Here is a 72,089-nt window from a genome sequence, read left to right on the forward strand (position 1 = left end):
TATGTTTCCAAACATAAAATTAATCTAATGACTATAATATACAAAGAGGAAGTATTCTAGGAATGTATACCACTTCTGTTTATTTATCTAAAATTGAAATATATGGTGTAATAGTTTCCACGATGTCACAGAATGTACATATGCAAAATATTTTTTAAAAACTTGAAAATTAAGAGAAAAGTACCAAGTTAAATGTGTTAAAATCGGTTTATTGTGGAAGCCAATTTGATTTCTTTTTCAAATAAAATACATGTTTTCATACTGCAAATTATTTCTATTTTTTTGTTTTTATATTACATATATTAGCATATTTAAACACTGAAATCAGTTTATTAGAGGTGAAAAATGATAAAACCTGAGTAATGACCAACGTTGTGGTGGCCATATTGGATTTATACAAATTAGGCACTGTTCCACTGCTTGGATTTAGGAGGACCTTTTTTTTTATCTGCTTCTTTTTTAGCCTTTCTGAGGAGAATGGTGAAGAAATAAATTCTGTTGCAATCTGTTGTGGGTTGACCTCTTTTCGTATAAACTGACTGGACTAAGTATAGATATTCACAGGGCTATGTCAAGTGGGTAACTTGCACACACCTGTGTATATACTGACATCCAAAAGAAACTTTACAAGGTTTGAAATTGTATTATAGAAAACCAACAAATGGTACGGTGGGATATGAAAGTATTGTGAAGTCAAAATGTTAAATGTCAAAATGAACTTCATGATACATGTACATGCAAAGTGTTTGTAAGCTGGTTTATAAATTGGTTATTTTAAGTTGGCAACAATATTTATAAAATTATTCAAATTTTATGTATGTAAAGTTTCTTTTGGATGTCAGTATATATACTTGTATTGACAGGCAATGACTTGTGGAGGTGGGAGGTGGTGGAGACATCATGTTACTGGTCCTGATTTTAGCTCTACCCAAAAACAACTATTTCTGTCCTTGTTCACAATTTGACAATTAAACTTTATAACTATGCCCTCTTTTCAATACTGACACCATATAACCGTAAATAAAATGTGTTGAGTGTGTTGTTAAATAAAACATTTCCTTCTTCTTTTCAATAGTCTAGTTTTCTGGATTAAAAAAAAAAAAATGTGTGTGTGTGGGGGGGGGGGGGGGGGGGGGGGGTCCAAATTTTATGCAGTTTGATTTCTGTGCATTTAGTCTGACCATCAAGCATGACCACCTTTGTCAACTAATTTACATCTAATCTTCAGTCTATTTTGCAACAAATATAGCACGTAAGTGAACGAATTGTGTATGTCTCTGTGTGTGTGTTCTTCTGTGTGTGGTCGCTAAGGATTTTCTAAGAAACACCAGGTATCTGCAACTTGATGGATGTAAACACAATACACAGCGAAACACATCTAAACCGAATCACGCCGGAGACCTAATATTCATCCGATTTTGACAGAATCCACATGTTTAGAGGGTAGGCTGTTAGAACTGGGAAAATTTAGGATCATGAAACGTGGTCGGTTTTGACAGGATTTGAGTTAGTTCAGGGTCCGGTTTAGACAGGTTTCACTGTATATCTCATTTCAGTTACACAGCTGATGTAACCCATTCATCCGCTGAACACCACAAAATGCAATCTCATACTTTTCATGCATACAAGATCGTCTCATGTTTCTCATTAACATTAAGTACACTAAAGGCATTTTGCTTTCTAAAGGATAGCCCGTTTTTCCCCTTAATAACTCACCATAACATGCATTACCGTAATCTACTCACTAGTAATAAACAAAACAATATAAAATCTTAAAATTAAGAATTAGATGTGGTAACCTTCATGATAATTATAAATGTCATTAGCATATTCAATGCCATATTTCTGCAGGGTGTATACTACCAAATCAAATCCCATAGACGACAATAGTAACATATGTGGCTAAAACTCCTACCTGCAACGTATCAACCGACATAAACGCCACGGATATAAATACTACCACCCCTTACACTTAAAGTGAATCAGAAAAAAATGGGGGTCAAGCTGCTCGTTTCTGAGATAACGGGTAGCGTCTATGACTACCCTAGTTTCGCACAAAATTCGAGTACTTTTTTTACAGGTACCCCATACATGTTTCAAGCACAAGGCTACTTGACACATTGGTACTAGATGAAATAAAATTGCACTTTTTTTTTTACCCAGATGAAACTATTACTTCTTACAACCAACACACTCACATTTATAACCAATCACAGGACTTGTGGTGTTCACTTCTCTATCAAATGTTCGGTGCACCTCGAACTTTGACCCAGCCGGAAGTTATTTGGTTTAGTACTACCTATACTGATAACATACATTTTTCAAAAAGTGTCCAGCTATGTGTCTTTATGACAACCAGGATCTGGTGTATTCTGACATAAACTGACAACCTCACTGAAACTGTTATTTCTACAGTGCAACCTAATATAATGTACACCTAAAAAAGCATATATATTGCATATAGTTTTGTACAAATGCAATATGTCATATTAAACAACAAAATGTTTTAAAATAAAACTCCTGAAGATATTTACTTTCAGTTGGGTGTTTGTACTCAGGTATATATGTAGAGACAACAAAGATAGTCAGAGTACCTCTACCCCTTTAAAGAATGCCATTAAAACACATGCACTTGATTGACCCCTAGATTATGAAGACCTTAACAGGCATATCAAAGAAATATCAGTATTAAAAAAATACACTGTCTGAGGAAGGAAACACAAACATGACTGTACCTGTATGAAGTAATGACTTAATGTCCTGAACATTAGTGTTGGGAGGAAATCCTGTATGCTGGGTGTGGGTGTCTTCAAGTTACCAGGTGTGGGAAATTCAAATCCATCGACCATGCTGATTTTCATAATGAACCATCAAAACTATTGGCAGCCACCAATATTCCTGACTATATTTTATTGATAGCCTACTGTAGTTGGAGGTTTTAATAGTTGTGATATCTGGAATAATCATGCAGCTTTAACACATTTATTTTTGATTAATTACTGAAAAAAACTATTTTTAAATGACAAAATTACCCGAACATCTATTTTCTTGCATTATTTTCTAATCCGGATGAATACAATATGTATATTAGATGTATTCCTACAATCTGTAATCCAGCATTTTATTTAGCTAGTAACATTAGGTAATACAGCTTTAACAATAAAATAAATTATCAACTTAATCCAAGGCAGATAATCAAATCTGAAAAAATTGGTTCTGAATCTAGTATAAACTCAAAATGCTTTTCATGAGAGCTAACCAAGTGATTATTAAGAAAAAAAAAAAGATCTGGAGATCTAAGGATATGTTTAACAACCTTATTGTTATGTACAAATAAGAACAGAAGGCACAATAGTGACAACAAATTTAATTATGTTTTTGGTAAAGTTTTTCTTCAAATTTACTTAAAATTTTGCATAAAACTACAAATTTGTCTAAAATATAACTCAGCACCCTATAAATATGTCAAAATGACAATAAAAATCAACTTCTTTACAAATTTGAGTTTTCAGAATTTCATACATAAAAAATTAACAATGTTAATGGAAACTAAAGACATTAACCCACTATTGGCACATGCTATTTTTAATATAAAAATAAATTGCTATTAAAATCTTAGTTCAGGTTGCCTATATATAATATCATATTTAAGAGCAGTTGTATATGGCAAGTCAAATACCATGTAAAAAGAAATTATTGAAATCTTTACAGTATCAATTATAGGCCAACACCAACTTTTCCTCAGTGCTAACTTTGATTCAAACTACATTCAGAGCCATGTACAGAGATTATTGTCAAGGTCAAGGTCATTGTGAACTTGCATGATTGAGTGATGGGTAATTAATCAACCAGTATAGTTTAATTAAATAAAATGACAAAATCATAATATTTTTTATTATGCACTGAATGTGTGCTATAGGGTGTATACTACCAAATCAAATCCCATAGACGACAATAGTAACATATGTGGCTAAAACTCCTACCTGCAACGTATCAACCGACATAAATGCCACGGATATAAATACTACCACCCCTTACACTTAAAGTGAATCAGAAAAAAATGGGGGTCAAGCTGCTCGTTTCTGAGATAACGGGTAGCATCTATGACTACCCTAGTTTCGCACAAAATTCGAGTACATTTTTTTTACAGGTACCCCATACATGTTTCAAGCACAAGGCTACTTGACACATTGGTACTATATGAAATAAAATTGCACTTTTTTTTTACCCAGATTAAACTATTATTTTTTACAACCAACACACTCACATTTATAACCAATCACAGGACTTGTGGTGTTCACTTCTCTATCAAAAGTTCGGTGCACCTCGAACTTTGACCCAGCCGGAAGTTATTTGGTTTAGTACTACCTGCACAAGACTGATTCCAAAAGAAGTAATGACAAAGTCGTGATGGTATGTACATGTAGTTATCAGGTGCATTGTTTACAGAATAGAGAGTACGGTTTAAGTTCACACAGCCATTTGTTGCTAATACTTGCTAGACTGGTAATTGAGCTTCACATTGAACTGAATACCAACCTCGGTGGTGTCGTGGTTAAGCCATAAGACATAAGGCTGGTAGGTATATGATTCGCAGCCCGGTACCGGCTCCCACCCAGAGCGGGTTTTAATGACTCAATGAGTAGGTGTAAGGCCACTACACCCTCTTCTTTCTCAATAACCACTAACAATTAACAACTAACCCACTGTCCAGGACAGACAGTCCAGATAGCTGAGATGTGTGCCAAGGACAGCATGCTTGAACCTTAATTGGATCTAAGCACGAAAATAAGTTGAAATGAAATTGAACCAAATGTGCACTTTGAAAACCAGTCGAAATCAGATGTGTTCAAGAATTTTACCAGGGAATGGATTTAGACTGGGTGGGTGTGTGTGTGTGTCGATACATGCTTCTCAGGAAAATGTATTATGAAAAAAGAAAATGTGCTTGAGCAGGGGGGGGGGGGGGGGGGGGGTTCGACCCTGAAACCCTCTCCTTGCACATGAGCCTGAAAAATATTTGCAAATGCTTAGCAAAAAAACAGCTGACTCAACCTAGGCATTGCATTCAGCCAGACCAAGTGGAAAATATTTTCATTAGACTGGTTTATACACTTGACTTTAAACATGTTGACTCCGTTATATGGTTCCAACTCATCTGTAGGAGGACTGCCACTTTATAGTGAACACTAGAATAACACCTTTCTACAGCTTCAGTAAATAAAGATATGTCGTTATGCATGTGTATAAAGTAAAATATAATTTCTAACTCGCCTGTTCATTTTGTGTGTGCTGAACTGAAAATAAAATGTACACTTTGATTTTAACTCAAAATTAACTTTTCTGAGAAAACTTTATTACTTGGTACAACACAAAATGATACTTATCAGACAAGAATGTTCCTTTCTTGTGTGTCCCAACTCGCAATTTCTGCTTAGCGAGTTACAAAAGAGATATCACAACTTCAGACATCATTGTTAAATTTTTGTAACAACTCGCAATTGCTGCTTAGCGAGTTACAAAAGAGATATCACAACGTTCAGGCATCATTATTTGTGAGGATGATACGCTCAATTTTCCACTGCAACTCCACTGTTATTCAGAGTTACAAAAGAGATATCACAACTTTCAGACATCATTATCTGTGAGGATGATGCGCATAATTTTCCATTGAGACTCCACTGTTATTCAGAGAGTTACAAATGAGAGATCACAATTTTCAGAATCATTATTCCTGAGGATGACATACAAATGAAAATCACAGACTTCAGACATGGTTATTCCCGAGGATAATATCCTCCAAGCCAGTGTTAGACTTCGTTGTACGGCTTGAGGGAAAGTCTCGGAATAATATTCATTGACTGAAGTTCTTGGAAAAGCAATTTACAGGCATATGGCATTTTCAGTGTGGAGACATTTTTGGAAGACTTGCAGTACTGACACCTGAAAGAATACAAATTTAAAGAAACATTTCATGAAAGAAGATGCACAGTTAAGCACTTGATCTCTCAAACTAATTTGCTAACCAAAGAAAGAAAGAAATGTTTTATTTAACGACGCACTCAACACATTTTATTTACGGTTATATGGCATCAGACATACGGTTAAGGACCACACAGATTTTGAGAGGAAACCTGCTGTCGCCACTACATGGGCTACTCTTCCGATTAGCAGCAAGGGATCTTTTATTTGTGCTTCCCACAGGCAGGATAGCACAAACCATGGCTTTTGTTGAACCAGTTATGGATCACTGGTCGTTGCAAGTGGTTTACACCTACCCATTGAGCCTTGCGGAGCACTCACTCAGGGTTTGTAGTCGGTATCTGGATTAAAAATCCCATGCCTCGACTGGGATCCGAACCCAGTACCTACCAGCCTGTAGACTGATGGCCTGCCACGACGCCACCGAGGCCGGTAATTTGCTAACCATGTCTGGATTTGAATCACACCTCAGGTGAGCTCTCTATTACTGGGCCACTTCTCGCCTTTTTAAATACAGTTTGAGAATAAAAACAACATTTAATAGTACACCAATGATGGTTGCTGTAATATTTTCATACTACAGCAATTGAAAGAGCAAGGAGTAACTTACTGTAGAGAGTATTTTAATATCCACACAAAATAATGAATAGAATATATTATAACCGTTGAAAAATCAATTATAAAACAAGTTGAGGTGAATAAGACAAACATTAAAGATTGGAGAAAATGAGGTGTTTTCTTTTTAAAGAATACTTCACCTGGAATCAACACAAATGCATATTCCCCTAAAGATAGTAGTCTGGTCCGAACATCCCAACAGCCAATGGGATGGGCTAAAATTCTTCTACCGAGTCCTTCTTCTTGTTCCAGTCATGTGACTTAACTTCCTTATTTTTCCTTCGCTGATTTTTCCCAGACTACTATCCTTAGGGGAATATGCATTTGTGTTGAGGCCAGGTGAAGTAGAAAAGAAAAAATTCTCCAGCCAATTCTTCATACTGCCTAACACTTACTTTATTTGCCACAAATATGGAGTACAATATATATATGCACAATGGTGCAAGCAAAGAACACCATATATTTGTTAAAATCAAACAAAGATATAAGCATTTTAATTTCAGTGTTGAACTCCAGTACAGTGCATTCCGATTACTGTTTTTAACACTGAAGCATTTATATAATTTATGCCTGCATAATGATTGGCATATCATTTTAAATGCATTTGTGAAAACTTCACATCATTTGCAGAACAATTAGAATAAAGAAAGTGAAAAATGAATTTTGCCATAATCAAAAACAGACATTATCCCCTCTGAAGTAGTTTTTAATATACACTACAATGACAATCTTTGAAAGGACAGAAAGACAATCTTTGATACCCTAGTATTGGACCAGTGGTCTGAATGGGAAAACCCCAAGTGAGTCGGTCCACTTAGAAGGATTGAACCTATAACCCATCGCTTTCTGGTGCCCAATTCACAAAGACATCTTTAATCAAGACTGCATTGTTGATAATAAGTATTTTTGCATAGAACTGCAAGATCAAAAAGTCACAAGAGATTACTGAATAAGACCCTAGGTGAACACTTTACCAGAACTACTGTCCCCCACTCTAGTTTAAGAATGGAGTTCAGACTCTAAAATATAAAAATCTTCTTTTTTTTTTTCTTTTTTTTTAAGTATTCTTGCAGTCAACTTAGAAAAATGATAAGAATATTAAGGCTGTCTATGACATGTGACAAATGTACTAACCAGCCTGAGTATCCCAGCAGGCCACACTCTCCACACACATCAACTTCAAAAGCGTCACTGGAAATCATCAGTCTTTCCAGCAGCAGCATACTGCAATACAGTATATTTTACAAAACACTTTTCAGAATATCGAGTGTTGATATATTTCTATGTCCTGTAAATATTAACATATGTCAAAATAAAATATTGTTTAAAATGAAATGAAATATGCCTTGAAAGCAATTAGTCACTCACTCAATGTTTTGTATAAAATGGATTTTGAGATGCTACAAACACCAGGCTGCCGAGAAAAACATTATAGGTTCCAAAATTACTTCTTTAAGCAGAACAATGTAAGTAATGTGTAAAATAACAGTAAAACAGTTGAAAGAGTTGATAATATTTTACATTTGCTAAAAACTAGCAGATTTAAAAATACCTATTCCAAAGCAAGACTGAGAATGAAGGTTGGAGTTGTGGGGGATTAGAGTTGGTGGAGGATAATATTGCTAAACCAGAACCAGTATGCAGAGATATATATATTCCAAACTGATTACCGGTACAAGGATTTGGGTAGTAAAAATGGAGGATGACTTTAAAATTAATTTAAAATATAAAGTTTGTTTTGTTTAACGACACCACTAGCGCACATTGATTTATTAATCATTGGCTATTGGATGTGAAACATTTGGTAATTTTGAAATATATAGTCTCAGAGGAAACCTGCTACATTTTCACATTAGCAGCAAGGGATCTTTTACATGAACCATCCCACAGACAGGATAGCACATACCACAGCATTTGATATACCAGTCGTGGTGCACTGGCTGCATTAAAATTAATAAAAAGTCTGCGAAAAAGTTAACAATGAAAATTAAGTTATTGAAACTAATTCATCATTGATGCTAAAAATTTACTTTCCATATCAAAATGGCGATATCAGAGAGAAAAATAATTGCAACAACTCAGCAAATTCCATAACTATTCCATTCCCCCTCATCCTTTTAAAAACTAGCTAAATGAACCTGGGCACTGAATGTGACTTAAAGACTGCCTGTGTATACCTAGCACCATATCCAATGAGGCAATCTCTCTCCATCTCTCCGAGGCGGAGACCCCCGTCTCTGGACCTTCCTTCTGTGGGCTGTCGAGTGAGCACCGCACGGGGCCCTTTAGCTCGTGCATGCATCTTGTCGATGACCATGTGTTTCAGCTTCTGGTAGTAGATGGGGCCAAAGTAAATGTATGCTTCAAGTGGCTCCCTGCAGAAATACGAGAAAAGTAAGAATACATGTTGCCCATCTGAGTTCTGACTGAAGTGACCTATTTATGACAAATCACTATTTGGTAATAATATTTATTCTTGGTGCTAAAACTACCACATCTTATCACTCTTTATAAACAATAATTTGAAGTGAGATGTCTAATTGATTAAAACTTTTGTATCTCGATATTCCTTTCAAAGCTAAGTTTTGGTGGATTTTGAATTTTATTTCATGCAATTAAAATACCCCAACCAAAACACAAAATATCTCTATTATCCACTGCTAAAATGCTAAAATGGTGCTAATTTTACCATATCAAATAAAATGAGTTTCAAATTCTTATTAACAAATATATTAAGTAAAATAATATATTAATTTAAAATATTTCAAGTGAACTGGGGTTTTAATTCTGAAATCAAATTTGGACCACTTTTTTCTTATGCGGACTTCAGGGATATAACACCCATTTAAAAAGGTAATTTTCTAGTATTTTACTCTGAAAAAAATGTGGTTATGCCAAAAAAGGTGAAATTGGGATTTAAAAAATTTAAAACCCTCAAAACATACTGATTACTGGGCCTCAGGTTCGTCACTGACATTCATACCTGACAGCCCCAACTCTCCAGCCAGCCCATGTCTCAGTAATTCATGATGGTATTAAAAATTACTAAAGTCAGTGAGTGAGATCGTACCCTGTAATTCCAGACGTGACATAGTCTTTGCCCAGGTAGTTAAACCCATGCTGTATGAGGACTTCTGATAAATCTTCCACTTTGTCACCTCCAAATGCTGACGAAAACAGAAGTTGAGGAAAAGTCATTAAAGGAATGCTAAAGCAAGGCTTTTGGACTGGTGTGCATATTCAACGATACATAATGCACATTATTGCTTAATATCAAGTATAATCGCATAGTTAATTAATAAAATGGTTAAATGTGACAGCTATTATATATAACGGGTGCAGCCATTTTGTACCATCCCAGTGAATACGCCCTCTGGCAGAGTTCGACAAATCCGCTAGCCCGACGTCCGTGGCTGGTGGTTTTTAAGTTCGGGCTAGTAAAAAACGCAAAACCACTAGCCCGCATGGCTAGTGCTTTCCGCCCCCTCCTTATCGCTCGATCGTGTTTTTTTTCTTTTTCTCTTGGCTGAAATTTCGTTTAATAAATTTTATGGTGACGTTTGTCATCGAATAATATCAACAACGCAATCAGTATATAATAATAATCCACTTGAACTAGATCTGGAAACTGCAGTAACATGCTATCTCTACATCGCCAGTTACAGTTACTTTTCCCTTTCAAGTTTCTGGCACAGGAAATAAGTCTAATGACATGCGTGTTTTGATTGGTTGGACACGTCACGTGGTAGTTAATCTCGCACATATGTTAATCTCAATCAAGTAAACCCCAGTCATGCTTTGAATTTCAGTGTTTGTTTTATTTACCTATTGTTTTCTAATTTAACACTTCGCTGACAACAATTTACTTTAATGGTAACCACACATGCAATGACTCTGCTTGGCCTATTAACGTGTAGCGGTCTGGATAATGTGTCACAGCTGCCGATACAAGATGATACCTTTTTTGTTCATCAATTAACAACGGATTAGATGTCGCCGTTATATTCTTTTGATATCGGTCTGACACGGGATAATGCCCTGTATTTGAGCAATTGACATCACCGTTCCTGGTGACATAAATAGTAGGGCCCTAAATGTAGGGCCCTACGGAATACATTGAACCATCTATTACCGTGTCACAATGTCGTACCCTCATTTAAATTTAATTATTTTTATAGTGGTTTAAGATAGCAACCATGAGTTAGCCCAATTATTTTGTCCCTGGGGGGAGAGCAAAGGCGAAAACGGAACAATGACGATGGATCACACTTGACAAAAAAACAAACGTACAACACGACAAAAAACTGAAAGTTACAACATGATTTAAGTGTTTGTTTTATTTTACTGTTATACTTGTAAATGTGTAAATTATATAAAAATCCAGTTATAATTGATCAGGAATTTGGGCTAGTGCTTTATCTTGGTGGGCTAGTGGTTTTCACAAACCCACTAGCCCTGTGGCTAGTGACTTTTCAAAATATTTGTCATACTCTGCCTCTGGCGAGCTGATGGTTATGTAATACCTAACGTGTCACGTCAGGAATTAGTCTTTGAACTGAAGAAACAAAACATACCTGATTTTTGCGGATGCATTTCAGTGTTTTGTAATAATATCTATCCCAGTAACACAGCAACGTGTATATGTGGTTTATATTTCAGTACAAAATAAACCAGCATTGTCAAAGTGTTGAAATAACTGTATTATATTTTGTATATAAATTAACCCACATACTGAAATAATAGTCGGAGTGTTTTCTTGTTTAATTGGTCTTTTCTTTCCGTGGCCTGTACCTGTGGCTCTTGATTGGCAGGTGTATATTTAGATGGTCCCTAGACACTGTGTCTAGACACACTAAAAAGACGTGCCTCTTTTATGAAGATCACAGGGTATTGTATGATAACCTCAAATCGTAATGGACTTTACCAGCTTTATTACTGTAAGTAATTCTGTAAAACCCTTGGTTAAGTAGATTTTCCCATCTAAAATCACAAAACTGACCAATTACGTAGTCCCAGAGAAAAGAAAATTATCACTTGGGTATCGTGAGTGGTCGTTTTTTCTCGAACGTATCCTACCAATAGACCTAATAATATGCATTTTTTCTTTGGATTTTTTAAAAGAAAAAAGTACTATAACTCCATTTCGTTATATTGATGCAAACTGAAACATATTTAGTTAAATAGTTTATTATATTATCAAGTCATTTATGTTGTTTTACAAGTCAGGTTGATGAAAGCGAAGCGCCTTGTCGTAAATTAGAGCATTTGTTTACATTGTGCATAATAGAGAAGTTGGACCTGAGCTGACGTCACTTCGCCCCAAGCTGTACCACCGGTTGTCACAAAAACTAAACAAAATGGCTGCCCCCAGTTAACAGGAATAATCACGTTTTTTTATTAATTCTAAAAGTATGCGTTTTTCATTTGTTAAAGTGTCAGTATGTGTTGGTGGTCCAGGTATGCATCTTTCCAACACATAAGGCTCTTGTTGGAGTTTAGTCTACCTTTAAACACGATTATACTTGAAACATTTAAAACGAGGCTAGCAGTTGCTCGCATTCACCTCATACTTGTCAAAAGATGGAAAGTGTTCAGTGTTTCTGCACCCAACTTGAATAATTTTGCTGTATTATTATGTTGTTATGATCATTAATTTTCAGACATTCGTGAATGCTCTCATTACCTGAACATGTTCACCTGAACATCAGTCGATTGCTCACCTGATATTTCCAGATGGAGAAGCTTGAGTTCTTATGTAATTTCTAACCAAGACCGTAGCCCAGTGGTACAAAGCTTGCATAGTTTCCTCTCTATGACTGTGTTAAAATGACCATATATTTGACATCCAATAGCTGATGATTTATAAATCAATGTGCTCTAGTGGTGTTGTTAAACAAAAAAAACAAAAAAAATTGTAACCAAGACATTCTTGTTTGATAAAATTATGCACATAATAAGTTTCAGTTTCTAGCATAGAAATATTTTTGTAAGGAGCAGACTGGCTTTTGGCTGAATTAAACGAAAATGCCCCAGTCTGGATAAGAACATTAATTCATATTAGCATTACTGGCAAACAGCTATCTAGGGTTGCAAATGAATCACTATGTATTTTTACATGGATTACAAGTCATTTTGAGGGTAGAATGATGGAAATACATGGTAAAAAGGTCTCAAGTTAGCACATTCTGCCCGAATATCTGTATCATTTTGTCCGTTTGAGGTTTTGCTCCAACATTAGAGGGGCTGTTGTCACACACACACACCCACTTCCATCTCGTATGCTTGGTAAAAAGATCTCAAGTTAGCACATTCTGCCCGAATATCTGTATAATTTTGCCCGTTTGAGGTTTTGCTCCAACATTAGAGGGGCTGTTGTCACACACACACACCCACTCCCATCTCGTATGCTTATGGTTTCTAGCACATAATAATATGCCCATATAACAGTTTTGTTTTTCTTTAAGAACCTAAGAATGTACATGTAAGTACCTTAATGTAGAACATATTTGCAAACTTTTTGGAATACAATCAATATTTTTGCATTTATACCAGATGCCATTTATTATTGCTATTTTCTAAATGAATGTTGTATAATATATCTGATGTGAGTAAACTGCTTTTAATATTGTATATTCAGTGTATATAATACATAATAAATACTTTAGTGCCACACATACCTGTACCATAATGAAATTTTCCTTCAGTGTATATAATACATAATAAATATTGTACATTCAGTGTATATAATACATAATAAATACTTTAGTGCCACACATACCTGTACCATAATGAAATTTTCCTTCAGTGTATATAATACATAATAAATACTTTAGTGCCACACATACCTGTACCATAATGAAATTGTCCTTCAGTGTATATAATACATAATAAATACTTTAGTGCCACACATACCTGTACCATAATGAAATTGTCCTTCAGTGTATATAATACATAATAAATACTTTAGTGCCACACATACCTGTACCATAATGAAATTGTCCTTCAGTGTATATAATACATAATAAATACTTTAGTGCCACACATACCTGTACCATAATGAAATTGTCCTTCAGTGTATATAATACATAATAAATACTTTAGTGCCACACATACCTGTACCATAATGAAATTGTCCTTCAGTGTATATAATACATAATAAATACTTTAGTGCCACACATACCTGTACCATAATGAAATTGTCCTTCAGTGTATATAATACATAATAAATACTTTAGTGCCACACATACCTGTACCATAATGAAATTGTCCTTCAGTGTATATAATACATAATAAATACTTTAGTCAGGGCTCGTGCTGTCGGTAGCCAAATTAGCCATTGGCTAATTTTTACAAAAAATGGCTAATAAAATTTGCAAGTGGCTAAAATTTTGGCTAAGCCATTTTCTGTCTTCTGATGTGAACAAACGGTTACATAATCTATCCGACACCTCAAACATAATAATACTACCAAATATTCAATTAGCGTAATAGTGATCTCGCGACCGGTAACGAGAAACGGTGTCATGCAGAATACAGCATAGGCCTTATAGGCCTAATGTTTGCTTATTTTAATAATCACAGGTATTAATTTTAACGGCATGCATTCAACATGTATGACAGCAATGTCTGGAAGATCTGTAACTTGTTCTTTTTACTTTGTAAAATCTTTGAACCAAAGTACCGGTAATAAAAACAGACCAACAATGTGTGTCAATTTGAATACACATGCCAGTTCAGGGCCAAAAGACATGTAGGCCATCTCAAGGTCTGAGTTCAGCCAGACCGAGCGAAAACAAAACGTTCGTTAGACTGGTTTGTGCGCTTCACGTTAAACCAAATGGACATGACGAACACCAATCAAATAGTTCGCGAACGTTAGGAAGAACGTTCGTTGGCTGAACTGAGGACAGCTCTCGGTGCGAATATACATCACGCTTCAGAGTCAGCTGACACCCGCATGTCAAGAGACATCGTTGCGGACATTAAACAATACGATTATGCAAAAGTAAATCTTGATGTAAATTTGTAGAAAAACAATATTTATTCACAGTTTTTGTTTATTCCTTTGTCTTTGTTAATTTCGTACTCATGGTAAAGAGCACGCATGCAGATCGCCGGAAATGAACATGCAGTATTTAAATTATACAAATTGCAGTTAAATGTACACTGAATAAAATTAGTTTACAGTAATCATATTTGTTAGATAATTTATTCCAGTTTGTACACAATTAGCTGAAAAAGATACATTTTCATATTCATATATAAATATTCTATACAGTACTGCGTAAAACAAATTTGGCTAAAGCATTTTCAATATGGCTAATAAAAATTCCATTTGGCTAATATTTTGGCTACAGGTATTTTTGATCCAGGGTGAGCCCTGTTTAGTGCCACACTTACCTGTACCATAATGAAATTTTCCTTCCAGGACACCAGCCTTGCTGCCCAGTAACTCGATCAGCTTGCCCACAGTCATTCGGGATGGATAGCCGTGAGGATTCATTATCTTAAAGAAAGAACAGGGTTATCAATGACACATTAGTAAATCACCATTGGATAGTTCCTTACATCCATCAAAGATTCAAGCATAGCATGTCTTGGGCACATCATTTGATTTCATCAGAGAGGAGGGCTCAGTCGGTTGAGTGTTCACTTGAGGTGCTTGCTTTTCAGGATCGAACCAACCCGATGGATCCATTCAACTGATTGGGGATTTTTTTTTCTCGTTTCAACCAGTGCACCACAACTGGTCAAAGGCTGTGGTATGTGCTTTCCTGTCTGTGGGAAAGTGCATATAAAAGATCCCTTGCTGCATTAGGAAAATGTAGTGGGTATCCTCCGATGACTACGTGTCAGAAATACCAAATGTTTGACATCCAATAACCAATGATTAATTAATCAATGTGCTCTAGTGGTGTCGTTAAACAAAACAAACAAACAATTATTATCGGGAAGGAAAACCGTGGTTGTTTAACAGCCAATTTAATAAACAAACTACAGCTACTTGGTATCTGACAGAATGAAAATCTACTGCTGCCACAGAGGTTACTACTGTTACATAATACAGACAGGAAACGTTTTTTTTGTTTAACGACACCATCGGCTATTGGATGTCAAACATTTGGTAATTTTGACGTCTTAGAGAGGAAAGCTGCTACATTTTTCCATTAGTAGCAATAGATCTTTTATATGCACCATCACACAGACAGAATAGCACACACCATAGCCTTTGATATACCAGTCTGGTACACTGACTCGAATGAGAAATAGCCCAATGGGCCCACCGATGAGGATCGATCCTAGACCAACCGCACATCAAGCGAGCTCTTTACCACTGGGCTACGTCCCGCCCTACAGACAAGCAGCATGTGCCACAACCTTTAATAAAACAGTTGTGAAAACCCACTGGGCCTACCTCGGGCGATCGCTCCAGCACTGAGCTATTTCCACTTCTCCTCAGAAATATCTATGCTAAACAAATAACATATTTATAATTTAGTGAATGTTTACAACTCTTACTGGTGTTGAATGATAATGACAGTGCAATGGCAAATAATTTAAAAAAAAGAAAAGATTTACAATACTCACAATATCCGGACAGATGCCCTGAAAATAAAACCAAAAGAATTATATATATATCTATATCTATATATATCTATATCTATTGGATTAATATGCGATAAAGATCACATTTTATTTATTAAGACCGTACTAAAACATTATTCTTTGTGCCTGAAATTAATAAAACAACCTCATAAATAAACTCCACAGATTTTTGTTTTTTAAAATTAAAAAAAAAGAAGAAAAAAATGTTTTATTTAACGACGCACTCAACACATTTTATTTACGGTTATATGGCGTCAGACATATGGTTAAGGACCACACAGATTTTGAGAGGAACCCGCTGTCGCCACTACATGGGCTACTCTTTCCGATTAGCAGCAAGGGATCTTTTATTTGTGCTTCCCACAGGCAGGATAGCACAAACCATGGCCTTTGTTGAACCAGTTATGGATCACTGGTCGGTGCAAGTGATTTACACCTACCCATTGAGCCTTGCGGAGCACTCACTCAGGGTTTGGAGTCGGTATCTGGATTAAAAATCCCATGCCTCGACTGGGATCCGAACCCAGTACCTACCAGCCTGTAGACAGATGGCCTAACCACGACGCCACAGAGGCCGGTTTTAAAAAATAAAGTATTGAAATGGTGCAATGTAAGTTGAAACAAACTTACCAAGTCCGAAAACGGCATGTCTTGCTGTGGCACTATCAGACCACATACACTGTAATACGAAAATTTCAAAGCAATTCATGTACTCTGATATACTAAATTTACTAAAAATATATTTGAAAACAACTGTAGTCAACAAATGAAAATTCATGGAGGATAAAAACAGGTAAGATCTGTCATAACAACTATACCTAATAAATATATAAACCAGTTCAAAGATCATTCAGTGAAAATGTCTTTACACTTATTTCTAACAATAAGCAGACCACAGTAACAATATGTACTTATTTGACAAGAAAGTAGAATTAATAATAAAAAAACAAGAACAAAAAACAAAAGAAAAAGAATAACACCACCCTCACACACAGCTTCATCTATGGTTCTTAGACATACGATTATTGTGAAATCTGAGCTAAATGGTGAAAGAAGGAACAATCAATTATTATTATTATTTTCAACAGCAGCTTGGCCATAACATCAGACAGCACACACTACTAGTTTTACAACAGACCCAGTGTACACACCCTTTCTTCTACCTAAAACATCACAGAACAGCACATACCATCAGTTTTACAACAGACCCAGTGTACACACCCTTTCTTTTACCCATCATATCAGACAGAACAGCACATACCACTAGTTTTATAACAGACCCAGTGTACACACCCTTTCTTTTACCCAAAACATCACAGAACAGCACATACAACTAGTTTTACAACAACAGACCCAGTGTACACACCCATTCTTGTACTCAAAATATCAGACAGAACAGCACATACCACCAGTTTTACAACAGACCCAGTGTACACACCCTTTCTTTTACCCAAAATATTAGAACAGCACATACCATCAGTAATACAACAGACCCAGTGTACATACCTTTTCTTTCACTCAAAAATATCAGACAGAGCAGCACATACCACCAGTTTTACAACAACAGACCCAGTATACTCACCCTTTCTTTTACCCAAAACATCAGACAGAACAGCACATACCACCAGTTTTACAACAGACCCAGTGTACACACCCTTTCTTTTACCCATAACATCAGACAGAACCGCACATACCACCAGTTTTACAACAAGACCCAGTGTACACACCCTTTCTTTTACCCATAACATCACACAGAACCGCACATACCACTAGTTTTACAACAAGACCCAGTGTACACACCCTTCTTTTACCCATAACATCACACAGAACCGCACATACCACTAGTTTTACAACAAAAGACCACTGTAGACACCCTTTCTTTCACCCAAAACATCACACACCACTAGTTTACAACAACAGACCCAGTATACACACCCTTTCTGCCCGTGCCGACTGCTGAACTTGTCTCCTATTTCGGGACGTCTCGTCTGACGCTGTAGGATCTTTATCAAGAACGCCTCATCGGGATTTGCCGTTATCAAAACCTTCTCGATATAGGAAGGTTCAGGAGCCTTGTACCTAAAATAATCATCAACAAGTTTGTTTTATTTAACGACACCACTAGAGCACATTGATTTTTTATCTTATCATCGGCTATTGGACGTCAAACATGTGGTCATTCTGACACTGTTTTTCAGAGGAAACCCGCTGTTGCCACATAGGCTACTCTTTTACAACAGGCAGCAAGGGATCTTTTATTTGCGCTTCCCACAGGCAGGATAGCACAAGCCATGGCCTTTGTTGAACCAGTTATGGATCACTGGTCGGTGCAAGTGGTTTACACCTACCCATTGAGCCTTGCGGAGCACTCACTCAGGGTTTGGAGTCGGTATCTGGATTAAAAATCCCAAGGCTTGGAGTGGATCCGAACCCAGTACCTACCAGCCTAACCACGACGCCACTGAGGCCGGTCTAAAATAATCATCAAAACATAATGGTACTGGTATTCATTTAAGACCAAGCAACTGAAACACCACAGTAATGTGTGTGTCTGTTTACACTGGGATACATAGATTGTATTTTGACAGAACTAGTGTAGAATTAACAACAGATCAAGGTGTAAGTTACATGTACATATCCTCAAAATTAAGTCAATAATTAACAACAGATCAAGGTGTAAGTTACATGTACATATCCTCAAAATTGAGTCAATAATTAACAACAGATCAAGGTGTAAGTTACATGTACATATCCTCAAAATTGAGTCAATAATTAACAACAGATCAAGGTGTAAGTTACATGTACATATCCTCAAAATTGAGTCAATAATTAACAACAGATCAAGGTGTAAGTTACATGTACATATCCTCAAAATTAAGTCAATAATTAACAACAGATCAAGGTGTAAGTTACATGTACATATCCTCAAAATTAAGTCAATAATTAACAACAGATCAAGGTGTAAGTTACATGTACATATCCTCAAAATTGAGTCAATAATTAACAACAGATCAAGGTGTAAGTTACATGTACATATCCTCAAAATTAAGTCAATAATTAACAACAGATCAAGGTGTAAGTTACATGTACATATCCTCAAAATTGAGTCAATAATTCCTGTGTAAGGCAAATTATTACACTGTAACTTCTATCTGGTTAACAAATCAATATGGACAATCTGAAAACAAGGAAGGAAGGAAATGTTTTATTTAACGATGCACTCAACACATTTTATTTACGGTTATATGGCGTCTGATATATGGTTAAGGACCACACAAATATTGAGGAAGGAAACCCGCTGTCGCCACTTCATGGGCTACTCTTTTCCATTCGCAGCAAGGGATCTTTTATATGCATCATCCCATAGACAGGGTAGTACATACCACGGCCTTTGATATACCAGTCGTGGTGCACTGGCTGGAACGAGAAATAGCCCAATGGGTCCACCGACAGGGATCGATCCCAGATCGACCGCGCATCAAGCGAGCGCTTTACCACTGGGCTACGTCCCGCCCTATCTGAAAACAAAGTACTTAAATAAAACCAAAGTATCCAACCATTATAATTTATAGGATTAAATTTACAACAGTGTGTTAATTTCGACACCTACATCACAGAAACATACATGCATTCTACAATGACTACATTAATTTTACACCAGTCCTGTATAATTCAATTTTGTGATACCCACATAAAAATAACCCCATACCTGAAGATGAGAGAATAAAGTGGTAACTCACATGACCGGGACGTCCCTGTATTCTGGTTGCAGGGGCGGCTGACCGGCAGCACTCTGTAGCTGGGTCATGGTAACGGTTGGCATGTACTTGTTGATCATCACCTGCTTGTTCTCCACACGTTCACCTTTACAAAATACAGTGTAATGGAAAAGAAGGAAATGTTTTATTTAATGATGCACTGAACACATTTTATTTACGGTTATATAAAAGTAAAGTTTGTTTTATTTAACAACGGCACTAGAGCACATTGATTTTTTATCTTATCATCGGCTATTGGACGTTAAACATATGGTCATTCTGACACTATTTTTTAGAGGAAACCCACTGTCACCACATAGGCTACTCTTTTACGACAGGCAGCAACGGATCTTTTATTTGCGCTTCCCACAGGCAGGATAGCACAAACCATGGCCTTTGTTGAACTAGTTATGAATCACTGGTTGGTGCAAGTGGTTTACACCTACCCATTGAGCCTTGCGGAGCACTCACTCAGGGTTTGGAAAGAAAAAGAAAGAAAGAAATGTTTTATTTAACGACACACTCAACACATTTTATTTACGGTTATATGGTGTCAGACATATGGTTAAGGACCACACAGATTTTTGAGAGGAAACCCGCTGTCGCCACTACATGGGCTACTCTTCCGATCAGCAGCAAGGGATCTTTTATTTGTGCTTCCCACAGGCAGGATAGCACAAACCATGGCCTTTGTTGAACCAGTTATGGATCACTGGTCGGTGCAAGTGGTTTACACCTACCCATTGAGCCTTGCGGAGCACTCACTCAGGGTTTGGAGTCGGTATCTGGATTAAAAATCCCATGCCTCGACTGGGATCCGAACCCAGTACCTACCAGCCTATAGACCGATGGCCTACCACGATGACACCGAGGCTGGTCACTCAAGGTTTGGAGTCGATATCTGGATTAAAAATCCCATGACTCGATTGGGATCCGAACCCAGTACCTACCGAGGCCGGTTTACGGTTATATGGCATCAGGCATATGGTTAAGGACCACACATGGGCTACTCTTTTTGATTAGCAGCAAGGGGTCTTTTATATGCACCATCCCACAGACAGGATAGCAAAAACTTAAACCATTGTAATTTGTTTTTTATTACATACCTTCAATCTTACTATAGTAATAAAGACAATTCTGACCGTGCAATATTTTTTATTATTATTGAACATGTGTGTGATACAAAATCTTGCATGTGTAGTGCGACATGTATGTGTTCATCCGTATGACGTCAAGTCCCTCTATTTCTCACTCCAGCCAGTGCACCACGACTGGAATATCAAAGGCCGTGGTATGTGTTATCCTGTCTGTGGGATGGTGCATATCAAAGATCCCTTGCTGCTAATCGAAAAAAAGTAGCCCATGAAGTGGCAACAGCGGGTTTCCTCTCTCAATATCTGTGTGGTCCTTAACCATATGTCTTATGCCATATAACCGTAGATAAAATGTGTTGAGTGCTTCATTAAATAAAACTTTCCTTCCTTCATATCCCTAGCCAGGAATGACATCATGTTCCTAGTCAAGACTCAGGGTTCCGTCGATTCCATAAAATTGAACCAACTTTCCAGACGAAGTAAGTTGTGTTATTTAATTAAACTTTAGTTAATCATAACAGAAAAAGGTAGTATGTAATAAATACAGAACCACATCCCAGCTGTTTTCCCCATGTTATTTATTGCACTCGTTTATAATGCGCAAGATTTATACCACTTAACCAACAGGGCAAAACAACTACCGTATATTGCTGTGTATTAGCCGACTCCTTGGATAAGCCGACCTCTTAGTTTGACCCTAGATATCTAGTACAAAATCATTGGCCTTGTGTATAAGCCGAAGTCATCTTTTGTCCATGCAGCTGTATGTTGTATCGATTTCAATAATACTGTCAACAAATAGACTTGTGCTTTTCTTGTTCATTATATTTGTTTTCCTTTTAATTATTACAAACACAGTAATCCAGATCGCAATCAATGCGGCAATGCTAACATCTACCAAGCCGTGAAAAATAATTTAGAACTGATAAAGCATAACAGAAAAATAAATAATTCAAGCTGTAACAACATATCACTGCACACAAGTACTTAATTTATTCACTGGACAGCAAAAAGTAAAATCATTGAGGAATGTTTAATCCCCCACCACACACACAGAAACAAAAGATCATGCGGACCGTGACTGCAGCTGTTCACTATATATGGTATGGTCATGTGACAATAGTGGGAGTAATTATAGTCCTGAAATTCATGTTATGTTTTTTCAGTCGGTAATGTTAATAATGAGCTTAATTTATTTATGGCATTATACTTTACAGTTTAATGCACCCTCCCAACAAAACAATAATATTAGAAATACGATACTTGTTTGAAGAAAAAACAGCGTTTTGTATCTTAAATTTGCTATATGAAAGACTGGTCCCAGCACAGGTCAACAAAGATGGCGGACAGTTGGAAAGAATACGTTTTTACCATTGAAATGACAATAAAACAAGTAATTTTTTATTATTATTCATCAAACTTATAATGCATTCAAGAACAAAAAACTGCATAATATTGCATGATGGGGTGTTTTATTTATACTGTGCACAAATTATTGTTACATAATCTGTGAAAGGCTAAGGGTCTGATCAAAATTTATAAGTCACAGTCGGGAGTATTTTTGATTAGAATTTTATGCTCCAATTTGTTGCCTCCATGTATAAGCCGACTCTCTTCTTTTGGAAAGTGTTTCTAGACTTCAAAAGTCGGCTAATACACGCTAGTATGTGGTTCTGTCTATATATTACATCTTTGAAGAATAAAATCTGTTCTGAATTCTTAAATATTATATAGCACATGCCTACTAATAAATTAAAAAATGATTACCTGGAGCACAGATCCCATCAGAGTCCAGAATTTCATGACGCCATATTGGTTTGCGTGTTGTAGCGTCCACCAGCGGTCCCATCACCTTGTCAAATGTCTGGTTGGCATAGCGCTTCAGTGTACAAGCTTGCTTTCTGTAGACAAGGCATCGACCAAACCCTAACCAAGATAAAACAACAATATGTAATGACACTACAAATTGTTTAACCAGTGGCTAATACTATCTCATGGTCCATTCCTTGATGTGGTGAGGTAATGTACATGTCTCATTGACTCTGAGAGCTATGCCAGCTGGAGCATCAGCTCCTGGTAGGGTCATCCAAGCTGGACTGGTCATACGGTAGAGACTAGACTAAAATGGACCGGACAGACAGAGGACGTGAGTCAAGAAAGACAACTGTCTTGGACAAGCAAACTCCAAAATCAAAACTGGGCTGGAGTTTCTCAGAATCCTAGTACGGACTCTCTCCTAAGAGAAGGAAAACTCCAAACTCAAACCAAGTCCACTGAAGTCAGAGTACAGAAGCTATGCATAAGCATTAGCGTGGAAACCGAAAGGAAATGTCTGTACATGTACCAAGCTCTACGATCATCGGTGTCTAACATTATATAATATAATAAGGATAACCAATACCATTAGGATAGCTTTTTTATTGTTGTGAAGCATGGCACTGTTAAATAGTCGCATACTGAAAGACAAGCAGTGGGCAGTGCTAGTCTGACATAGCCAATAACATTCTGACCAGTATAGTTACTGTCAATTATGCTACCAACCACCACTTGGAATAATATTTAATGTGAAAAATTTCATGACTATTAAACTTTGATATGTTATTTCTGAATGGTGGATTTTTTTTTTTACCAGATCAAAGAGACAAGCACTACCAACTATATCTCTGTCAGTATGAGACTATTTAACAGGGCTGTGCTCTGTGCTTAGTGACAACTGGGACATTGTTACTCGAGGACCGCCAAATTTATTTGTGCAATCCATAAACAGACCTCTATAAAAGTCATTAGCTGAAACTGAAAACAAGGCCTTTGTACGTGGTGAGATGCTTGGTAGTGAAGTGTTAGTAATGGACATACCTCTGTCTAACGAAGCCCTGTTGAGGATCAGAGCATCTTCAATGTCATAACCACTGAAACTCATCACCGCCACGGTGGCATTCTGTCCAGCAGGAAGCTTGTCAAAGTTGATTAACTCTATTGTCTACAAGGGAAAGTTTATTGATGTCTTATTGACCACTGACATATTAAAACAGAGGAGAGAAACATGTTGCGAGCGGAACAAATGACTGAAGAATACGTGCATTTGTGTGTGCGAGTGTGTATGAGAGAGAGAGAGAGAGAGAGAGAGAGAGAGAGAGAGAGAGAGAGAGAGAGAGAGAGAGAGAGAGAGAGAGAGAGAGAGAGAGACAGAGAGAGAGAGACAGAGAGAGAGAGAGAGAGAGAGACACAGACAGACAGAGAAAGAGAGAGACAGACAGAGAAAGAGAGACAGACAGACAGACAGAGAGAGAGAGAGAGAGAGACAGAGACAGACAGAGGAAGAGAGAGTGAGAGAGAGAGTGAGAGAGAGAGAGAGAGAGAGAGAGAGAGAGAGAGAGAGAGAGAGAGAGAGAGAGAGAGAGAGAGAGAGAGAGAGAGAGAGAGAGAAGAGAGGCAGAGAGACATTAAGACATTTACAAAGGGGGAGGGGTAGATGATAAAATAATAATAATAATTTCTGCTTCTCAACAAAATTGGACAGTAATCGTGTTGTTTTATCATGACAAACAGAAATAGTAATATTTCCCTTGAAATGTAATAGAAAACCTGAAGAAAAAACATTTTGAATTAGTTTTACCTTTGATTTGACAAGAGGTGCATGGGGGTAGACTAGGTTGTACAACAGTGTATCAATTCGGTTTCTCTGGTTGTACCCAATGGTTCCTGACAAAATGAAAGCAAAGAGATGATATGCAAACAAATCAATGTCCACAATCAAAGAAATCTATGTGAGCTTAAGATCAATTTGATATATACCACTGAACCAGTCACAAGTGCTGGATCACCCTCCTCAATCAGCTGTTGGAATGGAAAAACTGCTCAGCTGTTGGAATGGAAAAACATACTTAAAGAATGAAAGAAATATTTTATTTAACAACACACTCAACACATTGTATTTATGGTTATATGGCTTCAGACATATGGTTAAGGACCACACAGATATTGAGAGAGGAAACCTGCTGTCGCCACTTCATGGGCTACTCTTTTCAGCAAGGGATCTTTTATATGCACCATCCCACAGACAGGGTAGTACATACCACGGCCTTTGATATACCAGTTGTGGTGCACTGGCTGGAGCAAGAAATAGCCCAATGAGCCCACCAACGGGGATCGATCCCACACCAACCGCACATCGAGCGAGCACTGTACCACTGGGCTATGTCTCGCCCCCTACTTAAAATAATGTCCTATAATTCTTAAAATTTATGAGATTAAAATCAATTGTATGATTATATCTAATGTACTTTAAAATATTTGCCTACAGAAAATGCTAAGTTGTAAGTTTGTTAATAAGACAGGAAAAAAGGGTTTAAAGCAGAGAAATGTATGTCCTGTTCTGGGATGATTTCCATCAAACAGCCAAAGTAATTGTTCCTTTGTTCAGAAAATCACTTGGCCAACCCCCCCCCCCCACCCCCAAAAAAAAAGAAAGAAAAAAAAATGAAAAAAGTTCAAATCAGCACATTGTGTCTTATGTATCTGGTTTAAAAAGGCGCACATGAATAAGAATAAAGCTACTGATCGTGGTCCATAAAGTTATTATTACCTTTTTTCCCACACTATCACAGTAACACTAGAAACAATCATTAAACCAGTTGTTCATACCCATGGCTTGTTTGCCCATAGCACATTGGTAGGTGTTTCTGGGCGACTGGTTGTGGTGAGGATATGGAATAAGTCCAGCGCACACGCCAAGAATAGTGAAGGGCTCAATTTCCAGGTGGGTTGTAGTGCTGTAATAATAAAATAACAACAATATTATAATAATAATTAAAACTCACAGTACAGTCACAAACACAATTAGCATTTGGCCAACCTGCTAAAAATTAATGTGCTATAAGCTAACTAACTAAAAAAAAAATCCTTGAATGCAATGTTATATAAAAGGAAGAGAAAAATTGATTTTTATTTAACTGTGGTATAATAGTCTCAATTTTCAAAAATAATTCCAATTTTTACTATGATAGGACTGAATCATCTTAATGTAAGCATTGTTGTTTTCTATCTTAACCAATACATCAAGACTGGTTTCTTAAATGTCATCATTTGTAGCTGGTTTCTTCTTTGCACTCAGGATGAAGTGTTGCAATTACATACGTTAGAAACCTAATGGCTGCTAGTGAGAAGATGTGTCACGTTTCATTAATCAACTCTGTCACAATTATTTTATGCAACAAAAAAAAAGAATTGAAAAAAAAAGAAAGGAAAAATATGAAGAGCATTCTATCCGTAAACTAATTCCTATACCCAGTTCATTTCAGGTTTACAAGATATGCAACATATATCAGTCTGTAAAACACAAATATTTTGATTAACTACAGAATGTAGTTGGAGAAACAAGGACTGTGATGTGGAGGTGGACAGCAAAAGAAGTTGAAAGATGGAAGTTGCTGCCAGATCAGGTAAAAAACAAGATGGTGTGAAAGGAAAGGGGAAAGAGGGATACTGCAAAACAAGTCACCTTGTGATGTGTTTCTCATACAGGGCAACCATGCAGTCGTTTTCCTCATTCACATCAAGATACTCTACCAATCCTTCCTTTAGGAAGTCTTCAAAACTCCTGAAAGTTAGACATACCTCACCACATTATACATCATTTACTAACTGCAAAATACAATCAGACAAGACAGTTTAATAAATTTATGTTATCTCAACATGTGGTTATAGTGAACTACCTTCATCCAACATACAATGTTTTTGCTATGTTCTTTAATACTATTAAACATGAAACCATGGAACAGTGCTCTGCTTTTAACTATTCAAAACAAGAATATTGGTTTATGTGATATAGTATAGTAACTATAGCCCAAGGATTTCAAGGAATGATAGATATATTAAAAAATATATAATATGTGGATGATTAATGATTAAATAATTAAACAATACATGAAATTGCAGTTTTAAATCATGATGCAGGAACACTTCGTCAGCTTTCAGCATGATATAGAAGTACAGGAGTCATAAATTGATATCTAAATTTGTCAGAAAAATGTTCCTGTGTACAAAATAAAATGGTCTCAAGCAACTGTGAAGTCTGTAAACAGTTTAGACTTGTGTAGACGCATCATAATTGTGCAATTCATCTCATATTGTTTTCAAATTACCAAGAAATAATTTACAATAAATTATATAAATGTAAACTTTATGCAATGCATTCCCAGGAATTCTTGTTTCGTGGGGGCGGGACGTAGCAGAAGTGGTAAAGCACACGCCTGATGCACGGTCGGTGTAGGATCGATCCACGTCGGTGGGCCCATTGGGCTATTTCTCGTTCCAGCCAGTGCACCTCGACTGGTATACCAAAGGCCGTGGTATGTGCTATCCCGTCTGTGGGATGGTGCATATAAAAGATCCCTTGCTATTAACGAAAAAATGTAGCGGGATTCCTCTCTCCGACTGTGTCAAAATGACCATATGTTTGACATTCAATAGCCGATGATTAATAAATCAATGTGCTCTAGTGGTGTCGTTAAACAAAATAAACGTTTTTTATCTTGTTTTATGTTTACAAATATTAATAAAGATCGTGAAAGTGTTCTAGCACAACAAACCTGAAGCCCTTGATTAATAAATCAATGTGCTCTAGTGGTGTCGTTAAACAAAATAAACGTTTTTTATCTTGTTTTATGTTTACAAATATTAATAAAGATCGTGAAAGTATTCTAGCACAACAAACCTGAAGCCCTTGATTAATAAATCAATGTGCTCTAGTGGTGTCGTTAAACAAAATAAACGTTTTTTATCTTGTTTTATGTTTACAAATATTAATAAAGATCGTGAAAGTATTCTAGCACAACAAACCTGAAGCCCTTGATTAATAAATCAATGTGCTCTAGTGGTGTCGTTAAACAAAATAAACATTTTTTATTTTGTTTTATGTTTACAAATATTAATAAAGATCGTGAAAGTGTTCTAGCACAACAAACCTGAAGCCCTTGATTAATAAATCAATGTGCTCTAGTGGTGTCGTTAAACAAAATAAACGTTTTTTATCTTGTTTTATGTTTACAAATATTAATAAAGATCGTGAAAGTATTCTAGCACAACAAACCTGAAGCCCTTGATTAATAAATCAATGTGCTCTAGTGGTGTCGTTAAACAAAATAAACATTTTTTATCTTGTTTTATGTTTACAAATATTAATAAAGATCGTGAAAGTGTTCTAGCACAACAAACCTGAAGCCCTTGATTAATAAATCAATGTGCTCTAGTGGTGTCGTTAAACAAAATAAACGTTTTTTATCTTGTTTTATGTTTACAAATATTAATAAAGATCGTGAAAGTATTCTAGCACAACAAACCTGAAGCCCTGAGACAGTTCCTCTATATGCTGGTTGGTGACGAGTGGCCTGCTCTTACTTACAATGATATACGGCCTAAAACATGAGAGAAAAAAAAAAAAAAGAGAGAGAGACCTGTTTAATGTCCAAGCAATGTCTGATTAATTTTTATTTCTATGCATTGTAATGCTTTTATTTGTAACGTCAAAATAGCACAATTCAAGAAATACACGTATACAATAATGTGGTAGTTAAGTACATGACTGTACATTACTGTAATCAGGTAAAAAAAAACTTTTAATTTTATCTGAACCAAATCATAGATACTAATTACTGAAACTGGATATAGGAGTGAGACATAGCCCAGTGATAAAACGCCTGCCTGATGTGTGGTTGGTCTGGGATCGATCCCCGTCAGTGGGCTCATCATTGAGGCATTTTCTCATTTTAGCCAGTGCACCACAACTGATGTATCAAAGGCTGTCATATGTGCTATCCTGTCTATCAAATAGTGCATTATAAAAGAGCCCTTGCTACTAATGGTAAAATCTCTAAATCTATATCAAAATTACCAATGTTTGACATCCAAAAGTGCTCTAGTGCTGAAACCAGATATGGTGATAATATATTACAATCAGAAGAATTAATGCAATTATTATGGACTACCTGCAAACTCGTCCACCATCCGATGATATGTAAATACACCGATGACAGTGGTTGGGGAAGATGGACACGAACTCACTGATGTAGCCCGCCCTCCTCATGATACGGAATGTCCTGATCAACCGCTCATAGTCTCGAATCACGCCAAGAATATTACCTGAAAACAACCAAAGCTATACAGTGATGCTATTAGCTTTCCAAGAGAGAGAAGAAAAAATAATAACTTTAGTGACAGAATTCTGAAATGTACTCCTATAGGGATAATTTTTAATGTTTTATTTAATGACGCACTCAACACATTGTATTTACAGTTATATTCTTTCTTTTTTCAATAATATTTATTTCTGTTCATATTTAAATTGCAAAAATATATTACTATCGCAATATGTATGTATTTTGGAGAAGGCTTAGTAAGTTGTGTAACTTGTGCCTAATCCAGTTGTTCTTTAAAAAGCAATAAAATATGTTTCAATCAACAGATACTGACAGAGGAAACCCACTGTCGCCACTTCATGGGTTACTCTTTTCGATTAGTAGCAGGGGATCTTTTATATGCACCGTCCCATAGACAGGATAGTACATACCACAGCCTTTGTTACACTAGCTGTGGAGCACTGGCTGGAACGAGAAATAGCCCAATGGGTCCACCGACGGGGATCGATCCTAGACCTACTGCACATCAAGCAAACACTTTACCACTGGGCTATGTCCCGCCCCCTTATAGGGATCATACAACTATTGAAAAAAGCACGCCTTTTATTTTATTTTACTGGAGCCAGAACTGATTTCACTGTTGGGGTTATGCAACTGAAAGGGGTTGAGCAACTCCCATAATAATGGTGTCAAAAGAAAGGATTAATTTCAAAATTTAGAACTGAATATCAGATCGTATCTTGTGTAGCCTATACGTCACTTCTGTTTTTGGATCCTTTGAAGTAAAGAGTCGTAATATTTCAAAATCCTATTCTTTTTTTTTCAAAGGTAAAAAATTGAACAGGCAACCCACTAGAGTAAAAAAGAAATGTTTTACTTAACAATTTGTAATTATGGTTATAAGGTAAAATGGACATATTTTTAACGAGGTGCGTATGTGCGGACCGTTGATGAAGACGAGGTAGACGTATGGACTGGAGACCTCCTCGCCACTTAGCAGCTCGATGTCCTCCACGCCCAGGTTGAACGCCAGACGGAGCAGTGGTGACTCGTCCATGTCGGTCGTGATGTGAGTCATCAGGGCCAGGTTCTTCACCAGGCCACATGACTGAAAACAGACGCACCAAATTAAACGAAGGAAGGAAGGAAACGGTTTATTTAACGACACACTCAACGCATTTTATTTACGGTTATATGGCGTCAGACATATTGTTAAGGACCACACAGATATTAAATGGAGGAAACCCCCTTTTGCCACTTCATGGGTTACTCTCTTCGATTAGCAGCAAGGGATTTTTTATGTGCACCATCCCTTAGACAGGATAGCACATACCACAGCCTTTGATGTACTAGTCGTGGTGCACTAGCTGGAGCTAGAACTAGCCCAATGGGCTCACTGATGGGGATCGATCCCAGACCGACTGCGCATCAAGCGAGTGCTTTACCACTGGGCTATGTCTCGCCCCCAAAATAAAAGAGTTTGTTTTGTTTAACCACACCACTGGAGCACACTGACTAATTAATCATTGGCTATTGGATGTCCAATATTTGATAATTCTGACACGTCGTCGTCATCAGAGGCATTCTCTGTGGGAAGAACTATTGATGGGTTTCACTACATCATAAATAGTTCTACAGGTATAATAATAAAATAGTACATGATTAATTTGTGTTTGTTTTGTTTATCGACACCTCTAGAGCACCTTGATATATTAATCATCGGCTATTGGATGTCAAACATTTGGTAATTCTGACATGTAGTCATCAGAGGAATCCCGCTACATTTTGCCTAATGCAGCGAGGGATCTTTTCTATGCACTTTCCCACAGACAGGAATGCACATACCATGGCATTTGTCCAATTGTGGTACACTGGTTGGAATGAGAAAAAACAATCAACTGAATGGATCCACCAATGTGGTTCAATCTTGCGATGCGAGCACCTCAAGCGAGCACTCAACCGACTGAGCTAAATCTCACACCCATGAAATAAAATAACCTTTTTACACTGAAACCAATAGTAGGCAATAAAATGATATTTTTTTAATATTGAAATCAGTGACACAAAATTATTTTAAAAAAACCTAATTGTATTTCGTGTCACTGGTTTCAGTATAAGAGAGTTACTAATTCAATTTTGTGTTGCTGGTTGCACTATTAAAAGAAATAACTTTCTTATACTGAAACCAGTGACAGAAAATAAAATTAGGGTTTCTTTTTTTAATCTATACTGAAATCAGTGACAAAAATAAACTTAGGGTTTTTTTAATACTAAAACGAGTGTCACAATTTTTTTTATATATATAAACTGAAACCAGTGTCACAAAATAACATTATCTTTTTATTCTGAAACCAGTGACATAAAATAAAATTATTAACTTTTTTATACACTTGGGGTCAAGTTTATGAAAGGTATTTATTGTTAAGTTATATAACTTTAAAAAAAAGCCATGTATATTTAATAATGTATGATAAAAGCAGGTGTTTCGATGCAATTACACATCTTATTTCATTTATGTTAGCACCTTATACTTAAGGAAGCAGTTTCTGCCAGAAAGAAATTCTTGGGTATGGCACAATGGAATTGAATGCAACTACAGTCACCAGGGGGTATTGGGGGCATCCCCCAGAAAGAAAATGAGTCATTAATTTTGTCAAAATGTTAACTTAAAAAAAAAAAAAAAAATTGGGTATGGCACCATACCCGTTTTACCCTCTGGCAGAAACCCTGGGAAGTTATTTTCATCCTTGTAAAATATAATGGTAAATTAAAATTACCGAATTGATTTTTTTTTAAATATGCATGACAAGTAGGGTTGTGATGTTTAGCAGATTCACTAAACAGGGACGCACAGGTGAAAATGTGCTCCCACCCCTCAAAAGTGAAAATCAGCTGGCGTGTCAGTGATAGCGAGCTGACTTACCTCTCCTTCTGGTGTGTCAGAAGGACAGAGGAGACCCCACTGTGATGGCTGGAGAGATCTCGGACCACTCACTTTCCTTGTCTTCTCAAACTACAATCACAAACATGTCACAAATTATTATGTGAACTACAGTCCATCATCAAATTAAATTTTAAAATAATGTAAGATGTTATGTTCAATATTAGGCCAAAAAAAAAGGTTGGCCTCTGGTCAGACCAAAGTTCCAGAATTGATGCAGTGATGCAGCTTTTCAAAAAAAAAAAAATTGTTTTTCCTTGGACTACACAGAAAAGGTGGATATATTTTTTTACATCGTTCTCATCTGCCTCGGTCCATCCTCAATGGCCGTCATGACCCCTCCCTTGGCTTGGTACCCGAAATATTTTCCTTTACATTTTCAAAATAGCCCAGGCAATTTTTGTGACTTCAACTTTGGCCCCAAATATTTTTAAAACAAGCCATGCTACTCATTCAGAACAGGACCTGTTTTGGGGGAAAATTTAAAAAAGCTAATAGTCCAAGCCAGCAAACAGACTGTTTTGGCTCCAAATGCAGTTTTATGTCCTAGCAAGAAAAGCCCAGCAAACAATTGACGTGTTACTGCGTGAAATAAAAAAAAAAAAAAATGTTGACCCGCGAGGGTGAAAATCAATATGCGCACTGATCAGAAGGAAGGAAATGTTTTATTTAACGACGCACTCAACACATTTTATTTATGGTTATATGGTGTCAGACATACGGTTAAGGACCACATAGATATTAAGAGAGGAAACCCACTGTCGCCACTTCATGGGCTACTCTTTTCGATTAGCAGCAAGGGATCTTTTATATGCACCATCTCAGAGACAAGGTAGTACATACCATGGCCTTTGATATGCTAGTCGTGGCACACTGATCAGTGACCAGAAATTTATTTTGTTTCACCTTAATAACATTTTAAAACAAAAGTTTATTCACAGCATGTTGTAAAGGTGGGCATTGTTTTATTCCTAGCTATATCATGCCATAGTTATTATTTTCTCCATTCTAGCTAGTGTAAGTTGTGTTGACTGTAAATTAGGTATTAGGTATAATGCTGAAATATTTTCCAATCACAATGAGACTGAGTAACACTGTTCAAGGTGCCACATTCATTCTGTTGTATTCTGAAGTAATGCAATGTTGTCTTCTACCTATTCCTATTAGTTTGGTTTTCTGTAATGCTTTTTGACCCCATGAAAACATTTTAATTTGGCAATTGTATACCAACTTATCATATGGTATCATATTAAAGTCCATATTTAAAATTACAATCTCAAAATATTACTATATATTAATGCAAAATACAAACATAGCTATGATTTTACTAAACTTTATGTTCATTGCAATCAATGGTTATCGTCAACTTCCTTCATAAAACATACAAAGTCTAATAATGCCAGGTGACTAAATACAATGTAGCATAAAACAGTGAAGAATAACACATTAATTAATATGTGTCACAGATATAAATATGGCCAAAGGATATCAAAGAATGGCGTGTAACTGAGAAAATTATCACTAGGCCAGCATGGTTCATAGTATGTTGGGCCAATCTTGCCAGACTACTGTAACACACCTGACTGGATATCCGAGTCATCATTCCCAGGGCAGAGATGTATGACAAGCGAGAGAGGACCTGAGTGACACCAGCCCTCTCCATTTTGAATCTCTTAATGGTCCAGTTGCCCTGAAATAATAAAACAAATCCAGTGTTTAGCACTGATATTACATTAGTATCAGTATCATATGACCCAGTATGTAGTTCTAAAAGTAGTACTGTACCAAAAAGCATCTCACCACATCAACTTTAAATGGAGGATTTGAACGTACGAATTTGTTACCTATGGCAATTTTAAAATGTTTTTGTCATAGGCAAAATGCCTACGGCAATTTTGATCCTGCCTACAACAATTTTAAATCAATATCTTTTGCAACAAATAAAAGTGTTCTGAGAGTACTGCTAAAGCAATACATGTCCCCTACCGGGCCGGACAATTTTACGTATCTCCTAGATTCAAGGGTGATAACTCATGACAAAACTTCAACTTGATCTGTCAAGCTATATACAAACGATAAAGCTATACTCCAGGGCCCATGAAAGAATTGTAGCTAAGGTTAATTGTAGTGACTTACGGTGAATTTGACAACTGACACCGTAAACGTTACAGCCGTTCTACGAACGAATTGTAGCTAAGGTTAATTGTAGCGACTTATGGTGAATTTGACAACTGGCACCGTAAACTTTACAGCCGTTCCACAAAGCAACCTTATGGTAGTCGTAAGTGCCCCTTTAATGATTAAAATATTCTTTACGAAGAAGTACGAATTAGTTAAATAATGAATCAGTTACTGACTTTTCAGAACATCTTAGATGTATTCATTGGTATCGGACATCTAATGAAGTAACTTTGTCAGTTTATTTGCTAAGCGATAATTGCCGAATGCATAAGACATGAGAGTTATCTCCCGTATTTTCGTGTGAAAATTGTATGGCATAGAATACTTTTTCATCGAACGCCGAGTTTTATAAAAGGTATTTGGTATATATTAGATACATTTTTATACAAAAAATTAGTATCCTTCTTAGAAAATGACCAAAATCATCATTTAACTGCCATCTGACAGCTACGTTAGTGGCTTACAACTGCCTCGTACCTATTGTAAATTTTCAGAGTAATTTACAAAGATAGTAAGCTACGCCGCATCATGGAACAGGCTGGCAACTGTAGACAAAAATTAAGGTCGCGATAGTAGGTATTTACGGCGATAGTAGTGCTAAGATCGCTTCGTGGAACGGGGCCCAAGGGCCATAATTCCGTTATAAATAGATAAATCGCCATGAAATCAAACTTGATCTGTAACAGTACGTGATAAATATATACACAAAATATCAGCTCAATATCTAAAGATCTTCTGAAAAAAAAGTTCAAAGTTCTAAGTTCAAGGGCCATAACTCCGTCCCAAATGGGTAAATCATCATGAAATTCAAATTTGATCTGTAATAATACATGATGAAACTATATACAAAATTTCAGCTCAATATATCAAAGGCTTCTGCAAAAAACATCTGGAAAACATATGTGGGACAGACGGATGGATGAACAGACCAACAGACAGACGAATGGATGGAGATGAAATCTAAGTCCCCTCTGGTTGGACTGGTAGGGGACTAAAAACTAAAGTCACCCCCTTAATTGACCGCAATAATTTGTATCCAATGGCAAAACGTTGCCACTGGTAAAGCCTCAGCCCTATGGCAATTCATATCATTATGTTCGAGCTCAAAAACAGAACCCTAAATACTGCCATGCCCTTAACACCATGCTTGAATCTTAATTAAATATAAGCATAAAAATAGTCTATATGACCATCATAAAAGCTGGTAGGACTTACAGTGGAAATAGCGTTCACCAAACCATTAGTTATCTGATCCTGTCGCATGTGTCGCACAATGTCAAACTGGGCAGCTCTTGGTTTTGGGATTGTCATGTCTGCAATTTTTTTCAGCTGAAAATAATCAACAAATCAAAAGTTACATCTCTTTATCAGCTACATCTCTAAAGCAGGTGGGTATTGGTGAACTGTAAAAAAGAGGAAATCTTGAGGAGTCCCGGAAATTCTTGAAATCCTAGGTTAAAATCTGTGCCATCTGACACATTTTGGAGGAAAGAACGATTAAAATGCAGGAAACGCAATGTTCCATGAGAGGAAAACAGCTGATCTGAGCAGAATTCCCACCCATGCTGAAGTGACTTATATTATATAGGCTAACACTGGAGAGCAATTGATACCTATGTAAGGATAAAAAATCAAACAAACAATATCTGTAAATAAGATGTATAAATGAAAACCCTTATTTTTTCATAGTGAACACTAAGTTAGGTGTCCAAAATTGATTTTTTTTTTTTTTTTTTTTAAGGAACTCTGTGATCCTCATTTTCAACAAACTAGAAATTCCAAAACAAGAAATCAGACAGATTTGCAAATGTCTCAACTTTCCAGGATACTCATGACCCACGTGAACTGCGCTACACATGTCTCTGTGTGTCCAAACATATCAATGAAAAATTTCTAATGCAACATTTAAAAATAAAATCTTCAAAATCTAAAGAATTGAGAAAATAAAGTCTCTGATTACCTCCGAGTTAAATTTCTTGAAGAGATCTTCAAACAGCAAAGACAGCAACTGTCCCGCCAGCTCTAACCTCTTGTTGCCATAGTAATCACGGTCATCCAGGTTGACCTTTTTACCTTCAGCGAGAATGATTCGCCGAATCATCAGTGCTAAGTATGTGGCTTTCAGCTTGAAATTCCACTCTACCACCTGGATCAAAAATAAGTAAAGTTTTTTTGTGGGGTTTTTTAAAAAGTGAAAATTAAGTTTTTTTAGTGATTTATTTAGACCTGAAATGCAAAACATAGTAAACATGGTTCAGAACTTTAGAAATACATTTTCAATTTCTTTTAAATACATTTGACATATATTAATTAATTTTATTTTGTATACTCAGGGCTAGCTCTGCCAGTCGGCAAATTCACCAATTGTCAATTTTAAGAACAGTTGGCAAACTTTATTTTAATTTGGCGAAAATAAATGTGTGTAATAATTAATATTTTGTTGGAAATAGCTATGTTTTGCATTTTTAAGATAATATGGCAAATTACCCAGAGCAAGCCCTGATACTGAAGACTCTGTCACATTAGCACTGCTTCAGATATTAATACAATTCATGAATGCACGGAAATGCGTCGTTACATGCATCATCACAGAAACAAAAATCCATTTAACTTCAATTTTCTATTGCACATTTAACACTAAGCTGTATTCGGTTTCTCTGCTAGTTTTTTTTTTTATGTGCTGCTAATTAAGGCAATGTTAAAATCAAGAAATAGGTGTGGTCGTCTGGTTTTCTGCAGTGTGTTTATTACGACTTACAGGAACATGAGCCAACACAACATCATGTAGCACATCTCTGGCCTCATCAACCTTTGTCTTCTTTCCTGCCCACATATTTCTCGTCCGGATTTTATTTCCAAGGTACTTCAAAGCCTTATAAATACAACAGAAGAAAATAAAATTAACACTGATATCTGTTAAGAATTGTTTTTGTTTTATTACAAGAAATGGCATTACACAGGGCAACAGTATAAATTATAAATCAGGGATCGACAAATCCATTAGCACTCAGTCCCGACTAGTGAATTTATTGTCCAGGCTAGTGGAAATTATCAAATGTATTACTATAATACATAGGGCACTAGCCAAAGATTCTGTGAGGGCTAGTGACTTTCTCAAACATTTGTCGAGCACTGTCTAAATGGTTAGCTGACCCTGGCATTACATGGTGCAACAAACAGAACTTACATGTTTGAAGAATAAACCCCCGACTGCTTCATCTTCTTTTGATACATTTCCCTTATTTTTAAAACCAAACTCCATGTGGTTTAGTATGTACAGCCATTTACTAAATGAAGACTGATCTTTTATGTACAGTAACTATAATAAATGATGAATCAGTCTGATTTTTTGTTTTTTAATTTTAAAGTACAGTGAAACCCCTCTAAACCGGACACCCATGGGACCAAGACAAATATCCAGTTATCAGAGGGATCCAGTTTAGAGAGGTTAAATTCTGTCCTGGTTTTTAAAAAAGGGACTCTGTAAAACGTCCGGTTTTGAGGGAATTCCGGTTTGCAGAGGGTCCGGTCTTGAGAGGTTTCACTGTACATGCATTACTCACTTGATTCTGTGTGAACACCTGTGCTCTGTGGCATTCTTCTAGAATCGGCGCCAGTGCTGCTAGAGTATCTTCTTCACTGCCGATCATCTGCGCAATCTCCTGGTCACACTCAACACCCATCGCCTTGAACGCTATTGCCACCGGAATATCCTGTTGATGGGGATAATCATTTGTAACTAGCTACCAAGAGATATTCAATCACAATGTTAACTAAAGATGCTGTTAACACTTATAGCATTGAAATATGAGCCCAATATACAAGTGCCATACAGACGAACCAACAGAACAAGGGGGTAAGGTACTGAGAATGAAGCGAGAGAGATAGAGATATGATAACAGACAGTTAAAGACAGACAGAAGGAATTTTTAACATCCCAGCACAAAAATATATATCAGCCATTGGATATCAAACATATGTTGTGTGTGTATATATATATATATATATACAAGATGGTGGTGAGAGGTGTTGTGAGAGGGAGGGGAGAAAGACGAGAAAATGAGAGAGAGAGAGAGAGAGAGAGAGAGAGAGAGAGAGAGAGAGAGAGAGAGAGAGAGAGAGAGAGAGAGAGAGACACACACACACAGAAAGTTAGTTTGTTTTGTTTAATGACACCACTAGAGCACACTGATTTATGAGACAGAGACAGCGACAGACAGAGAGAGGGAGGGGGAGGGAGAGAGAGAGAGAGAGAGAGAGAGAGAGAGAGAGAGAGAGAGAGAGAGAGAGTGAGAGAGTGAGTGAGTGAGTGAGTGAGGGAGTGAGTGAGTGAGGTGAGGGAGGGAGGGGGAGAGGAGGGAGTTCGAGAGAGAGAGAGAGAGATAGGGGAGAGAGAGAGAGGGAAGAGAGAGAGAGAGAGAGAGAGAGAGAAAGACACAGACAGTTAGTTTGTTTTGTTTAACGACACCACTAGAGCACATTGATTTATGAGAGATACAGCGACACACAGAGAGAGAGAGATTCCCCACCCAAGTCATTATCCAATATATACCTCTGAAAAGGTGTTATGCTTCAGGTAGTACTTTCCATGTTTGACGTTAACATATGTCTTACTCTTTCGTTCATGGGTTGAACTGAAAACATAATGAACATCACTCAGCAAACAATAATAGAAAAAATTAAATAACTACACACCAATACATGGAAGATTAAGTTAGAGCGAACACATAAAAGATATATAAATGTGAAAACAGCTAATCAGATCCAGCATTTGTATTGAGTGGGACAATTAAAAGATACATTAGTTCAAACTAAGGGTAACACTATGACATATCATTAATTTTCTGTTTATCTAATCTGAGATAATACTGACTATTATGGTATGCATGCAGAAAAGGTCATTTGTGAACAAGAGCTATTAAGATATTATCAAGAGTAGTTTTAGTTACACTTGTGAATCGAGAGACTCAATGACTGAATATTCAATAATTCCCTTGCTACATTCATGTCAGGTCAGGTCAGAGTGTTTAACGTGAACATTCAGAGCAAGCTGTTGTAGCGCACGCCTGTCATGGGCACCTGTCATGAACAAGAGCTATTAAAGGGACATTCCCGAGTTTGCTGAATTGTAAGATGTTTCCGACTAATAAAATATTTCTACAAATAAACTTACATATTAAATATATTTCTTGTTTAGAATATCAGTGTCTGTATATTCAATGTGTTTCTGATCGACTTAATATTTGTAAGAAGCTCAAACTGGATTTTGTCTTCAAATAATTTTGTATGTACGAAAATATCTTTTTTAGGAAATAAAATGAAATTTAACCTAGTACAAATATAAGAACGATCAGAAACACGTTTAATATACAGCCATTAATATTTTATGCAGAAAAATATATTTGACATGTAATTACAGTCGTCAAAAAGTCTGTTAGTCGACAACATCTTAAAAATGGAGCAAACTTAGGATTGTCCCTTTAACATATTATCAAGAACAGTTTCAATGAGACTAGAGAATTAAGAGACTGACCTTGTGACTGAACTTGGAGCAGGACATAGCCCAGTGGTAAAGCGCTCGCTCAATACACAGTCAGTCTAGGATTGATTCACGTCGGTGGGCTCATTGGGCTATTTCTCGTTCCAGCCAGTGCACCACGACTGGTATATCAAAGGCCGTAGTATGTACTACTCTGTCTGTGGGATGGTGCATATAAAAGATCCCTTGCTGCCAATCGAAAAAGAGTAGCCCATGAAGTGTTGCGATAGCGGGTTTCCTCTCTCAATATCTGTGTGGTCCTTAACCATATGTCTGATGCCATATAACCGTAAATAAAATGTGTTGGTTGGGTCGTTAAATAAAACATTTCCTCCTCCTTTTTGTGACTGAACATTCAATAATTCTCTTGCTACATTCATGACCAAGAGCTATTAACATATTATCCAGAGCAGTTTCAGTGACCCTAGTGAATCGAGAGACTGACCTTGTGACTGAACATTCAATCGTTCCCTTGTTACTAACATCCACCATCATCCTGTTTTTGGACAGCTGTTCCTGAATCAAGATGACTTTCTCCACACCCCTAACAATGAAATACCCTCCCGGATCCATCGGACATTCGTTCAGCTTGGACATCTCCGACGGACTTTTGTTGTGCAGAACACATTTGGAACTGCGAAGCATAATCGGCATTCTGGAAATAACATAAAATGTTTATTTTAGAAATGATAAAAAATATATTTTGTCACCTCGTACAGACAACACATCAAAATTGGTGACTTGGCTCTCAATATTTTGCCGAGACAGAAAACGGATGCTGATCTCCACCAAGAAGTATTATTTAATTTGACATTGTAAAACTTGACATTTTCTTAAGTACAGGACATAAAATAATAGGAATATATTCACATAACCAAAAAAAATCAACAGACATCAATAAAAAATATGAAATACAATTTACAAAAATATGATTTCAAAAATGATAAGTATTGTTTATAATAACCCATGTAAAATTTGACATTTTCACCACAAAAAATCAACAGACTACATAAAAAAAAAAAATTGAAATACAATTTACAACAATATGATTTCAAAATCAGTCTTTAAAAAACAATAAAAATAAAAAAAATGAATTTACAAAGAAACTGTTCTTGAACAAGACTGATATTCTCTATTTAACATAAAAGCGACTATTTATTAAAAGTGAATCTGAAATCTGCTCTCATCCCACATGTGTGAAGTTGTTTAAAGCCAATGTGGTTATACAAACCGTCCAATGGGCAAGTTGTTCCTCATTATCCTCTGGTTTCCTCTTGTGTACTCTATGTCTACTGTGATTGGGGCAGAGTACGTCATGTCTCGCAGTCGACACTGTTCAAAACACCAGAACAAAATTATCACAAATTATGAAAGAAATAATGATGAAAAGCATGAAAGAAAACCTAACACACTATATATTACCAGCTTCCAAGAAACTGTCCAATTCATGCACCTATAACAATCAGATATGAAGTAAACATTTAAACATTGACAGCTACCTTGATAGTTTACTATCACAACATGTCTTCATGTTAGATGTAACTTACAACTGGCTTTAATATTAAAAAATATACTTTGTAGAAACAAATACTGACTGTGCAACACATTTTCTCCGTATTCCCAAATTAGGGTGAAATAAGCATTTTTGATACAACATTTTTGATTGATAATATTTCATTGCTTAAAAAATGTTTTATGTCTGTTAAATAAATATACAGAACCTCACATACATTGTTTTCGCTTCCTATTTATTGCACAAGTTTATTTTGCGCAAGAATATATACCACAAGACCACATGTGAAGTGCTTATTTATTACATACCTTCTTTTATGTTTTACAAAAACGTTTTTTAATTTAACGTCATAACAAAACTTTGTTAAATCTATGATCAAAACTCCTTTCATGGATTTGCTTAACGTTAAGAATCATACTTGTGACGTCAGTAAATAAAAGGCACTTACTGCAGTAAAAATGAAAAGGGAATTCCCGATTTAAAAGCTCCAGTCCAGATCAAAATAAATTTATCACAGTTTCAAAATGTCTTTATCACTATTATAGTATCATTGAATCGGTATGTAATAACATGGTTCGACAAATCTGCTTGCCCAAATCCTGAGGCTAGTGCATTTTGACACAGGGCTAGTGACAAATGCAAAAACAGTAGCCCGATGGACTAGTGGCTTTAAAAAAAAAAAAAAAAAAAAACCCTGCTAGCTCACAATATTTTTCCTCTACCGATGTACGTTTGATAAATGCTATTCTGACATTGGTCATTGCATAATAACAAATCAATAAGTATATATTAATGTTGAAGTTTTTACATCGTCAATTACAACAATATACACAATACAGACTTTGTTTTCTTTTCACTTTCAAGTTTCATGGACAGGAAACAACCTTAATAAAACGCGTGTTTTGACTGGTTGTACAAGTCACGTGGTAGTAAAATCTCACACATGTAAACAAGGTTTAAAAAAAAGGTGTGAATCGCCAGTCCCAATTAATTAACAGACTAGTATAACTGAAGTACAACCCCACTGTGTTTGTCTTTGCAAAGCGAAAATGAGACAATGGTTTAGGATCAAATATGACAACATAGGGTAGGTCATGCAGTTTAAAAAAAAACCCACCTAAATCATGTACATCAAAAAACAAAGAAAGAAAACCCCCAGGTTATCCCTTCTTCTTTTTTTTTTAGGTACTATAGGGGATGGGTTTCCCGGAAACATCGTTTTCCATGCTTATATAAAGTTTGTTGTTACTGATCAAAAATTTGGGCTAGTGCTTTATTTTGGTGGGATAGTGGAATTTACAAACCCACTAGCCCTGTGGCTAGTGACTTTTAAAACAAATTGTCATACGCTGGTAATAATAAAAGGTATTTCAATGTACACCTGATTCTTTCATGCCAAGTTGTTAAATGATTTAGATGTACTGACCAGACTGGGATCTACAACAGTACTGAACAAACCTCGTGAGGTGAAATTGGCTTGGTTATATTAAAGCCTTCTTCCACATCCGGAGCACCCACATAGATGTTTAGATACCTGGAGAAAAATAATTGCTACCGTTATACATTGGTCTTGTGAATCTATTGTTTAGAGTTAATATTGCTAATTACTTGAGTTAGATATTGAAATAAGCAGAGTTTCTGGAAATCCATATAACATAACAGATTATCACAAAATACAGATCTGGGGGTTTATTCACAAAGGTCTCTTAGGCTCTGCTAGATAACAAAGCATCCTCTTTGCAAGTCTTTTTTGCATTGCACTGCGATATTGCAAAGTTATGAGAGTTTAGTGAATTAGGCCCCTGGTAACCTAGAAGTTCCAACACATGTATCAAGATTACAATTCACATTATTATTATTTTAATGTCCTTCACGGATTCACTCTGGAATGAATTCTGGTTTAGCCAATTTTCAAATATGTAAATTATTAAAATGTGGTTAATTTAAGGAATATTTTATTAGCCAAAGACTATTAATGTGTATAAAAATTAGCAATTGGCTAATTTGGCAATAGTCTGGGTGAGCCCATGTCCTTCAGACATAAACTGATAGTTTGTTATTCATTCATAACATTAATGCATTGTGATCATATTAGTGTTTTTACACTTTTATGTAGGTCTTATATTTGAATATTTAAAAGACAATTAATCAAAGAGTGTATGGTATAAATCTTTGTTTTTAAAACCAGATGTTGTCAACAAGTAGTTCAACCTCCCAAATGTTTCAAGCTTACTTCAAATAGAAATTAGGGTCAGCATCACTTGTGATTTTTTCATTGGCTCTCATGATCTTCTTTATCTGAAAAATAAAATATTCTAGAATATATAACCAAGAACAGTTTTGGCACATATTTTAAATTATTTAATTTATTAGGCAGTGTTACTGTTAGGCAAAACATTGTGTAAACAATGTGTACAATAAATTAGAAACATTTTTAAGTAACATTTTAATTAGCCCAAGTACTCACATGGTAAGAGAGCTAGATGAACATTTGGACAGTTATCCTGCTCTCTTACCGTCAGGGAATATATATCAATATATAGCACTCACTTTCGAGAAAGTTCTGGTTAAATACATACTGTAGTTGCTGGCAGAGATTGCGCAATAGTGATATAGATTTTTCTCTGACAGTAAGGGAGCGTAATAACTGTCCAAATGTTCGTCTAGCTCTCTTACCATCAGAGTACTCAGGTTACACTTCAATATACAAACCTCAAGGTTGATAAAGTAGTTGAATGAATCGATGTGCTGCTTCACTAAACCCTTTACTTTCAGAAATGCTGGTAACAGTTTCCATTTTTCCTAGAACACAAACAAAGCAAACCAAAAACATTAATACAAACTGAATCTACTTACACTCTAGTTATAGATATATAATTATATATAAAAATTATAAGGTACAAAGTTCAATAAAAATTGACATGTATACATGTTGATATATTTTTATTTGTATGATGCAGCATACAGTTGAATCCTGTTGGCTTGAACCCCATCAGTGCTCAAGAAAGTGTTTGTCCCATCGGGTAGATCGACCTAACCATTCGGTCAATGACATGTAAGTGTAACTCAGGACTTCATTTTTAGTTCGAGCGTTGCGGTGTATTCGACCCTTCCGAGTTTGACCCAACGAGAATCTACTGTATATCTATATTTATACAGGACATATATTTTTAATGCAACATTTAAGAAATTCTAGCCGAGCTACATAAAAACATAACATTGATTAGTGTTTGTTAATTGTGCATTTGTTTTTTGTCTTGTATAATAGGCCTATATATATTTAAATAAAGATAAAAATGTGGCTTGTGCCACACCTACCCACACCCCACTAGAGACTGGCCCTCTCACTAGGGATTGTGCACTCAACCCCCTACACACACACAAAATACTTTTCATACAAGGCCCGCTATTTACTAGAACTAACATATTTATGATATTGCCTATGATCTGTTATGACACCAATGGAATTGAAGTGTTGTTTGCAATCATGAAAAAAAAGAAAAGCATGAGTTCGACCTGTACTCCCTTTTCAATGGTTAGGGTTACTTTTAGGGTTAGGGTTTGCCTTTGATATAAAGGGGCATGGGTCACTCTTTCCAAAAAAAACCCACCCAACAACTGAACTGACTGCTCTCGACAAACTCAAATTTTATTTTTTTGGAAACTACTGTCCGGAACAGCGGAAACAGTTTGACCTGTACCCCTCTATATAATAATATCATCAAAGACTCTTAAAGACTGTAACCCTATCCCTAAAACTACCCTAACCACTGAAAGGGGTGTACGGGTCAAACTCACGTTGGAACAGCATGGATATAAATATGATTTAAAATGAAAGAAAACAATATGTTTTGTAAATGTTTCATAAAATCATAAGGACAAAATGTTCCCAACATCATGGAGAAAACATGAATTACCTCCCTTTACCAATTGCATTTGCAGTCACAGTGTCCTATGCGTTATTTTATTGTCTTACAAATTACCTGGACGGTGTTGACAGGTGCAGCAAGCTGCTGCTTGTCCATTTTCATCATTTCTTCAATAGAAGACATTGTACAAATTAAATATCTGTCACAAGTATCGCTAAAATATGTGTTAACACGTGCTGAAAGCAACTCGGTTTACCCAAGCTACCATCTTGAATAATATAACCAGGCAAAGATAACTCTTGCAAACCGAAAAGAAAAGTTGACAGAAACCGCAGATTTGTTGTGGAATTATTGTCATACATAAACTCCAACCAGTAATGTTAATATACTGATGGTCTACAGTCTTTAGTAGGTTACTAGACACCAGTTGATCACAGGTGTAACTACTGTTACTGAACAAAATGTCATCAATGTTGGGATGGGTGGTGTGGGTAGGCCTAAAGCAGCCCATACACGATCAATTGACAATAATATTGATCATTAGTTTGTGATATTGAAGCAAGTTTTTGATTGACATAATATATTGACAGAATCAAACATCGGTAGATATTTATTGAAGGTTTCTCAATACTATTGTGTCGTTTATGGCACTTTGTCAAATTATTGTTCACTATTTCATTCTGAAGCCAGTCATCTAAGGATAAACATGTCCAGGAAGGAAAAAGAAGAGGAGAGAAAATGTCTTCTTCTTTATAAATATAACATTAATAAAATTACCAATCCACTGTCTGCTTTGTTTCTTTTATTTTTATTAAAATATATACTAACTTTGAATTATGTTTTTTTGCAATATTTACTAGTATTTATTTTCCAAAAGCATTTTCTCATATTTACCTATTGATGTCATCATTAATGCAAAATTAGACAAATTAGTATTTTATGAATAAAATGTTAATTATTTAATAATGATTTTCTATTTCATCCATACGAAGAACATTTCGATAATACTTTTTCTTCTGCAGAAACCATTTGGACCATGATTTCCTTTTTAATGTTTTCGCTTATCAAAAGCAAAGACAATAGCTTAGAGCAATGGACATTGGTTAGAGGACAAATGACTTAAAATATTGTATAAATAATTGCGTTGTTGGTGGCCAATAAATATTCATTAATAATATTGTATCAATATTATTGTCAATTAAACTGATCGTGTATGGGCTGCTTAACTGGGTACCGTATTAATTTCTTTTTCTTTTAGTAATACAATTTTATCATAGTGGCATATTGTACATAACAATAAATATATATTTTGTTTTATCTTATCTTTTCTTCAAATATATGTTGGCTAAAAAGTGAAAATTAAATCTCCAGAAATGGGTTTTATAGGGAGTTGAGGGTAGGATGCAGCCCGAGTACTGTGACCTTAAGAGAGTAAAACAGACATTTGGACAGATATTACGCTGTGATGATAGCACAATAATTGTCCAAATGTTCATCTTGCTCACTCACGGTTAGAGTACTCGGGCTAGGTAGGTTAGTACTTAACATATTTAAAATCAATTAGCAATTGCCATTTACCATTTAATGTTCAGGGGCGGATTGTGCTTCAGGTAAGGGGGCGGGGGGTCCGAAATAATATGTAAATGTTTATAATTTGAAATTATAAATTTTACTTGGACATCAATTTAGATTTACGTGGTGGGGTTGGGTTTTTTTAGCCGGGGTGGGGGGTTTCCGTGCAACTGGGAAACCCCCCATAATCCGCCCCTGATGTTTAAGAATTGTATAGCAGTCTTTGAAACTACGTTATTGCTCAGGTAATAATTTAACAGTTCCCAAACTCATTTCATAAATTTTGTATGACACGTACTCTCGCTCATGCAGTAATCTATATTTATATATTTCCAGTTTTTAATCTGGGTACTAAGTTTGTTTTAGCTCTATTCTCAGATATAAACCAAGGTGAGACTACAGGACATTGAGCTAACTAGACTTAAGTGTGTTAAATATTTAATTGTATAGGCCTACTTAGTTTGATTTTTAAAGGGACATTCCTGAGTTTTAGGCGATTGTTAAGATGATGTCAATCAACAAAGACTTTTGTAATAACTGTAATCACATGTTAAATATATTTGTCTAAATAAAATATTAGTGACTATATATTAAACGTGTTTCTGATCGTCATAACGGTTGTACTAGGTCAATCTTGATTTTATTCCCTAATATAAATTTTTTCGTACGTACGAAATTATTGGGATATTAAATCCAGTTTGGGCTACTTACCATAACAAATATTATGACAACCAGAAACACATTGAATGTACAGACACTGATATTCTAAACAAGAAAATATATTTAATATGTAAGTTTTATCGTAGAAATATTGTATTAGTTGGAAACATCTTACAATACAGAAAACTCAGGAATGTCCCTTTAATAAAACTTTTATTTGTTTCAGGTGTATTTGGGTAATGTTTTAAGTATTGTCCAGACTAATGTCTACACTGTGCAGGTTTTGTGCTCGCAAACTCAGAAGAAATGTTTTCAAAGCTTCATTGCATCGGATCATGTTCCCGAGTTTACTTCATCGGAATCGGTTTACAACTGACACCAGCAGTGTCCTCTCGGAGATGTCAGCATGGCAGATTCACCAGTACGGGGGAAACGAAGAACTGAGTTTGTCAACCACCTCTCGAGTCCCATACATTGATCACCCTAATGACATTGTAGTTAAAGTGCATGCAGCCAGTGTCAACCCAATTGATGTTCATATGAGAAGTATATATTACTGATTTAAATTGATATTTTGGGACATAATTTAGTCTTAAAGGCATATTGTCACAGACCACTGACCTATTTAATGGTCTAACAAAGTATTACCAGAACAAAAATAATTTGATTTGTCCCTAAATGTACTTTATTCAACCATTTTCATAATAATTTTGTAAAATTAATTGAATTATGGCAATGGTCCATAATTTAAAAACTAAAATTGTCGAGAGGATTGACATGGATTTCACTCCATCATGGTTCAGTTACGGTGAAGCGATAGCTAGATTTGGTTTCCAACAATTAATGTAACTTTTATTTATTATCCATTTTTAGAAAAATAAGGTCCTTAAATTTGTGACAGTATGCCTTTAATAGTACTGTGGAGTTCTTTGTGAAAATTGAATGTTTTTGTAGAAAATATATTTATTTATAAAGTTTGTTTTATTTAACAACTTCACTAGTCTTAAAGAGGAAACCCACTACATTTCTCCATTAGTACTAATAGTAGTAAGGGATCTTTTATATGCATAGACAGGATAACACATACCACAGCCTTTGATATACCAGTCACTGTCTGAAACAAGAAATAACTGCATATCAGGTGAGCGCGAGTGCGGATAATTTTTACATGCTCATATACCACTAGAGTTTCGAGCATGTCCGTCCTGGGGCCTGTCTCTGGATAGCCAGGGGTTTGTCACGGGACAGAAAAAAAATTAAGCGGACAATTTTGTAAATTTACATCCAAAAATTAAATAGTGGGCCTTTAAAATTTTGATGTGCATCTCTAATTAATATAATTAATAAAGAAAGTTCTACTCATTAAATTTGGTCGCTAGATTAGATCGGGTGGTCAAAAAGAAATTAGATAAAATCGGTGGCCTGACTCGGGATGGAGGGGGTGGGGGTAGAGTTGAAAATGGTAAGAATTTTGAAAATAGCAATTAGTAAAAAAGTTAATAGAACTTTTTAAAAAAGAAAAAAAAAAGTTACAAGCCAAAAATAAAAAGAATTGACTGCTCGGTGAGCATTTTACCACTGAGCTACATCCCGTACACTGTTACATGTTAATTTTAACCTTTTTTCTGGTCGGGCATTTGTCGTATTTTATTATATACCGTTAATTATGCAAAAGTTATTTTGTAAAAAATAGATTAGCAAATAAAATATACTACCACTTAATACAGTGTAGTGTTATTTTTGTCACATTCTTTGACATGTACAAGGCAGAAGTCATATTATATTGTCCTATGTATAATTCCGTGTATGTTAAACCATCTGCTTTCAGGTGGATATGGCCAAGTTGCTATCAACTTGCTGAGGAAACAGTGTGGCAGGTTAAGGACCGGTTCAGAGTTTCCATTAATACTTGGCAGAGACTTCGCTGGTGTTGTTATGGAAACTGGTCAAAACGTGAAGACATTAACAGTTGGAGATGAGGTTTGATAATGCCAGATGTTAATGTATTTGACAGTTGTTCACATGTAGGCCTACCTTCAAAGTGTTATAACATTAAACATGAATAGACATGTTTACGTGTAGCTTGAATACAGTGTACATGTATTCCTTTGGTTTTGCAGTATTTGTACATGACAATATGCTTTTAAATATTTTCTACCTCTTCTTTGTTTGTCAGTATGTCTATCCATCCATCTATCCATCCATCCATCCATCCTCCACCCACCCACTCTTCAATAACCCATCCATTTATCCATCCATCAATCCACCCATCCATCCATCCATCCATCCATCCATCCATCCATCACCCACCACCCACCACCCACTCTTCAATAACCCATCCATCCATCTATCCATCCATCCATCCATCCATCATCCATCCACCCATCCATCCATCCATCCATCCATCCATCCATCCATCCATCCATCACCCACCCACCCACTCTTCAATAACCCATCCATCTATCCATCCATCCATCCATCCATTCTCCATCCACCCACTCTTTAATAACCAATACATGCTTCCATCCACCCATCCATCCATCTATCCATCCATCCATCCACATCCATCCATCCATCCATCCATCTATCCATCCATCCATCCTCCAACCACCCACTCGTCAATAACCCATCCATGCTTCCATCCATCCATCACCCACCCACCCACCCACTCTTCAATAACCCATCCATCCTCCATCCACCCACTCTTTAATAACCCACCCATCCATCCATCCATCCATCCATCCATCCATCCATCCATCCACCCATCCACCCATCCATCTATCAATCCATCACCCACCCACTCTTCAATAACCCATCCATGCTTCCATCTTCCCATCCATCCATCCATCCACCCACCCATCCATCCATCCATCCATCCATCCATCCATCCATCCATCCATCAATTTGATCTGGTGAATACTGTATGAGGCAGTGTTAATTAATATAATACATCTTGATATTCCAGTATGCAGCATGGTATAATTAGGTCATAATGAACTTAGTGAGGTAGTACACCTTATAATTAAATGTTGGACTCGCTGACCTTTTCGTGATTTTAGGGAGTTTAATGAGTATCCTTCACATATTATCCATTAAACAGAATTTTATCAAACCTGTGTAATACCACATATATATGTGTTAAGCAGCACCAACCTAGTTGCTTGTGTTAGTTATATATAGGCAATCTATAAAGTACATGTTCGTGTATGTTGTCAAATGTTCCGACAGTTAATAGTTTTTGTGTGGGTTTTTTTTTCAGGTTTGGGGGGCCCTTGGTGCTCACAGACAAGGAACGCATGCTCAATATACAATCACATCAGAAACCGAGGTAAAGAAATAAATGTTTTATTTAACAACGCACTCAACACATTTTATTTATGGTTATATGGCGTCAGACATATGGTTAAGAACCACACAGATCTTGAGAGGAAACCCGCTGTCGCCACTACATGGGCTACTCTTTCCGATTAGCAGCAAGGGATCTTTTATTTGCGCTTCCCACAGGCAGGATAGCACAAACCATGGCCTTTGTTGAACCAGTTATGGATCACTGGTCGGTGCAAGTGGTTTACACCTACCCATTGAACCTTGCGGAGCACTCACTCAGGGTTTGGAGTCGGTATCTGGATTAAAAATCCCATGTCTCGACTGGGATCCGAACCCAGTACCTACCAGCCTGTAGACCGATGGCCTAACCATGACGCCACCGAGGCCGGTACAGAAACCGAGGTACTGCATATGTTAAAGTTCTTTAAGATTTATTTGGTTTTTTATTTAATATAATATATACATTCAGAGTTTCTGACACGATAAGCTGAATGAGCAGCTGATCTTGAAGTTACATGCAGTAGATGAAATAGATGTTCACAAAAATCAGGTGCATGAAATCTTAATGACAGCTGGCAGCCATTGCTGGTAACTAGTTTAAAAGAAGAACTTGCTTTACTTGAGAGTTAGGATGTAGCTCTGTAGTAGAATGCTCGCCTGAGGCACAGTTGGTCATCTGTTTAACTGTCCTTGGTGGATTCTTGTTTAATTTTGTCCCAACCAATGTGACATGACTGGTACATCAAATGCCATGGTATACACTACCATGCCTATGAGAAGGAAGTTAGGAATGTTTTATTCAACAATACACTCAAGCCCTTGAGAAGTGCATATAAAAGATCCTTTGCTGGAGTAGCCTATGCATCAGCAATGGGTTTCCTATCTGTTGACCAGGGCACGGATTTTTCAAGCTATCTTTGCACTACGATATCGTAAAACCATCGTAGGTTATAACATCACTATGGTGTGTACTGTAGTGACGTCATGGTCTACAATGGTTTTACGGGTGTCTACAGTAAATAATCATTCTATATACCAAATAGCTGCAGTTTAAAATGTGCTGAGGTGTTGTTAAACAAATATTCCTTTCTTCTGATCTCTTTACTTGAGACTGTAAATTGTATGTTACAGGTGTCTAAGAAACCAGAATCTCTGAGTCACGTGCAGGCAGCTGCTGTTCCGTATGTGGCTGCCACGGTATGGGCCGCACTGTGCAGTGTTGGAGGACTCCGTGAGAACAGTACCACTGGTAAAAGGTACCATGTACTGCCAGAGGCGGATCTAGGGGGGAGCCCACGGGCCCAGGCCCCCCCTAAATTTTGTGACACTTATAATTTTATTGTATATTAATTTTCTCTCTTTTTTTTATGATCCCCTCCAAACCTCCCCCAAAATTCCATTGGCATTCCGCCTCATGTCATTGAAGCCCCCCCCCCCCCCACCCCCATAATGAATTTTCTAAATCCGCTACTATAATCCTTCCCATCAGGGCACGTCATTCTCTTACTATGGCAGTTACTACAAGTTATTTATTTTTGTGGCAATTGTTTTCTAAATTGCACACAAAAATAGTGGGGGTTTTGTTATTTCCAAAACACTTTTTCTTTTTTTCTTACGTCAGATCAAACTGAAATTATTCACAAAAACCAATGTCCATGGAGCCTGTGAAGGGCTACAGATAAAATGTCTGTGAGCTAAACATTCATGACTTAAATATGATATCCTAGCTGGGCATGTTGATGACCAAAAAATTAAAGAAGAAAATCTGTGATAGTGAAATTTTTTTTTAGTTCATTAAAATCATATATTATCAGGGCTAGCTCTGGGTGAGCAAAAAATTGCTGAAATCAACCGTTATTTTCTTAAAACTGTCAATTATTACATGAAATTATTTCGCCAAATTAATTTAAAATTTGCCAACTGCTTTCAAAATTCGCAATTGGTGAATTTGGCGAATCCCAGAGCTGGCCCTGCATTATGTACAGAACTTTTAAAATATTTATAAATTTTTGCAGGCTATTAAAACACATTTCTGAGTCTCATAGCTTATCCTGAATTTATGGAAATAAATATCTTAATCTCTTAAATTTACTTTAAATTAATTAATATTAATTTTAATACAGCCTTGCTTTGTTTAAAAGACTGAACTTACTTGATTTTCAGAGTTTTCATTACTGCTGGTTCAGGTGGTGTTGGATCCTTTGCAATACAGGTAGATCTGACGATTGTTCTGTCATGCATGTCACTACAGTCACTGTTGTAGTGCAGTGAATATTATCATATCACAAGTGTTTTAACAAGAACAGTAAAGATTTAATGTGGCCATTTAACATAGATGTACTTCATTTCAACTTATTTCCGTGCTCATATCCAATTATGGTTCAAGCACGCTGTCCTGGGCACACACCTCAGCTATCTGGGCTGTCTGTTCAGAACAGTGAGTTAGTTGTTAGTAAAAGAAAAGAGGGTGTAGTGGTCTTACACCTACCCACTGAGTTGTTAAAACTCGCTTTGGGTGGGAGCCGGTAACGGGCTGCGAACCCAGTACCTACCAGCCTTATGTCCGATGACTTAATCACGACACCACCGAGGCTGGTAATAGATATATTCGCAATTTGGTTTCCAATTTGGGTGGCTACTGGCCACATTAGACAGGCGACTGCTTATTATGAGTGTATTTATATTAAAGGGAGAGAAAAAAGTGGCCACTTACGGGAGGTGACTGCTGATTATAGATGGTAGCTAGGACAGGTTTGACTTCTGGGTAGTGGGTTAAACTTCTAGTTGAAGCCTTGTTTAGTGTATTTGTTCTTTTAAAAGGATATTGTCACTTTATACTGATATAGTAAATGTAATGCACTTGCAAGAAACAGGTCCATTAAAAAATAATGGATAACATAAACTTGAAGGCAGATTGCTTAACAGTGTTGAATCTGTTTTACAACTAGCTGCTGAAGACGTGGGGAGCCGATGTGACGACAACATGCAGTACCGATGCTGTAAACTTTGTGCGAGAACTTGGTGCCAGTGTCGTCATAGACTATAAAACACAGAATGTCTTTGATGAGCTTAACAATCTCAAGGGGTACGTTCAGTTCATGCATGTTCACGTTCACAATGTTATTACTCATCAGACCTGCATTTGCACAACAGCATGATGATGAGAATAATATAATTGTTTAAAAAAAAAAAAAATTAAACTTTTCTTTCTTCCTTTAATTTTCATTTTATTTCCTGATCTGGCAGATCTTTGATCTTTTTGTTGTCTCGGTCCTTGTCTTTCCAACTATAACAGGTTCTTGTTTCTTGCAAACAATTAGATTATTGTTATAATTATATTATTATAAGCATTCGTATACATTGACTATAATGAACATTTTATAAAAAATATGTTTGAATAACATTTTTCTTTTTTAAATTGTATTTATTTTTTAAATATAATTTTTTACAGTTTTGTTTTGTTTTAACAACACCACTAGAGCACATTGATTTATTAAACATCGGCTAATGGATGTCAAATATTTGGTAATTTTGACATAGTCTTAGAGAGGAAACCCGCTACATTGTTTCATTAGTAGAAAGGGATCCCACAGGCAAGATAGCACATACCACAGCCTTTGATATACCAGTCGTGGTGCACTGGCTGGAACAAGAAATAGCCCAAGCCTATTTTTTTTACAGATAAACACACTTTATGCGAGTTGGACTTCACAAATATAATAGCTGCTTTTTAAAAATAGAACATTATCATGTAAAATCATAGTCTAAATATTCAATATTGGTCAAATTTACAAAACCTGTTTTTGTTTTAAACACATGTACCAGTAACCACATACAATGCTTAAACACATTTAAGAAAAACAGGCTTTAATTCTTTTTTATTTGCTTTGCTTCCAGGTTTGATTTTGTTTTTGACACACTTGGTGGTGATGCTAGTGTTTATGCAGATATCTTGAAGAAGTGGGGAAATGCCACGTATGTCAGTATCAAACCTCCACTGCTATTAAACACAGACAAGCTTGGTCTTGTAGGTGGGGTTTTGAAGACGGTTGGAAGCCTGGGTTGTAATGCATTACAGGTAAACTCTAAACATTGAGACACAGAAAATGGTGCTGTTGTTTATAACTCTGTCTGTAAAAAGTATGGCAAGAAAATAAATGGTGTTAAAAATGTAGCAAAACATATACATGTATACATTGGTACATGTATATGATATATATTTTATAGACTTAATTTTTTATGTGGTTTATGTCATTTTATTTTTTCTCCTACCATTATCAATGGTTCTTTGGCAATAAAGTAAATAAGTAAAAATGATATGAATTAAAATTATAATGTCACATACATAATATTTAAATATAGTTTATTATGTTTCGACACAGTAATATTCCATTCAAATTATAGTGCTTGGTGTACTGAACAGTTCAGTTTTAGTTTTATGTGAGGCTAATATCTTGATTAATGGTTTAAAAAAACAACATACAACATAAAATGTGATAGCCATTATTAAACATAATGAATACTTTTGAGAATAGCCTAGTTACTCAGGTATATGATTCATGTTTACCAAGTTAAAAATCCAGTTAATAAAAGGCTATTGTAATGTGAGTACTGTATTTTATTCTATTAAATCTCTTGTTAGGGTTTCTGTGATGGCAGAAACATTCGATGGGCATTGTTTATGCCAAATGGAAAAGCCTTAGGGAAAGTCGCCAAGCTGGTGGAACAGGGTCATGTAAGTATATATACTGTTGAATATCAATATTTGTTTAACACATGGTATGACACACTCCTACAAAGTCTGTATACACATATAACAGGGTCATGTAAGTATATATACCGTTGAATATCAATATTTGTTTAACACATGGTATGACACACTCCTACAAAGTCTGTATACACATATAACAGGGTCATGTAAGTATATATACTGTTGAATATCAATATTTGTTTAACACATGGTATGACACACTCCTACAAAGTCTGTATACACATATAACAGGGTCATGTAAGTATATATACCGTTGAATATCAATATTTGTTTAACACATGGTATGACACACTCCTACAAAGTCTGTATACACATATAACAGGGTCATGTAAGTATATATACCGTTGAATATCAATATTTGTTTAACACATGGTATGACACACTCCTACAAAGTCTGTATACACATATAACAGGGTCATGTAAGTATATATACCGTTGAATATCAATATTTGTTTAACACATGGTATGACACACTCCTACAAAGTCTGTATACACATATAACAAGGAAGGAAATGGTTTATTTAACGACGCACTCAACACATTTTATTTACGGTTATATGGCATCAGACATTTGGTTAAGGACCACACATATTGAGGGAAGAAACCCGCTGTCAGCACTTCATGGGCTACTCTTTTCGATAAGCAGTAAAGGGATCTTTTATATGTAACATCCCATAGACAGGATATCACATCCTTTGATATACCAGCCATGGTGCACTGGCTGGAGCAAGAAATACATGTAGCCCAATGGGCCCACTGACGGGGATCGATCCCAAACCGACCGCTCATCAAGCGAGCACTTTACCACTGGGCTATGTCTCGCTCCCACACATAAAACATAACATAAATCTTAGATAGCCAGAGATGGTCTTAAAGCAACATTTTGACAATAAATTGATAATATACATGTGTAAGAGAGAAAATGGTGACTGCAACCAAAACTCTCATCCACAGTATGAGGAAATCCACCATGTTATTAGCAGTCAATTCCACTGTACTAACATTCAGTTGCACATTACACCTGTGTCTTATCTGCACTAAAAGAATCCCTCATATGTGTCCATGTGGGACAGGGCTATTCCACCCGAGGGTACATAATTTGTTGTCAGGGAAGAGGCTTGCCGAGTCCCTGACATCATATTATGTACCTGAGGGTGGAATAGCCCTGTCCCACATGGATACATAATGGAGGATTATTTTTCTCCCATCCAGTAGTTGAAAAACAAGCATTTTGGGGGAAATGTGAAAAACCTATATTTTATATTTTACAATAAAATAATGATAACCATTGAAAAGATCGTACCCAAAAATGGTTTATACTAGAAGTATCAACCGAAAATGATAGTATAATTTCATTATGACAGCAGGTTTCCTTGTTTTTATGAAAAATAAAAAGCATTTCTTGCGTTATTTTGCCATTTTGCGTGACATCACCCAATGTTAATATCAGCTCAAACAATAGAAGTCATGCAAGACCGATTTATTCCGCATGGGCTGACATCATGAAATATGCCTATCTTACATGGCTAGGGATGGGAGAAATAACTATTCTTGTATGGATTTACACTTGGTCTCAGATACCATGTGTTTCCTTATTTTCTTCCATCAATATATAATCGCTAATTCTTAATGTGCATTTTGTTTTATTAAATAGATGTTTCTTTACATATTGGAAGTTATCAGTTTACCAAACTGAGTAAATAAAAAAAAATGTATTGTAGGCAAAGTTAATGTTTTGTTAACAAGGGAAATAGGCTAGCTCTTTTTTTTTGATGGCACAAACTATTGATGGGTAAAAGGAGCTCCATTTTTCCATTAAAAACATTTTGTGATTGATCTTTCTTTCTTTTCTTTTTTTCAGATTAACCCTGTTGTAGAAAAAGTTTTTACTTTCGAAGAAGTACCATCTGCTTTTGAAAAAGTAGCCAATGGACACGCACGAGGAAAAACTGTGATCCAGATTTTATAGCTTGTGAAAGTATATATATCTATATGAATGTTTGACTCAAGTTTCTTGCTTGATACGGTTATTATACCAAGTGAAGTGTGTTAATCATGTATTTCTCAAACTACATAGTAATGAGTGACAGTGTCTACCAACATTTGAGCAGTGTCTACCAGCCTCAGTGATACAGTGATTAAACATTTGGCTTTAAGACTGATAGATGTTGGGTTCGACTCCCATTACCATCTCCAATCCATAGAGTGCACCTTTTGAGTTTTTTTTTTTTTAGACAGACAATCCAGAAAGCAGAGAATTGTAATAAATGAAAGGAAGTACACAGAATTAAATGTTTCGACTAAAATAATCTGCATCAGTGAATAAATAAATAATTTGTAGTGTAACATTTGGGATTAATCTTGTGTTCAAGTTTAAAAAAGAAAATAAAAGAAACATTTGTTTAACATGTGTGGTGATAAACATTCACCGATGCAACAATACCTAGACTAAGTATAAGCCACGTTTCATTTACTTAGGACTTATAGTTTGTCAGAAATGGAGCTAAACACTATAATTGACCTTTTTACTGTTGGAGAAGTGGACGGGTCGCAGCCCAGGGGTAAAGTGCTCGCTTGATGCGTGGTTGGTCTAGGATCGATCCCCGTCAGTTGACCCATTGGGCTATTTCTCGTTCCAGCCAGTGATCCACAACTGGTGTAACAAAGGCTGTGGTATGTACTATCCTGTCTGTGGGATGGTGCATATAAAAGATCCCTTGCTGTTAATCGAAAAGAGTAATATGATGCATTTATTTTCATGTTTTGTCCAGCAAGCTATGTGTCACACACTATTAAAACGAAGAAAGATTAAAATTTTAATACATTTATAAAACAACTGGAGCACAATTCATCGGAGGCAAAACAGACTAATTGTTCAATAGTCCAATAAAAGCAGACACAATTCATCACACGTGAATGGGTTTTAGTACACTAATCCTGAAGTCGACCATTTCTTTGTTTTTACGGTCACGTTCAAGTTCGCTGCAAATTTCTCGGCATATCTTAAGAAGATACAGTTGTAATGGTACATGTATGTATGCTAATGTTTAGCCAGATTTAGGTAACTATACACATTAGGTAAATGATTGCTGCAAAAATATGCTTCAAGTTAATCTCACCAAAAACACTAGGGACTGAACAGGTTAATTGATGTGTACACAGACATGTTAGTGAGTTGGTCTGATTGAAGATACCTGGAATTCGGATTTAACCAAAAAGTACATACACGTGTGTTGTTAGGAAAGTAATAGTTCGAATGGAGGCCACTCACATTTTAGTCTGCCCAATGTCACTCTCATTAATTTAGGGATGCATTAATTTCAGGATCTACAGTATTGAAGTCTTGAACCCTAGGTCCTTTGAACATAGGATTTAAGTACCAGGGGTCTCGCTACATGTCATAAGCGATGGCAGGCACGCCATCTCTTAAAGACTAATTTCCAATATGCCTGCCATCCATTGGCAGTGATAGTAATATCTGCCATCTGTTTATTTAGGCCACCATCCAAAATCACAAGTCATACCATCGTCTTGAACTACCAGAGTAATTGGGTTCATCATTGTTTACAAGACATTTTTAAAGTACTTGTACCCTGCAAATCTCAGGTACCATCCCTTCCTGTAAGTGGAACCAGCTCTACCGATTCCCTTCATCCCTTTCCTGAATACTGGAGAGACCACCGAGTACCCCCTTGGTAGACTCATTTTCTAATTAGTTTTTTCACAGTCCCAACCAGTGCCCCACAACTGGTATATTAAAGGCCATAGTATGTGAGCAGTGTCCTGTCTGAGAAAGTGCATGAAAAGATCTTATGCTACTAATGAAAAAATGTAGTGAGTTTTCTCTGAAGACCTGCAAGTATTAGCAAATATTGAAGTCCTATTTCTTGCACAACAATCCAATAAAATATTGCTGTTATTCAAACTTTGAATATTTTTTTTGAAAAAAAAAATTGAACATATCAATTGACACAAATTACAAACAAAAGCTGTTTTGATTTTCTAACTTTATTAATACAAAACAAAATACTACTATTGACATAATGCAGTACATAAAAAATAGTTTAAAAATTTAAATGAGTTGTTACTGTCACACAAGTAAAATGAATTTGATCAACTTCAAATGACCGGGTATTTTAAAATTCACTAGTAGTATTATGAGTATAAAAATGTGTGCAATACATTACACCCTTGTTAAGAATAAATATTTACAGATGCCCAGTTTAAAATATAAATTATGTGTTGGCATTAAAAATCGACATGCAATGTTTTAAAAATAAGCTTTAGGTTCCTGTCTAATTGCAGCAAATTAAATAAAATAACAGCTTTGTAACACAATAATCATACAATAAACATGCTAAAACAATAATTCTACTACTTGCATCCTTACGAGACTGAAAATATACTGAGGTACTGCCTCTTACTATTCACTGGTACCCTGCATCTAAATGGAATTTGTTTAAAACAGCATTACTGTACCCCGTTTTTTCTACGGAATCAGTTACTGGTAAAACTTAACATTTAAGGCCTATGTTAGTTTTTTCTATGGAATCGTTTACTGGTAAAACTAACATTTAAGGCCTAAACTCTGACCACATGTAATTTCTAAAAGGACACCAGATTTCATGGAAATGATCATTTCTGGTAGCTAGTGTGTCTGCAAAATCGTGGAATTAAAAGCCTGTTGTTAATTATTATGTAACCTAATCCACCATCATGATTACAGAAGAACAGTTTCTGATGGTCTTCAATCATCTCGGGACATGTTTCCCATAAACATTTAAAGTTCTAAGGCCAGTTCTAAGGCCTGTTCTAAGATGCAGTTTAGCTTACGTTCGGTCCAATTTTATAAGCAGAACTATGCTAAGGACTAGTCATTAAAAAAAGACCATTAATTAATAACACATAATAAATATGAAAGCAATTTACAATTAAGTTCTTGATTAATAATTATTTTAAACAAACGTAATCACAAGCATGGCATATAACAATTTTAAGGACTTGAGACATACTAGAAATGGCAAAGACTCGAGAACAAGTACAGAATTTTTAAAACTATTGAAATCCAACATTGCAGCAACAGAAGTAAACACCACCAAGGAAAACATAAAAAGATCATGAACACACTGTTGGGATTGGAAATATCCATGATATTCAATATGTGCATGCATACAGACACATCCATAGAGAGAACATTAATAAATACAAAGTCTGCCTTGGAAAACCAGCCACAAATTTTCAAAGCTATCTTAGTGCTATGATATGGAACAGTTGTAGGCTATGACATCGCAACAACACATGTCATAGACTATGACAAGTTTTATAATATCATAGCACTAAGGAAGTTTTGAAAATATCGGCCCAGGGAACTAAAATATAATTCACACAAAACAGACATACTGCTAATTTGGAAAAACAATCCATGAAAAACTGTTACAAAAATGAATTTTTATGGTACTCTACAAATGCATACAAAAAAAAATGCCATTCAATTGCAGTCTGCCCCAACCAAGCAGGTGAATGAAAATGATTAATTAAAAACTAAATTTAATGTCATACCAAGCTGATGATAAGTGATACAAATCATGGTAAAAAACCCCATAAAACTCACATTTATGGTGGTTAAGAAATTAATGCTTTTTTAAAAATACCCCCCCCCCCCCCCCCCCCCCCCCAGAGCACATTGATTTATTAATCATCGGCTGTTGGATGTCAAACATTTGGTAATTTTGATATATAATAAACTAGAGAGGAAACACGCTATATTTTTCCATTATTAGAAAGGACTCTTTTTATATGCACTATTCCCCCCCACCCCCCATACATGCTTGAAAAGCAGGTAGTTTGTAATTTAACCGTATGTTTATTACATGCTGGAGAGTTATATATAATTACTTGGCACAAACAGATCTAAAAAAAAGAGAAGAATTCTCAAGTTAGGTCTACAAAACTAATGCAGTGACATGAACATATACTGTATATATACAACATTAATATAAAAACATACACGTTTTAACCATGTACTGATGAATGTTTAACAAAATGAGATGAACAAGATGAGATGTACAAGATAAGTACATGTATTTACAATTGCTCTTTCACACGTCTACCTACATATACATGTATGCACCGATAATATTTAACAATGTGGGATCTACATGTCACACTCAACCTCACACGTGATATAATATAAAATAGTTATACAGACTATCCAGACTTTGCTGCCACAGTAACAAAAAAAAGAAGAAGTAAAGTTTGTTTTATTTAACGACGCCACTAGAGCACATTGATTTTGTATCTTATCATCGGCTATTGGACGTCAAACATATGGTCATTCTGACACTGTTTTTAGAGGAAACCCGCTGTCACCACATGGGCTACTCTTTTTACGACAGGCAGCAAGGGATCTTTTATTTGCACTTCCCACAGGCAGGATAGCACAAACCATGGCCTTTGTTGAACCAGTTATGGATCACTGGTCGGTGCAAGTGGTTTACACCTACCCATTGAGCCTTGCGGAGCACTCACTCAGGGTTTGGAGTCGGTATCTCGATTAAAAATCCCATGCCTCGACTGGGATCCGAACCCAGTACCTACTAGCCTGTAGACCGATGGCCTGCCACGACGCCACCGAGGCTGGTACCACAGTAACAAGATTCCGTCTTAACAGAGCCTTTTTAACAAACAGTTTCATGTTTAGAATATCAGGTCTGTACTTGTAATCAATGTCTTTCTCACTGTCGTAATCTTTATAGTACATGTAGCACAAACAACACATCCATTATACAGACACTAGTATTCTAAAGGAGATAATGGGCCGAATTTATGAAGCCTGTTTTTCTTAAACACGTGTGTGTTTTAAGCATTGTAAATGTAGTTACATGCTTGTAAGACACACAGTGTCTTAATAAATCTGGTCACCAGAATCGGAATTTGAGTCATATAAAAGGCTCTTGTTAGTTACAATGGCAGAAAAGTCACGAGTCTCTTAAATGAACCTTCACATTTTAACTGTTCTACGAGATGGGACAGCTGAACCAGTAGAATGGCAATGATCATCGTAATTGTGTCCTGCTACATAGTAGTTTGATTCTCAGTCGGCTAAAAACTAAGTGTAAAACTATCTATTTACATCATGTTACAGTCAATTTGTCAAATAGGTCGTTTAGCCTAATAACATACATGTAGCAACTGATCAGTGAAGTCATGGAGATACAGGAAAGGCCAGGACAATTTGTTCACAGACACCCACAACTCGCCATTTAATCAGCAGCTGTTGGGTGTCCAATATCATTGGGATCACAATCTCGAAAATGAGATGTGAAACACATTGCTGCCATAAAAGCTGTTCTTTAACATCTGCATGTGCTTATAAAACTTTACTCTATAGATTCAAATCTTTAAGAACATCACACACATAATTTTTAGGACGTTGCTATGGTGTTAAAGTCTCAGAAATAAAAAGAAGAAAAAAAACAAAGAGAGTCTTGGGTCTAGACTCTGAAAGTTTTATAAACACCTGGCCAGGCTTCATGCTTCAATAAAGTCTGACAATACAAAATAGTGTGTACATGTATTCCAGTCTAAACAACCTTACAATCACAGGATGGACAGGAAGATGATTAATATCACCAACTAGGAACATACACAGCTTACACTTCTTTGCAAAGTGATTTACTGTGGTGATCACCAAAGTCCAAGAGATGACTAGATTTGGAACTTGTAATTTTCCTATATGGTACACAGTAGGAAGAACCAACTTGCTGATGGTATCTGGTAGGTATTTTTCTGTTGATTCACAGAACACAACCCTATACCAACCTATTCCAACCCAAAAGTCCTTTGTTCAACACCTCCTCCTCATGATGTTATGGAAAAAAACATACACCTGTACAAGCTACACATCACAATCCTGAAAATATTTTCAAAAAGTAAATATTTAAAAAACAAAACATTGAAAAAATGAATAAATATGAGGGTTTCTTTTACCTTCCAAAAAATTAATTTACCACTGTGTGACAGCAATTAGCTTCCTACCGTGCTCACTATTACAGTATCGTGTTTACATTTTAACTATTTTTGGAAAGAGCATATCCTTACCACTTTTATGCACAGCAATAAATTAGCATTTCACTCATAAGTGAAAATATAATAACAGTTACTGTAAACATTTAACATTATTGCCTACCTGCGTACATATTTTATCCTAAAAAATATAACTATACATGACAAAACATAAAACACAAAAATTACAAATCAACTGCAATGTTCATTATATACCTCATTCTAGTTCTTATTGAATATTATGTGCAGTATGTAAGAGAGCTTGATATGTTTCGATGCACTTGAGCCAAATGTTATTAATATTATAATAATGAAGGATGAGGATTCTAGCTAGGTCTCTGGGTATGTTTTTTTAACATTCAGTAAGAATAAGCAAAAAATAAAACTTTATGTTGTTTTACTTGTTCATGTAAAAAAAAAAAAAAAGAAGAAAGAAATAAATGTGTTATTTAATGACATGCTCAACAGTTAATGTAAATGACAAATGAAAATATATGTACAACAATTATAAGAGCTGTGTCATGGTTTTTGTCAAGTTAAATTAGCATAATTATAAAAGCTGTCTAAAAATTAATCTCCATATTTTTAACAAGGTAATATGGCTGTGAAAGTACACAGTACAATTACATATTTTAAAAATACCATGTGCATAGGGCGTAATATAAATTGGGTTTCCAAGAACCCAACCCCACTTTTTTTTTTCAATGTTCTATTTTTATTTTTGAAATTCGATTTTTAACACTTAAGAAGTTGGTGAAAAGTACATATACAAATGTCATTTAATATAGACCCACAGGGTGAATGCTGTAAAAAAAAAACCATAATGATAATTTTGTTTTTCTTTTAAAGCAAGCCTAATCTTATTTTTAAGGGGGCACATTCCTAAAAACACACTCTTATTTTTTTATGTCTAGTCCTAATAATTAAAATCCTTAGGTTCATATAATTCCAACCAACTATAAAATCGAAAGTTGATCCGTGGGTGCAAACCAATTATTAACCAATGATCAATGATGAAATATTAGACTATGGCAATTTCAAATACCTGCATATTAGATTTTCCAGTCTACAAATATACATAATAATCACACACACACATACACACACACACACACACACACACACACACTGCAAAACAAGAAACCTCTTTAACTGGAACTTGACAAACATCATCATACAGTTAACAGTATATATACACATAATACCACTACTAAAAAACACCATAAACTACCTAATGTAACATTGCCAGAAGTCTCCAAGAGTTAAAAAGAAAATAGCACAACACCAAGAATTTTCATCATATATTTTAAGCAATCTGTAGCTTTCTGTATCGAGCAATCTGTACTGTCTATGATTTAGATGAAAATAATAAATCTGTATAAACAGTCCCAAGAGCAAGAAATGTAAAATTACTATACTTTGTTGCTACCTGAATAACTATCAAGATATCTAGTTATAAAACATTAAGAACAAAAATAAAATAATTTGCAAATTCTGAACTCAGCGCTGTGGGGGAAAAAAAGGAAGAAAAAAAAGCAATGCCAATCGCAGTTTGGTATAAAATATTTACCTTTTATTATATTTTCATTTCTATCAAGCTATATCCAAAAGGATATTTAATATATGTATCTTTTGCAATGTCATGAAAAATGTTTTTAAAATATTACCGTTAAATAAATAAAATCGTACATAAAACAAAAAAAACAAAAAAAATGTCGATGTAACTGAATAAACATAAAATACAAGAAGATTGTAAAATACCAAATAAATAAAATAGTAACCCATCTGCAATTCTTAAAAAAATTCCCATAATGTGTTTAAGATCGGACAAAGAGATCACTTTTTGGTGTCAGTCATCATGAAATTAAAAAAAAAAAAAAAAAAAAAAAAAAAAAAAAAGACTTGTAAAGTAATAACTATTAAGTAAATAAGTATTTTTTCACACTAGTACTAACATAGTTCTAATCATATATATTCATAAGGCAACAAAAAAAACACAAAAAATTACAATGAGAATGTACACTGTCACGACCATTTTCAGGTATGTGGCAAGAGGTAGTACCGGAGTATGTAAATGCATCTTATAAACTTCTCTTTATTTTTAAAATCTGAATAAAACGTTTAAAGCAAATATCTAATACAAAATCCTACAGATACAGTAACCAATGTTTCCAGGGCCCCACTTTACAAAACGATCTTATGGCTATGATCACCTAAGAGCATAACTACCTTATGCACTTAAATATTATCTTAGTGCTGCGATTGCTTTGTCAAACGGGGCCCAGGCCATGCTTATCAAAACAGTTTGTATGAAATAAAAAGAAATCTCAACATAATATTACACATGAGTTTGGATTTTCACCGGCAATACACTAAACTAGAAGCACTTTTTAATGGAAGTTGAGCATCCGGAAAACATACCTTCTATATCGTAAAACTACAGCCGTGTTGAGTTACAAACAACGGTTACCATACAAAACTAAACTCTTAATAAGAGCCTTTTTTGTGTCCAAGTTCACCAACTGGCAGAAAACATACATCCTCCTCCAGTGACACAGTAAGAACTGAATGAGCATACAACTCACGCAATAAATATTTAATTTTTCATTGGTTCCTCGTCATCGACTCAAAAATAATGAAAACACTTAAGTTCAATTGTTGATCAATGTCAGTACCCGGTATAGTATTTACATTTATTATTATATGGCACCAAATAATTGTTCAATGTATGTGTAGTATGATTTACTTACCATGTCGTGCATGGAATATATTAATTATGTACATAACAATACTACTAACTGTACATTTAGATCACCAGAATTATAATTCTATTAAAGTCTGCTGTCATTGTGGAAAGGCACACACTTTAAATATGTTATTACAAACTTCCATCCTTAATGGATTATCAAGCTTTCTTCTTTTTTTAATTCTCAGTTTTAAGAACTAAAACATAACCATATTCCTGAGCTTTTTTTTTTTTTTTAATACATTTTCAAATACATACCAGTAGTTTAAGATTTAACAGACAATCACTTCTTTGAGTTTTGGGGAAATAATATTTACAAACTGCTTAACTGCAGCTCAGTATTGGTCAATTTAACCATTTTATTCAAGAGTCACTGAACGAATTCAGTTTGAATTACATGTAGAGACAGACTGAAAAGGAAGCTGACGGTGCCTTTTTACCCTGAAGGTGATGTATCTAGTCTTAAAAAGGTGATGTATCCTGTCTTAAAGACTACCAGCTTGTTAATTAGATAAAAGAGCCAGTGTTGCAGCAGTGAATTGCTCCTCTCATACTAACTTGTATTAGTGATATAAGAGTTAAACAAGGACAGACATAGCTAAGACTGGAGTGTTTTGAAGCAATCATCACAGCAAACTGTTAACCCTTTGACATGTAAAACACTGGTCCATGAGTCTTTAGAGCTGAAGGAATTGATACAACAGTCGCTGCAATGTTTCACCCCTCCGATGTGTCAAACAGGATCATGTGCAGGGGGGTTCTGGGGTCGAAACCCCCCCTGCTCGAGAAAAACAAAAACTCAATATATTTCTCTAGGGAGCATGACTCGACACGTCCCCCATACACCGCACACCACAGTCCAGACCTCACCTTCTAAAATTCCTGTGACTTTAAAGCCAAAGAAATCGATGCTGCCAGCACTGCAATCATGTAACCCTTTTAACATTACACTACAGAAAGTAAGAACTTGATGTGGTCAGCATTGCAGTGTTTTTATAGTCTGATGGGGAATATCACAGACACTACAGGATTGAAGGGCTTGAAGTGGCTGACACTGTCAGTTTTTTACCCTTAGACAGGGCAGCCACCTGTCGTTGAAGCTCTCGATTCTTTGTCTGAAAGTACATATAGTTATCTCATGACAACATTAAAAAAGTGATCATATTCAATAAGTATCAAATGAAAGGTCTTATTTTATTTGTCATTAGTAATGAAATTATTCTAATCAAACACATTTGGTGTTCCAAAATCATACCATTATGCAGTTAAGTGCCAAATGTGTTTTACAAACTAGTGCATACCATGAAGAACAATTATAAAAAATATTTGTTAAAACATTTCAACTTGTGACAACTCTCTCAAAAATGAATATGGCAGAATGGAAAGGTATGTTGCACAATAAATTATCACACCAAATAAATCAAACAGAAAATGGCAAACACAGTTGTCATCGCAAGAAGGCACCTGTGTCTGCAAAGGAAGCTAAGACTTAAAATTATCATAAAATCTCCCCAAAATGTTAGCAACATGGAAACTAAACATGTTAATTGTTTGATGATCAGAGTCAAGCATACCGAATATACCCTAATCTGATGAAAAATACTGGATGCTAGTTTGTTTCACAAGCTTTCAACGGATGAGTTGACAGACACCAAAAACAACTTTCTCCTTTATTAACTTCTCATAATTGGGGATTAATTTGAACACATGCTCAACCAGGGTTTGACAAATCCACTAGCCCTTGGTCTTGGTTTGGGCTAGTGGAAATTATCAACTCATGGACTATAATATAGGGCACTGGCCAAAGCTTCTGCGAGGGCTAGTGACTTTCTCAAACATTTGTATAACACATGCTCAACTACGTTTAGATTCAAGTGGTTTAACCTAGGACTAACCTGTGCTGTATCCAGTGCCTGGGAATGTTGCTTTTGTAGGTCATTGATCTTTACTCGGAAACGTTTCTCATTTTCATACTGAGCGGCCTTAAACTCTGAAATCTAGAAGACAAAACACACAATGATTAATTTTACTGGGATCAAGGTACCAAACTGTAAATTCAGTACAGAGGCATAAACATGACAGATATAAAAAAAAGTTTGTTTTGTTTAACGACACCACTAGAGCACATTGATTTATTAATCATCAGCTATTGGGTGTTAAACACATGGTCATTCTGACATGTAGCATTTGACTAGTTGTGGTGCACTGATTGAACGAGAAAAACCCAATCAGTTGAATGGATCCACCGAGGTGGTTCGATCCTGCGATGCAAGCACCTCAGTTGAGTACTAAATCCCGCCCCCTGGAAGAAAAGACACATGATGATCATATTTACTGGGATCAAGGTACCAAACAGTAAATTCAGTACAGAGGCATAAATATGACGGCAACATCATCTTATCCATTTCAAGCTCACAAGGATGGTACTGGGAAAGAAAAAAACAGCACTTATTTTACCTTTTCCCCTCTCTGTCTCTGTCTCTTTTGTGGAGAGGAACTGATCTGCACTTTTTCAAATTCCACAATTTGAGAAACAAGTACATTGACTGAGCATGTATCTGTGAGGTTTGTTTTGGTTTTTTTTGGGGGGGGGGGGGGGGGAGGGAGGAAGCGCATTAGCGTGGAGGATGCAATAAAGATAAAATATAGACCTTTAGCAATATATAACAGGGTGGATACAATTTCACTCCATATTTATAATTCTCAACAATTTAGTCATTCTTTATTTATAACATGTCTACCAATATTGAGGTCAGGTCAGGTTACAGAGTTTAACATGCACATTCAGAGCAAGCTGTTGTAGTGCACGCCCGTCATAGGCACAGGTGCCTGCTCCTCCGTCCAGGACAGGAAAGGTTTGAGGTGGGTGGGAGAAGGGACCGCCTGTGCTGGCAGGTACAAGAGAGCACCAGCAGCCCGACCGGAGCCAGTAACTGGCGGAGGTTACCATAGCAATATTGGACAAATGCATTAATATATATTACAGGACTTCTAGATTATGGCAGCCCCACTCCAATTGCTAGTGATATTCAATGTTGGGCTAGTAAATAACTACTATCACCATGTCCAATGGTTAGTGAAAACCCCCCGCAAAATTAAGGTTTTTTATACTATAGCTCCTTTTCGGTGACATATCTGATTCTTCCTATTAGTAAAATAAAGTAGAGCCGGTGAATTTTTTATTGTGGCTAGTAAATGTTTTAAATCGCTGATCACTGGTTGATTTTTATAAAAATTCTAGAAGCCTCGATATTGGCTGAACTTAACTGTATTACCTTTTTATCTTTCTCCATGAGCTGCTGATCTTTGCCTTGCAGCTGTTTCTTGACAGCCTCTAGCTGTTCTCGCAGCTGTGTGATGGCAATCATCTGGTCCGATCCGGTAGTGTCCATCAGGCTTGTCTCCAAGATGCTGCTGGTGCTAAAACAACAACACAGAGTCAGTACGGAAATAAATCAATTCTACCATTGAGGGCGAGACGTAGCCCAGTGCTGCTGGTACTAAAACAATAACACAGAGTCAGTACGCACATAGATCAATTCTACCATTGAGAGCGAGACGTAGCCCAGTGCTGCTGGTGCTAAAACAACAACACAGAGTCAGTACGCACGTAGATCAATTCTACCATTGAGGACGAGACGTAGCCCAGTGCTGCTGGTACTAAAACAACAACACAGAGTCAGTACGCACGTAGATCAATTCTACCATTGAGGACGAGACGTAGCCCAGTGCTGCTGGTACTAAAACAACAACACAGAGTCAGTACGCACGTAGATCAATTCTACCATTGAGGACGAGACGTAGCCCAGTGCTGCTGGTACTAAAACAACAACACAGAGTCAGTACGCACGTAGATCAATTCTACCATTGAGGACGAGACGTAGCCCAGTGCTGCTGGTACTAAAACAACAACACAGAGTCAGTACGCACGTAGATCAATTCTACCATTGAGGGCGAGACGTAGCCCAGTGCTGCTGGTACTAAAACAACAACACAGAGTCAGTACGCACGTAGATCAATTCTACCATTGAGGGCGAGACGTAGCCCAGTGCTGCTGGTACTAAAACAACAACACAGAGTCAGTACGCACGTAGATCAATTCTACCATTGAGGGCGAGACGTAGCCCAGTGCTGCTGGTACTAAAACAACAACACAGAGTCAGTACGCACGTAGATCAATTCTACCATTGAGAGCGAGACGTAGCCCAGTGCTGCTGGTACTAAAACAACAACACAGAGTCAGTACGCACATAGATCAATTCTACCATTGAGGGCGAGACGTAGCCCAGTGCTGCTGGTACTAAAACAATAACACAGAGTCAGTACGCATGTAGATCAATTCTACCATTGAGCACGAGACGTAGCCCAGTGCTGCTGGTGTTAACACAGAGTCAGTATGCACATAGATCAATTCTACCATTGAGGGCGAGACGTAGCCCGTGCTGCTGGTGCTAAAACAACAACACAGAGTCAGTACGCACATAGATCAATTCTACCATTGAGGGCGAGACGTAGCCCAGTGCTGCTGGTGCTAAAACAATAACACAGAGTCAGTACGCACGTAGATCAATTCTACTATTGAGGGCGAGACGTAGCCCCGTGCTGCTGGTGCTAAAGCAACAACTTAAGATTTATAAAAGTTAAAACAATAATTATAACCTCATCCATACCCCAATTATTAAATCATGGACAATTTATTAATAAGTTACCAGTTGTTTATATTAAGACTGCCATCAACAAGAATAGTGCTTTTGCATACTCAATGAGAGTTAAAGCGACATACCCTAGTTTTTAAACACTCAGGCATATTTTTCACTATTAGAGCCATTTATGATCACTGAAATCAAACTTTACTGGTATTTTATTGTTTAGAGTATCCATTTCCGTACAACAGAAGTGTTTATGGTCATCCTGGCGTTTCTAATACCATAAAATGCTTTTTTTCATATTTTAAAAAAATGCACATGCGTCTGAGAAGTAACGATTATGGAGTCGTGTTTTTGTCTATTTTTAAGGGTATTTCAACATCACAGACTCTTGTTTCACTCTGTTGTAACCAAATTTGTTGCAGATTTGTATATTAACTAAACGTAGTGTCCATGTTTACGGGTTGAAACTAGGCGATGTGAGAAATATGCCGTAGTGTTTAAAAACTAGGGTCTGCCCCTTTAAAGAGCAAATTTATTCATTAAACATCGGCTATTGGATGTCAAGCATTTGGTAATTTTGACTAGTAGTCATCAGAGGAATCGCACTACAATATTCCATTAAACAGCAAGGGATATTTTATATGCACTTTCCCACAGACATGAGCATATTCAATGAAAACCAGTCATGAGTTTGGGAGTATGCCAGTAAACAAAACAAAAAGTCCTAACAATAATTGTATGTTACTGGATTTTCGTACTTTTGAATGCAACTGAGAATTGCGAATTATGTTTCACTAGAAAAAAAATGTTGGTGTGTTAAAATACCCAAACTGTTTAAAATGTGTGGTGGAAGTCTATACTTTCAACAACAAAAAATTATTATTATTGTTGTTAGAGGTTTTTTTGGACTGAAAACCTTCTCTAAATAAAAATATCCATTATTTAATTAAAAAAATAAACAGTTTCTTTTATAAGAAGACTCGAACAGAACCTTTTAGGTGTTGAAACTCCATTTGTAGAGGATTTTTCCGTTCGAGGTTTTTTGCTCGCTGGACTTCCTTCCT

At 36.1% G+C, this 72,089-nt stretch overlaps 3 protein-coding genes across 8 annotated transcripts in view; 1 reads left to right on the plus strand and 2 right to left on the minus strand.

Annotated features, from left to right (window-relative positions):
• Positions 1-5,339: 5,339 nt before the first annotated feature.
• Positions 5,340-45,538, minus strand: LOC121370723 (DNA-directed RNA polymerase III subunit RPC2-like). The gene is made up of 30 exons (XM_041496139.1): positions 45,351-45,538; positions 44,080-44,169; positions 43,601-43,665; positions 42,826-42,901; positions 41,086-41,186; positions 40,300-40,509; positions 38,868-38,949; positions 37,879-38,028; positions 37,074-37,187; positions 36,276-36,461; positions 35,531-35,644; positions 33,714-33,824; positions 32,117-32,206; positions 30,139-30,301; positions 29,044-29,197; positions 28,399-28,473; positions 26,559-26,657; positions 25,703-25,830; positions 24,675-24,760; positions 23,915-24,038; positions 22,826-22,984; positions 19,947-20,070; positions 18,142-18,285; positions 16,837-16,885; positions 16,189-16,206; positions 15,001-15,106; positions 9,671-9,767; positions 8,778-8,975; positions 7,735-7,824; positions 5,340-5,943 (listed from the first exon to the last, which is right to left on the minus strand). Exons 1-30 carry the CDS (start codon positions 45,417-45,419, stop codon positions 5,811-5,813), a joined length of 3,405 nt encoding a protein of 1,134 aa, XP_041352073.1. The 5' UTR covers positions 45,420-45,538; the 3' UTR covers positions 5,340-5,810.
• On the plus strand, positions 45,400-57,912 carry LOC121370724 (reticulon-4-interacting protein 1, mitochondrial-like). Of its 6 annotated transcripts, none has more exons than XM_041496147.1 (11): positions 45,400-45,420; positions 47,695-48,014; positions 49,297-49,448; positions 50,728-50,796; positions 51,927-52,051; positions 52,959-53,007; positions 53,744-53,880; positions 54,693-54,873; positions 55,438-55,530; positions 57,428-57,526; positions 57,596-57,912. In XM_041496147.1, the coding sequence occupies exons 2-11, from the start codon at positions 47,732-47,734 to the stop codon at positions 57,617-57,619; spliced, it is 1,212 nt and encodes a 403-aa protein (XP_041352081.1). In that variant the 5' UTR covers positions 45,400-45,420; positions 47,695-47,731; the 3' UTR covers positions 57,620-57,912. The 6 variants fall into 6 exon arrangements, with proteins under 6 accessions (XP_041352081.1, XP_041352076.1, XP_041352074.1 ...); XM_041496142.1 differs by lacking the exon at positions 45,400-45,420 and adding an exon at positions 45,515-45,610; XM_041496140.1 differs by lacking the exon at positions 45,400-45,420 and adding an exon at positions 45,523-45,644.
• Positions 57,913-65,491: 7,579 nt separating this feature from the next.
• Positions 65,492-72,089, minus strand: part of LOC121370725 (protein FAM76B-like) — a 13,781-nt gene continuing 7,183 nt past the window's right edge. The window contains exons 6-9 of the mRNA XM_041496149.1: positions 72,017-72,089; positions 69,652-69,796; positions 68,272-68,373; positions 65,492-67,491 (exon numbers count right to left, since the gene is read on the minus strand). The exon at positions 72,017-72,089 is cut by the window's right edge and continues 8 nt beyond it. Of these exons, the coding sequence (XP_041352083.1) occupies positions 67,399-67,491; positions 68,272-68,373; positions 69,652-69,796; positions 72,017-72,089 (413 nt within the window). The 3' untranslated portion in view covers positions 65,492-67,398. The remainder of the gene's footprint in view (positions 67,492-68,271; positions 68,374-69,651; positions 69,797-72,016) is intronic.

The sequence above is a fragment of the Gigantopelta aegis genome, chromosome 4, assembly GCF_016097555.1.
Source record: "Gigantopelta aegis isolate Gae_Host chromosome 4, Gae_host_genome, whole genome shotgun sequence".
NCBI lineage: Eukaryota > Metazoa > Mollusca > Gastropoda > Neomphalida > Peltospiridae > Gigantopelta > Gigantopelta aegis.

What these genes read in the sequence shown, in the direction of transcription:
- LOC121370723 (XM_041496139.1), bottom strand. Translation starts at nt 45,419, where the DNA reads ATGTCTTCTATTGAAGAAATGATGAAAATGGACAAGCAGCAGCTTGCT. An exon ending in TCAAGAAATTTAACTCGGAG is followed by an intron (nt 35,645 to 36,275) that starts GTAATCAGAGAC and finishes GATTATTTTCAG; the next exon opens with CTGAAAAAAATTGCAGACAT. An exon ending in CTACCTCGTCTTCATCAACG is followed by an intron (nt 29,198 to 30,138) that starts GTCCGCACATAC and finishes GGTTGTTTTCAG; the next exon opens with GTAATATTCTTGGCGTGATT.
- LOC121370724 (XM_041496147.1), top strand. Translation starts at nt 47,732, where the DNA reads ATGTCTACACTGTGCAGGTTTTGTGCTCGCAAACTCAGAAGAAATGTT. An exon ending in CATTAACAGTTGGAGATGAG is followed by an intron (nt 49,449 to 50,727) that starts GTTTGATAATGC and finishes TTTTTTTTTCAG; the next exon opens with GTTTGGGGGGCCCTTGGTGC. An exon ending in TTGGATCCTTTGCAATACAG is followed by an intron (nt 53,008 to 53,743) that starts GTAGATCTGACG and finishes TTTTACAACTAG; the next exon opens with CTGCTGAAGACGTGGGGAGC.